At 37.2% G+C, this 53,119-nt stretch overlaps 1 protein-coding gene across 8 annotated transcripts; it reads right to left on the bottom strand.

The window, feature by feature from the left end:
- Positions 1–1,211: 1,211 nt before the first annotated feature.
- On the bottom strand, positions 1,212–52,252 carry NBN (nibrin). Of its 8 annotated transcripts, none has more exons than XM_087447695.1 (15): positions 52,098–52,252; positions 50,248–50,378; positions 48,928–49,076; positions 48,342–48,501; positions 45,342–45,445; positions 35,439–35,556; positions 34,649–34,842; positions 28,743–28,840; positions 23,357–23,486; positions 21,348–21,623; positions 18,722–19,166; positions 13,116–13,271; positions 10,416–10,529; positions 2,620–2,669; positions 1,212–1,395 (listed from the first exon to the last, which is right to left on the bottom strand). In XM_087447695.1, the coding sequence occupies exons 1-15, from the start codon at positions 52,132–52,134 to the stop codon at positions 1,365–1,367; spliced, it is 2,193 nt and encodes a 730-aa protein (XP_087303821.1). In that variant the 5' UTR covers positions 52,135–52,252; the 3' UTR covers positions 1,212–1,364. The 8 variants fall into 8 exon arrangements, with proteins under 8 accessions (XP_087303821.1, XP_087303822.1, XP_087303824.1 ...); XM_087447696.1 differs by lacking the exon at positions 52,098–52,252 and adding an exon at positions 51,658–51,930; XM_087447698.1 differs by lacking the exon at positions 52,098–52,252 and adding an exon at positions 51,205–51,781.
- Positions 52,253–53,119: the final 867 nt, after the last annotated feature.

Genomic DNA, 53,119 nt, shown 5'->3' with positions numbered 1-53,119 from the left:
AGAGAGTAGAGACCATTACTCATTAATCTTTGGATTCTTTCAGTGTTGTGGAGGGCAATGTTTTGTATATAACACATATTTAATAATGTTTCCTAAGAATTTGAAGGGATAATGAAACAAGGAAACAAACAAAAAGAAGCTATGATATTTACGGACTATCTCCTGAAAAGAAATAATATGTTCGGAGGGCTGGTCAAGGGCGCAAAGTATCTTAGCCAGATACTTAAATGTGGTGACTTCCCTTGACTGAATGTGGAGGAACACTAAATCTTCCATGAAGATCTAGCAATAGTAAAAAATTAACTTATAATTTTCATGCTACGCTATCTCTAACAACCTAGAAAGAAAAGGTAAGCTCATTGGGGTGGCAGAACCTATGTGAGACCAGGAATCTTCCAGTTAGTATAAAAAGCTTGTTCCACTTCCTAGGACATAATGCATCAGTCCTTAGAGCTGATAAAAAGACTTTACCATAAAATATACAGCCAAGGTTGTCTACATCACAAAATTTGAAAAAAGACATTCATTTTTTTCTTACCATTTCCCTTTAAGGTAGAAAGAAGACAATCTTACCATTTCTACTTCACAGATATGAAAACTAAGACACTAAGAAGCTCAAAACAGAGGTATACCTAGCTCAGTAAGACCACCAAACAGGTCTTCCCATTCTAGTGAGAGCTATCCACAAGCTTGATGAAGCCTTCCATACTGGTTTCCAGGACTAGAATAATGTGTGGTGACATCTTCACCACTGAAACCCATTTCATTTGGGTCACTTCAGCTCACGGAAAACTACATCATAATGGAAAAGAAAAAAATTAGGTTCTGATATGCCTATGACCTTCCAATCTATTCAGTGAAAAGGAGCAATGTGCAGAACACTGTATATGTTATATTATCGTTTTTGTAGGAAACTATTGAAAAATGATATGCATAGAAATTTGAATAGGTATTCAAATCTCTGGAAAGACTCATAAGAAATAAGTATCATGGATTTTTTCTGAGGAAGGGAAGCAAATGGCTAGGACAGTGGTGGAAGGGAGACTTTTTAATCTTTTATCCTTTTGTACTTTTAGAATTTTGAACTGTGACTATCTTAAGTATTCAATAAATAAAATCCACATTACAAATGAAAAAGAATTACCATAAGAGATGAGATGACAAAGACTGAAAACAGAACAAACAATACTAATTGTCACACACAAAAGAAGTGGAGTTTTGTGCATTTTATTTAACAAATTTAGTCCATAAAATATTTGTAACTTAAATCTCTTCTATACACTAAATGCATGTATTCCAGAGGAAATCTGAAGTAAATGCTTGATAGGAAATATTTTTCCATAGCTTCTTTATAAAATCCTCACTTATCTTCTCCTTTTTACATTAGGATTATATCTGCAAAGAAAGCAATGAGGTTAAATGATATCTAGATAAATGATGGCATTTCTTTCACTTTTAAAGTTAAAGGGCTTTCAAAATATAGTCACACTTTGGCAAATAGAATGAGAATGCTAATATTATCCTTAGGATCAGATATAAAGCACTCATATTTTTACTTTCACTTATCCTTTTAATGTTGCTTTGATGAATATTTGGTAAAAATAAAACATCACCAACCACAAAATCCTATAAAAGCATTAAAATAATTCATGAAAACAAGAGTTTAGAAATAAATAAGTGTTGATACTTCTTCTGGTATGGCTTCAGACAGACTCCCCCTACCACCAAATTAAAGTATACCATTTGCACAAAAGAACATAATGAACCTAAAATATAATTACTTCACAAAATTTTCTCCTAAAGCAATTAAACAAATGTAGCTGGGCAACCAGATATTCTCATTTGACTATGAAAAATCAGTAGTCTGTCAACATTTTCACCAATGATTCATATTGTCAATAACGAAATTAAACAATCAAATCGGCTGCAAAACAGACTCAAACGTATAGTACTTGGTTCTGCCTTTAAGTCAGTCTGGGAAAATGTTTCTTCTCACCTAGCCAATATCTACTTATAATATAGTATTTCATGAGTATTTGAAAGCTAATTATTATATGGTTTGTTGGGTCTGCAGGAATGCTGAAAATATGTTAAATCTGAATTAAATTATAATCACCCATTATAACTCCTCTACACCTCCCTCAAAAACTTTCTTTGAAACTCTAATCCAGCCCTTTGTTTTTATGCATGTGCCAACTAAAACTAAACAAATGGTCTGGTATTTAACTTGTATTTACTTTACAATGGTCTTACTTCAAAACCCATTCATTCATAATGCTACTCAGAGCTGAAAATCTCACAAATTTATCAGCCAAATTCACCCAGCTCAGGAACCTCTTCTGCCTGAATGCCCCTATACAAATTTTCAGTATCTTGTGATACAGTACAACTGAATCAACCTCAAACCCTGAAGCTATATCCAGTAAACCCAATTAAGACGTGCTTAGGTAGTAAAAAGAAATACATACATGAAAAAAAACAAAAACATTTTTTAAGTGAAGGGACTAAGTGTCTATTTCTCGGGACAGAAGAAACAAATATTTAATCTCTATGATTAAAAACTGAATTTCATATACATCTCAAAGATTCATGAGAAAGGTGAAATTAAAAAAACTTTACCTAAAGAGATCATCAGCAAGAGACTCTTCTTTTGCATGTTGATTTTGCACCTGTCAAAATTAACATAATTTCAAACCTTTGCTCAGTGACGAATATACAGTTAATGAACTGCTCTACTGGGTGGCCCGGCATCTCTGAGATCTCCACATCCAGGAGGGTCACCAGGTCTATGCATTCTTACTTCTACAACATCTCTCCCTTGTAACAGATCCTCCCCATGTTCACTTCATGCCAAGATTATTGCAAAAGTCCTCTAATTAAACAACCTTCTCCAGCTAATCTCCTCTCGAAGGCAACCAAAATATATACTGCTGCCTTGCTGAGTTTTTAAATATTTTTTCCAGAAGAACCCTTTTTACTAAATGAAATTTCAGGGTTTTGAGGTCTCACGACTGATGCAGAGGCTGGGAGGGCAATATTCACCTCACCTTCAACCAGAGCAGCCCTACAGGTGAAGTGGCTCTCCTCCCCACCTTCCCCTATCAGGGCTCAGAAGCTGCTGCTGAATTACTTCACCCACAGAGTAACTGTAAACACAAACTCGCCAGACTCCTAATGCACCTTCACGAGTTAGGACTGGAAAAGCCCTGTACTGGGTGCATCTTCCTAAAGTCCAGCTATGATCTTATCATGTGCCATTCAAAACCCTTCAATGACTTCTCCCACCTACCAAAAAAAACCCACAAACTCTTGAGTCTGACCCTTAAAATGGGAAAGGCTCTTCATAATCTGGCTCCACTCTACCTTCTCAATCACTTTGCACCCTCCTCTTCATGAACCCTGTATGCAGTTAAAACTAAATCACAAAAAAAGAAAAAACAAAAACAAAACAAACAAAACACCAGACTGACCTCCTAATAAATGTCCTGTGACCCTCTCTCCTTTTGTTCATGTTTCTCCCTCTGTCTAGAAAATTACCTCCTTTTTCCCTCTTCCCACATCTGACTATCTTTCAAGGTGCATTCACTCAGTAATTATTTAGTGCCTATTAGGTGTCAAGGAACATGTTCTTCACTTCCTTAACAAGGCTTCATGATCCTCTCATTTAAAAATAATGTCTGCTATGAAGAACTTCCACAAAACTTCAGCCACACAATTTCTAAATGCTTATCCATTTCTACCTTCTGTTATAATTATTTATATCATATCTTCACTAAAAGACCGTAAGTTCCTTGAATACAGATACTGTTTATTTTTTACTGTTACTAATTTACATTTGTGTATTTCAGATACTATCTTAAAACTCTTTCTAAAAAAATCTCATTTAATCTTCATTTAACTTCATTACTATTACACTACCATCCCAATTTTAACCAATAAGGGAAGAGACTTAGGTTAAGTAACTTGCAGAAGATCAAAAAGCTGTCATATGGAAGAACTGGGATTTGAGCAGGTCTACCCAAATAAGAGCAGTAGCTTAACCAGGCTGTTACACTGCTTCTTAGCCTTTGGAAAGGGCCTAGAAGAATCACTTGCAGGGATTCAAACCTATAGACTGATTTTCTGGTTATACAGTGAAATGTCAAAATGAAATTACATCTTTTCTTGTCACATTTTCTAATAGGTATGGCAGAACATAAATGGGAGACACAGGGTTTCCATAAGGCAGTTGTCAAAAAAGATGCTGCTTGGGGCCAGCCCTGTGGCGTGGTGGTTAAGTTCAGCACGCTCTGCTTCAGCAGCCTGGGTTCGCGGGTTCAGATCCCAGGTGCGGAGCCACACTACTTGTCAGCCGTGCTGTGGTGGCATCCCACATATAAAAATAAAAGAAGATTGGCACAGAGGTTAGGAACAATCTTCTCAGGAACAATCTTCCTCAGCAAAAAAAAAAGAAAAAAAGCTGCTGGTATCATTAACCTAATTATCCTTAAAGGTTTTCTGGCAGGGGATGCTTCAAGTTATAATACATAAAGAACAATCAGTGAGGAAAAATCAGCTTTATTTTATATATCTTAGTAAAACATTATGTAAAACAGTATTAAGAAATAGAAATCCTCATATTACCGGCATTTTTCAAGGATTAGGGAGAACTACATCTCACAGTCTTTCAAAATTCAAATCAGGTTGGATACAGTTCAAAGAACTATTATGTTTAATGTACAGAATGAAAATACCCTAAATTCAAGGAAACTTGAGGAACTGACTGTAATTATGAAAACTAAGACTGGTCTACAGCAGAAGTAGAGAAAGAGGGCTGAAAAAGAAAACACAGAGAACGCAGAAGAGCACCTTGGGGCAAGCCTAGGGAAATGAGACATCAAGACAGCAGCACATTTACACATAGAAGCTGAAGCCATGCAGAAGAAGAAAGTCTACTCTATTATCTTAGAGAGTAAATCCCACCTAGCACGCCTAAAACTGCTCCAGCAAAAATAGAGATTTGGTGAAGTAAATCTAGAACACTGGCTTTCTCTCTACTAATTCCAGTGAAACAAATAACAGATAGAAAAAAGTGAGCAGCTGCACTGTCCTTCTCTCAACTGCTCCCTATCCAAGAATAAACAAAACCAAGACAGACATAATTCATCACGGAGAGGAGCAGAAGCCCATGCTATAGACCTCAAAAAGGTGTCTGTGCAAAGAACCAAAAGACTGATGCAACTGACTCCTAACACGGCCCCAACCCAGGAACGGTGCTACAGCACGCACCAAACCTCAGAATTCTGACTAATACACCACACTGGGGAAAAAGGAGCCTGAGCAGGACAGAGAAAACAACTGCTGGTGGACTGCTGGGAAGGGCCTAATGGCACAGGGAAGTGAGTGAGTGGGACTGCCACTGACCAAAGGCATAGGCTCCAGGCATCCCTGACAAATTAGGTAAACAACCTAAAATAAAATAAGTTAATCTCTTCTGGGATAGGATATACTCCCTGATACATATTTAATTCCAATCCCAGGAAGGAGCTGCACATAGCTCCAGCTGAGCCCTTCCTTTCCTTGATTCAATGTCTTTAGGCAACAGAAACTAGATGGGACATGCAATGGGCTCTGACTGAACATGTTCTCCTATTGACAGCACAGAGGCACTAGGATAATTCTGTTCTCAAGGAGCAAGCTAAGACAGGCCGGAGTAATCAACTACATTCAACTTTTGCCTCACAAACTGGTTCTAGAATGTAACCCCTGCATCAGATGGCACACAATACTTCACACAGCAAAGAGAATATCTGGACAGGGTATTTTACTTTAAACAATTGTAAGATGAAAAGAAAACAGCAGAGCTACTCCATGTACCAGAAGGGGGGAAAAGGAGATTGGAACAGAACATGCAAAACAGATGAAGAATCTAGTCTGCAAGAAATAATAACCTAAGAATAAAAAATAAATAAAATTAATAAGAACATAAAAGCAATAAAATAAGAACAAAAAAGTTAGATGATTAAAAAACCACAATGAAATGAAAAGGGAAATGAATGCTGAGTAAACAAACTGAGAACTATAATAACATCATTCAGAATTAAATAAATTAGAAATAGCTAACACTGTTTCCACTATTATAAATGCTTTATAAATAGTACCTTATTCAAGCCTCACAAAAAATCTGTGAAATAGAGGTACTACTATTGTTCTCCTTCTGCACAGGAGGAAACAGAGGCACAAAGCAGTTAAGTAATTTGCCTAAGGTCACATGGCTGGTGAGGAACAGAACAGACACAGCTGAAATGTACATTTGTGACATAGTGAAAGAATGAATGTAGAAGAAATGGATGTCGAGGGCAAAGGTGATCTAATAAAAGGATAATTACGTCGTAAATGTAGAGAACTCAGCAAATGTAAAAATGTTTTAAAGATGCAGTAGAAAAGTTCCTTGAAAGAAAAAGGAACTGCATCTGCAGATCAAGATGCAGACTGTATTCCAGGCAAAACAATGCAGAATGACCAACACTGACACATTCTGATTGTTATTGACTTTCAAGCCTAAAAGGGAATAATGCAGGCACGGAAAGTCACCTAAAATGGGGGAAAACAGAATGTCACGCGGCTGGGGAGGGGTGAAAGAAGTGCAAATAACTTCCTCACTCCTCACAGCAGGGAGCCAACACGGAGCGTCTAAAATTGAAATACGCAGTTTGAAACAAATACTCACTCTAACCTGATAGTTTTTTTCATCTTTTTCTGCTTAGTCTTAGAGGGATCTCAGGAAATAAAATATCTTGAAGGGAAGAAACATTTACACGAAGTCAGCAATGCTTTCAGTTTCACTTCCTTCTGTCCATCTCTCTTCTTCCCTCCCACTCTGTCCCTGCTTCTCATTCCTCCTCAGTAAAGACATGTTTGGAACATTATTCACGTAATGCTTAAATGGGTAATTTCTGGGCTTTATGATTTTAACTTATTCATTCTTTTGTGTACTACCATAATTCTTTGGAATGCATATTTATAAAATAATAAAGCCAATTCTTCTTTCAAAAAACAATTCTTCCATTTTTTGACATATCCTGAGTGGCCTTCTTAACAACTCTACCTTTTTGAGTGATCTTCCTAACAATTATCTGATTAAAAAATTTTTTTAAAAACAAATTGCTGAAGACTACATTAAACCCACAATAAAGCACAATACAAACCCTGAGAGGTTACCAAGTTCGACACCCAACTTTTGCCGTGCCCTGTGGGTATCTGCAAACCATAAAAACCTGGGCTCTGCTGTGATGTCTGTATGGGGGATGAGTGATCCGGAAGAAAACCCAAGATGGGAATTTAATAAAAGACTCCAGCACTCAAGGGTGAAAGAAGAATAAACTCTACAACACAAAAGGTGATAGCAAAGAAACCTGCCTGTCTTGACCCTGGCACAGGGTGAAGGAAGGAAATTAAAAAATCTCACTCGAGTTTATAATGACAAGCTGGCCTTCACTCAGGCTTCTGGTCCAAATACATATTAACTACCTGGGTGATCCAAAAAACTCACTAGCAGGATTAAAGTGGTCTCACATTGGTAGATCAAGACTGGCAGACACAAACGTATCTTTTCTGGAGGAAAGAGACCTGAACTTAGGACTCAAGGAATTCCTACAGATCAAGTTATAAGGAAAACGAGCAGTTCACATTCCAAGATCACAAACTATACCTGGAAACAAAGCACCATAACAGAGAATCAGCAGAAACAGATCGACAAACACTTTAGGTATTGGTATCATTAGGCAAAAAGAATACAAAAGAGGAGCTTAAAAATATCAGCAAAGAAAACAAGAAGATTTAGAAACGAATGAAACAGACTTCCAGAAATAAAAAAATGCAGTTGGTTGAATGAAAACTCAATAGATGGATGGAATACCAACCCGACAGAGCTGAAGAGAGAAGTACTAAACTGGAAGACAATCTGAAGAAATTACCAAAAATACAATCCAGAGAAACAAAGAGATGAAATATATAGAAAAAAAGGTAAGATACATAGAGAAGAACGTAAGATTTAACTTACGTCACACTGGAGTTCAAGAAAGACAGATGCCCTCAATTACCAAACAGCCATACTTCAAACAGCCTGCTGAGATGACCTAGCTGGAGCCCACCTTTGAGTTCCAGTAGCACCAGACAAGTAGGCAATATAAAAACTAAGAGAAAACTTTCTAACCTTGGATGAGGGCTCTGATTATCTCTCAATTTAATGGTCATGTGTTTCTGAATTCTTAACTTCCATGCAGTACTTCTTCTATGGCAAAAAGTTCCCTACTTTATTGAATTTTATTAACTTCTCCAGTTAAAAAAAACGTAAAGCATTGAAAAAACTATGGATCAGGTGGATGGTCTTGTTAAATAATATACACTAGGACTCAAAACACCAAGGGAAAAAGTAAAATAGGAGAAGTATATTTTTGTAATGTTTCCTGTGAGTTTTCATTATAGTAGTGTATATGCAGCTGATATGTGTAAACAATGAATCCTTGGAAACCACATTCTAACATGGAGAGCTGTAAGAAGTTCATATTTTCCCAAAAGAGCACTGTTATAACTGAGGTTTGGGTTCCTGAGGCTTAGGCAGCATATTAGTTGTAGATATGATCAAAGAAATGCCACAAACCAAGTATGCAAAATTATAAAACTTTAAAGCAATTCCAAATATCAAAATTTTGCTGCTAGTTCTAGTTCTAGTGTTTAAAACAATATGAATTGATTATATAAATATCCTACTATAAAAAACATAGACATATTAACATATGCTGACATAATATATATTTGATCAGAAATCTATGTTTACATTAAACATATACATATGAGCAAAATGGTAAAATGGTTGAGATTTGCCTTAAAATAGTCTAGGAAGAAAAAAAGTTGGGAAAGGGAATAGATGAAGCAAGATGTGCAAAATGCTGATATTTGTTGAAGCTGCGAGCTTGGGGGTTTGTTTTACTAATTCTCTTTACTTTGTGTATGCATGTTTAAAAACTTTTCATAATAATAAGTTTAAGAATCTAAATATTATAAATAATTATTACTTAATAATTAATTATTATTTAATAATTTCTCTTACCTTCTTAAAACTTAAAAAAACTCTGGGGAAAAATGAGATTGATCAATCAATAACAGTTGCCCATGGGAGGAGGCATTAAGGCAAGTTTCCCACAGTAAGCAGTTGTCAACTGTATAACTGACTTTAAAGCTCTCCCCTCACCTCTGAGATGGTGCTCATGCATCATTAAACCAAAGTGTAAATGTGTAACCACAGATAATGAGTCCGACTCTAGCCTTATACCATATATAAAAATTAACTCAAAACAGATCAAAGATCTAAATGTAAGAGCTAAAATTATAAAACTCTTAGAAGAAAACATAGGGGAAAAGCTTCCTGACATTAGATTTGGCAATGATTTCTTGGATGTGACATCAAAAGCAGAAGCAAGAGAAAAAAATAAATTAGACTACATCAAAACTTAAAACTTCTGTGCCTCAAAGTACACAATCAACAGAGTGAAAAGGCAACCCAGAGAATGGGAGAAAATATTTGCAAATCTTGTATCTGATAAGGGGTTAATATCCAGAATATATAAAGAACTCCTACAATTCAATAGCAACAACAAAAAACAAACAATCTGATTAAAAAATGGGCAAATGACTTGAACATACAATTCTCCAAAGAAGACCTACAAATGGCCAACAAGCATATGAGAAGATGCTCAACATTAATCATTAGGGAAATGCAAATCAAAACTACAATGACATACCACCTCTCACTCATTAGATGCCTACTATCAAAAAAACAAAAAATAACAAGTGTTAGACAGGATTTGGAGAAATTAGAACCCTTGTGCACTGTTGGCGGGAATGTAAAAATGGTGCAGCTGCAATGGAAAACAGTATGGCAGTTCTTAAAAAATTAAACATAGAAAAAAAAAATATTAGAGAAAACAGGAAAAAATATTCAAGAAAATAATGAATGAGAAATTCTCAGAACTGTTGAAAGACAATTCCCAGATTTAGAAAGCCCAGGCCATTCACAAACTATATAATTGATATATTTACACTATCATCCATATGACTGTATGACCATCCTTTTAATTGTAATCCTTTAGTTTTCTTTTAAATTTTTGTGGGTTAAGTCTCCTTTTTCCCCTTTACATTAGCATGTAAACTTAATTCATTTGTTCAGGTCTCATTTTTTTTTTAACCAATATAAATTTAGAAGTCCCTTAAAGAAGTGTTACGGAAAGATACAAATTAATCTTAATGCTCTGTAACTCAGGAATTTTCCTGACTGAATGACCTTAAGTTTGGTTTTAAGAAGAATTTGCTCTAAGGAAACCAGAAGGGACCAAAATGCAAATCAAACAAGCTACTGGGCCTCACTTCCTACTAACCTCCATTTCCTGCCTTAACCATTCTTCTAATTCCGTATTCTTTCGAGCATGGTGAGCTATTAGATCTGATCCTCCAATGATGTGTGGAAGTTTTCCCGCTCCAGGAAATGTGACCTGTTAAATAGTAAAAGTAGTAAGGTTGACTGCATTAAGAAATTAAGACAATCATTTTTTTAAAACTTAAAAAAAGCAAAGACTAGGGCTGGCCCCGTGGCTTGGCGGTTAAGTGCATGTGCTCCACTGCTGGCGGCCCGGGTTCAGATCCCGGGCGCGCACTGACGCACTGCTTCTCCGGCCATGCTGAGGCCGTGTCCCACATACAGCAACTAGAAGCATGCACAACTATGACATACAACTATCTACTGGGGCTTGGGGGGGCGGGGGAAAGGAGGAGGATTGGCAATAGATGTTAGCTCAGAGCCAGTCTTCCTCAGCAAAAAGAGGAGGATTAGCATGGAATGTTAGCTCAGGGCTGATCTTCCTGGGGGGGAACAAAAAAAAAAGCAAAGACAGTAAATCATGTATAACATAAGTGCCAAAGATGTTTATATTCTATCAGTGAAAGTGAGAGAGAGGTAACTGTGCTAGACCCATATATTTTTGCCCTATTTTTTGGCTATTACTATACCCATATTTAGATATGTCAGTGGGATTTATGTACTAAGAAGAATTTAGGATTTTTTAATTTGGAGTTTTTATTCAAAAATGGCGTTAGCTTGGGGCTGGCCCGGTGGCACAGCGGTTAAGTGCGTGCGCGCTCCAGTGCGGCGGCCTGGGGTTCACGCATTTTGGATCCCGGGCGCGCAATGACGCACCGCTTGTCAGGCCATGCTGTGGCGGCGTCCCATATAAAGTAGAGGAAGATGGGCACAGATGTTAGCCCAGGGCCAGTCTTCCTCAGCAAAAAAGAGGAGGATTGGCGCCGGATGTTAGCTCAGGGCTGGTCTTCCTCACAAAAAAAAAAAAAAGACAAAGAAAAAGAAAAAGAAAATGGCCTTGGTTCATTATCTACCAATTAAAGCATCTGAAGGTGAACACACACTATAATTTAAAGTATTATATTTTGTTCTAAAGATTTCAAAATTTAAGCCTTTTCTAGTACTCATGAAAATTTAAGTCTTCAAAACTTTCCAATTTACAGATCCCCAGCAAGAGATGTTAGAGATGGCAACAGTTTATACTTTTAATTGAAATTTTAATTGTTTACAAATAAAGGGGTGTCAAAAAGAAAGAAATATTATGTGAAAATGCTTATCAACCACACTGCTAATATTGTACTAAGGGAGTAATAAATACTTAATATTTATGGGACATACTTTTAAAATTTCAATATATGAAGTGGAAAGGGAATTTTATAGTTTTCATCATTAAGCAGTATTTTAAAAGTACAAATAGAGCCATGTCATTGATTTGGGTATAAAAAGAAAAACTCAAGACAAATTCTTTCATTAGAGGCAATCCAGTTAAACATCTTTCCACACAAATTTTGGTTTGAATTTCTTTTATAGTCTCAAAAAAATTCCTTGGCTAAGGATATTAATATTTTTAAGGGTTTTAAATTTTTCCAAACTACTTTCCAGAGGTTTGTACTACTTTATACCTCTTCACCATTCCTGTGCCAACAGTGAATATTATTGCTTTTTCTTTGATAACTTCTTTAATTAAAAAAACAGTATGTTTTCTAAATTTTGATTTAACATTGAGACTTTGTAATTTAACATGAAGATATTTAAAAATATTTAAAATATTTAACATGAAGAAACCATGCAGTAAGAATGCCCCTGAGCTATTCATGAGCCACAGCTGTGGGGGGGGAAGAGTAAGCAGGTGCCATGTAAGTGGAAGATCTTCCACTCTAAGTAGAGGAGATTGTTCCTGCTACACAGAGTTAAGAACCCTTCAGACACTGTCACAGTAGGCAGAAAACTAATTTAACTGAAAAATGTTAATAGTAGCTCACATTAGAGAGAAAAAGCTACCTCATTGTCACAGCAATAATCCTACAAATCACGTTGTAGAGGAAAGTAGTCTTCCACAGAAACTACTTTTGAAAACTTACTGAATTCTGATCAAATGCATAAGCAAAAGCTAGCAGTCAGTTGTAGGTCTGGGGCAAGACGCAAACATCCCAGAACAGGCAACAAAAGAATACCGACTGGATCAAAAATATTCTTTTCACTACACAGATTAAAAAGAAACATCTTATCAGTTCCTAGAGGAAGAACACAGGTCTGATGGTAATACTCAGTGTACATATTTGTATTTTATTTTATATATACATGTAATAATAAAATGCCTAGCTCTCATTATTGAATGTGCTCAGTTACTTTCAACAAATTTGTTATCTTCATAAAGTGCTGAGTTAAAGAACCCCTTCAGATAGTCACAGATCAATATTAGAACTGGAAGAACCCTATCAGTGCAGCCCAAAGCCTGCTGCTTAAGGTGGGGAGAACCAGAAAAACAGCACCCTTTAAAGAATTCAATGTTAATGAAGTTTGTTTCATGCTAGGTGCTCCATATACATATTAACTGCTAGTTCACATCCTTCCTAGAGTAATTTTTTAAATTGTTTTAAAAAGAAGAAATAGCATCAGTTTTCAACATGAACTGCTTTTATTACTATTTAGCATCAATAGTATTTCTAAAAACATTTCAAACACTGCCCTCTTGTGAAACTTTAGTTAAAGGAATACATACCTTTTTGAATGTCTTGAAATTCTTCAGTTGACCATAAGCATTATTTATGCTGGATGCACTTCTGGAGGTAGAGGTACCAACTACCAGTGATCTAAATTCAGTCAGTAACACCTTGCTTGGAAGCATCTCACCATCATCCTGAAGTTCGTCATTGTTCTTAAATGGGGTTAAGACGGATAGATAAGAAAAAATAAGGAAAAAGAAAATTACTTGTCATTTAGGGGTCTACAGAAACAAGTTCAAATACTTGAAAAAACAGTAAAAAAGGTTTATTTCTGGCACCTGCACTTTGTATTTGGAACCAAATCATACCTACTTCAAAACTAGAAAATTATTTACTCAAGTACTCTGTAACTTTGGAAACATTTATAACACTTATCTACGACAGACGGCTAAAAATCCTACAGTATTTGTACTTTAGTAGCCTATTCTAATAAATATCATCTCAATAATCCATTTGTCTTCCTGCATATATTTTCTTGGCATGAAATCTCGGTATTATCTGCTCTTCATTAAAACCATACACCAAGATTATCTTACAATCCTTTCTACAAGTTCTCATCTACTATATTTAAGCTTTCTTGGATTTTCAATAATTTATATTTTTTATTATTTTTGACACCTCAAAAAAAATTAATCTGGACACTCTATCTCATTAACTGAAAGCCACTTTTTAATTCCAGATTAATAGTTATTAAATCAGCCTGAAGACTCCTTCCTGTTGCTGGATGAGGTTCAAGTCATTTACTATTAACTAGCTAGTTAAAAGTCTACTACAACATATTATTTTGTACTGTATTTTTATTTAGAATGTCATGAATTTTGAAATAGTAAAATAAGGACAAAGAAAATTATGCTACAAAATCACAGAGTAAAATAAAAAAATTATATTCCTTGATATCATTATATAGCATGTAAACCTTGGCTATTAAATGAAAGGTCTTTTCAGGTCCACAAGAGACTGTTTAATGGTTCCCGCATCACTGGTGTATGAAGCTCACTTCCCATCTCTCCCAGTCTCGGCTCTAATGCCCAATTCCTTGGGTGATATGAGCCCGGGAGAATGTGTGATCAAAGCAGGTATTCAAGAAGATTAATCTGGGCCGGCACTGTGGCTTAGTGGTTAAGTGCGCGCGCTCGGCTGCTGGCAGCCCGGGTTCGGATCCCGGGCGCGCACCGCTTCTCCGGCCATGCTGGGGCCACGTCCCACATACAGCAACTGGAAGGATGTGCAGCTATGACATACAACTATCTACTGGGGCTTTGGGGGGAAAAAATAAATAAATAAAATCTTTAAAAAAAAAAAAAAGATTAATCAGCAGCCATACAGGATGGACCAAAGAATTCTGTGACAAAAACCATAACCATTTCCAGATTGTGAGCAATGGACCAACATGGGATAGAATTTAAGGAAAAGGAAAAAAAAAGCTATATAAAAAAGGATAAAAGTAAAAGGACAAGAAGACTTGGGAAAGAAATAAGAACATATCAGAAAAAATTAAAAATAAACACAGGAGGAAAGGGTACCACAAGAGAAATACATATCCAAAGGTATGGCTAAAATAATACAAATAGAGCCTAACTTTCTAAAGACTAAATGCTTATAATATTAAGTAGCCTGAACAGAGATTCTGGAACAGTCTGGAGCTAAAGTGACAATGTAAATTCATAATGCAAGCAGAATAAACATATCTTTATAAAGAGATGTAAATTTATTAAACTTAGGAAATCATCACTGGAATTTCACCAAATGCCACATTAAACTGACTTACTTAACTCTCCACTATAGTGGAAACTGCTGCAGAAGTGACTCACAGGATATAAAAACCACTTGGTTCAATTAATCTCTTCTGTAAAGTGACAGCTAATAAATCTTTGATAATAAAGGACCCCTCTGTCTCTAAAGTTCTCAGTCTGGCTAAAAGATATCTTAGTATTCATTCTCTTTCTTCCTTATTACATAACTCGAGTTCATTAGAGATAGCAACGTGCCAAGCTTAAAGTATTTCCCAGAACCCTCCTGTAGGTTGAGGGGGAGGGACGGGGAGTGGCAGAGACCATGACTAAATTCCGGCCAATAACAAAAGTTATCAAGTGGGGTTTCTGCACAAGCTCCTTAGAAAGTGGAAGGAACTCAAGTGGAAAGGCCTCTTCCCTGTCCTTTCTCCACCTTCTTCCTCCCCAGAAAGGTGCCATGATGGCTAGAGGTGCCATCTCGTAGTGCAGAAAGACAGACACCTAGGAAATTAAGGTTACCGAACTGCCAAGCAGCTTTGGTTACCTACTTCTGGTTATCTTTCATAAGAAAAAAATAACCCTATCATATTTAAGCCACAGATTTTAGAATTTTTAAAGACAGCAAAAGGCTTGTTTTTAAATTTTTTGTTTATTGCAGTAACATTGGTTTATAACATTGTAAAAGTTTCAGGTGTACATCATTATACTTCTATTTCTGCATAGATTACATCATGTTCACCACCCAACGACTAATTACAACCCTTCACCACACACATGTGCCGAATTATCCCTTTCACCCTCCTCCCTCCCCCCTTCCCCTCTGGTAACCACCAATCCAATCTCTGTCTCTATGTGTTTGTTTGTTGTTGTTATTATCTACTACTTAATGAAGGAAATCATACGGTATTTGGCCTTCTTCCTCTGACTTATTTCACTTTGCATTATACCCTCAATGTCCATCCATATTGTCACAAATGGCTGGATTTCATCGTTTCTTATGGCTGAGTAGTATTCCATGGTGTATATATACCACAGCTTCTTTATCCATTCGTCCCTTGATGGGCACTTAGGTTGCTTCCAAGTCTTGGCTATTGTGAATAACGCTGCAATGAACACAGGGGTGCATGTATCTTTACAAATTGGTGTTTTCAAGTTCTTTGGATAAATACCCAACAGTGGAATAGCTGGATCATACGGTAGTTCTATCCTTGATTTTTTGAGGAATCTCCATACTGTTTTCCATAGTGGCTGCACCAGTTTGCACTCCCACCAGCAGTGTATGAGAGTTCCCTTCTCTCCACATCCTCTCCAACACATGTTGTTTCCTGCCTTGTTAATTATAGCCATTCTGACAGGCGTGAGGTGATATCTCATTGTAGTTTTGATTTGCATTTCCCTGATAGTTAATGATGTTGGACATCTTTTCATGTGTCTGTTGGCCATCTGTATCTCTTCTTTGGAGAAATGTCTGTTCAGGTCTTTTGCCCATTTTTTAATTGGGTTGTTAGTTTTTTTGTTGTTGAGATGCATGAGTTCTTTATATATTTTGGAGATTAAGCCCTTATCAGATGTATGGTTTGCAAATATCTTCTCCCAATTGTTAGGTTGTCTTTTCATTTTGTTGATGGTTTCCTTTGCTGTGCAGAAGCTTTTTAGTTTGATGTAGTCCCATTTGTTTATTTTTTCTATTGTTTCTCTTGCCCGGTCAGACATGGTGCTTGAAAACATGTTGCTAAGACCGATGTTGAAGAGCGTACTGCCTGTGTTTTCTTCTGGAAGTTTCATAGTTTTAGGTCTTACATTCAAGTCTTTAATCCATTTGGAGTTAATTTTTGTGTATGGTGTAAGGTGAGGGTCTACTTTCATTTTTTTGCATATGGCTATCCAGTTTTCCCAACACCATTTGTTGAAGAGACTTTCTTTTCTCCATTGTATGTTCTTGGCTCCTTTGTCAAAGATTAGCTGTCCATAGATGTGTGGGTTTATTTCTGGGCTTTCGATTCTATTCCATTGATCTGTGTGTCTGTTTTTGTGCCAGTACCATGCTGTTTTGGTTACTATAGCTTTGTAGTATATTTTGAAATCAGGGAGTGTGATACCTCCAGCTTTGTTCTTTTTTCTCAGGATTCCTTTAGCTATTCGGGGTCTTTTGTTGTTCCATATAAATTTTAGGATTCTTTGTTCTATTTCTGTGAAAAATGTTGTTGGAACTTTGATAGGGATTGCATTGAATCTATAGATTGCTTTAGGAAGTATGGACATCTTAACTATGTTAATTCTTCAATCCAAGAGCACAGAATATCTTTCCATTTCTTTGTGTCTTCTTCAATTTCTTTCAGCAATGTTTTATAGTTTTTGGTGTACAGATCTTTCACCTCTTTGGTTAAGTTTATTCCTAGGTATTTTATTCTTTTTGTTGCGCTTGTAAATGGGATTGTATTCTTAATTTCTCTTTCTGCTACTTCGTTGTTAGTGTATAGAAATGCAACTGATTTTTGTATGTTGATTTTGCATCCTGTAACTTTACTGTATTCGTTTTTTACTTCTAAAAGTTTTCTGGTGGATTCTTTAGGGTTTTCTATACATAAAATCATGTCATCTGCAAATAGTGACAGTTTCACTTCTTCCTTTCCAATTTGGATCCCTTTTCTTTCTTTCTCTTGCCTGACTGCTCTGTCTAGGACTTCCAGTACTATGTTAAACAGGAGTGGTGACAGTGGGCATCCTTGTCTGGTTCCTGTTCTTAGAGGGATAGCTTTCAGTTTTTCACCACTGAGGATGATATTAGCTGTGGGTCTGTCATATATGGCCTTTATTATGCTGAGGTACTTGCAAAAGGAATTCTTAACTAATACAATGAGGGAACTTTTTCTTGAGGGAACTTTCTGGGAAGAAAATTAGATGTACTGAATTAGGATCTCTGGGGCTTTGGTCTGGGAATCCATCTTTTTAAAAAGTTCACCAGGTGATTCTGATGCAGCTGGTCCACAGAGGGCATTCAGGATGCTCTTATAGGAAAGAACAAATAATGAGGATTCTCTCCCTGACATGAAGATGCCAATATATAGGCTAACTAGGACATATACTTTGTTTTTCCAACAGTAGTTATAAATTTACATAATGCTTGATACACACTAGGTTCTCAACAAATGCTTAATCATTGTACCTCCCAATCACTTAATTCTTATCTTTCTCCTTGGTCCTGTCCTTATCCAGTGGCTGTTTATAGGAGGGGACAACCATAGCCATGAATGAGAGTGGAGCTAACGGACCTATGTGGGAGATTAGAATATTAAATTTTGATTTCATGAGGTCCGTGTTCTCACCTAAAGAGCTCACTAGTCTACAGAGAGTAGGCAACTTACTGATCCATAAAATAGGAAATAATGTGAAGAGTTTTATTAGACCAAAGTGGGTAAGATGAATTATAAACATTCTAAGAAAATAGGACATTAAAGATCAAAATGAAAATAAAAATTTCTAGTGATGTTACAGATGTTTTGTCCTAAAAAATTACTTAGTAGATACTTTGCTTTATTAACTTTTTTTTTTAATCTTTCTGTGCCTGTTTACTCTATTAAGGTGTCCCCTATACTTACCATCCGGCCAAACGGCTGATATAGTAGTACAGCCTGGAAATCTATTAAAACAATCATGAATAACAGTTTTATTTGTTGTCATTTATTATATACTGTCAAAGAATCACTATATTTTTAACATTTACCTTATTGACCAACAAATTCTTACTCTTAATACTGGGTGTTGAAGATAATTGTTTGGATGCTCATACTGTCAATACAAATATCTAAAGTACTTTTTAATATTCGAAGTTTCTATTTGCAATACTTATTTAAAAAAATGTTACTTACAGGTATTTTGTTACTTTCTGATACTGCTTCATCATAAAAAGTGCCATCTGTTTCTAAATCCAATCTTGGCCTTTTCCTAAGGTTGACGGCTTCCTCTTGTTTCTGAGTGTTCACTTTGATTTCCAACTCTGGTTTTGTGTTCTGGAATAACTGTTCCAATATTTCATTTTCTATGGCTAAATCATCAATTTCTTTTATTTTTTCTGATCTTAGTTTTTCTGTAGAAAGAGATTTATTGGTCGAATTTTTCACAGTGGATTTTAAATCTGTATTTGTAAATAAGTTATCTGTTTTTGTCCCCACAGGCTCATTCTGAGATAGATGCTGCTCCTTATTTTTCCACATTGAGGATGTAGCAGGTTGTGTTTGTTCTAAAGGAGAACAAGACATTTCTGTTCTTGCTGACTTAGATGAAGAAATTTCTTGATTTTCTTCATCCCTTTCCCTTAGATTTAAAAAAAGAGAGAAGAAAACAAAAAGAGAAAATGAACACAGCTAAGTAACTTTTTAGTTTGGCAATATTCACTCCCTCCCCCATTTAATTCACAATATTCTTGAGTTTATTTATTAATAACATCACTGGAAATCAAAAAATAGACTTCTGAAAACAGTACATCATTCATATACACTACATCATTTTGATGAGACTGATCAACCCTATGGCTAAAACAATTTGGAGATTTCTATCTTCTATGCTGAAATAGCAGTGGTTGATAAATCAATGTAGAGAAAAAGGCAGAAAAAATATAAAAATACAAAGGAATTGTCAGGAAAAAATCGCTTACTTTATAAGTAAGGGAACTTATGGGCAGGGAAAAATTACCCTGGGATAAAACCTGATGGGTTAATGAGAACTTGATTCAAGACAGTAAGTCAGAGTGGCTAAATCCAGAATATATTACAGACTATACACCGCAAGTAATATGTAAATAGATGACTCAGAGTTTTCTATATAGTATCATTCACTCAATAAGTACCGAATATTATATTCATTTAAATTGTACTAAGACCCATAGGGCCAGCCTTGATGGTCTAGCGGTTAAGATTCAGTACTCTCACTGCCATGGCCTGAGTTCGTCTGCCAATCTGGGAACCACACTACCCGTCTGTTGGTTGTCATACTGTGGCGGCTGCGTGTCTCTGTGATGCTGAAAGCCATGCCACCGGTATTTCAAATACCAGCAGGGTCATCCATGCTGGACAGGTTTCAGCAGAGCTTCCAGACTAAGACAGACTAGGAAGAAGGACCCAGCCATCTACTTCCAAAAAAACTGGCCAGGAAAACACTGTGAACAATAGTGGACATTGTCTGATATAGCGCCGAAGGTGAGAGGATGGTGCAAAAATACCGGGCAGGGTTCCGCTCTCACAGTACACAGGGTCACCAGGAGTCAGAATTCACTCAATGGCACTAACAACAACAACAAGGCCCATAGAGGACACAAAAATTTGGGTCTCTGCTCTCCAGGAGTTTACTGGATTCATGTTGAACTGGAACACTCAAGGTGATATTTTAATAATGCTAGTCTAATGTTAGGGTACTAGACAGACTGATCAAGAGGTTTTCGTAATAACTTAAGCGCTGAGAGTTTGAACCAAAGAGGTGGCAACACAAACAGACAGAAAGGGAGGAATTTATAAGACAATGAAAATAAGAATCAACACCACTGGTTTGGGGAGGCAGAGGATAACAAGTCAAAGATTTTGACAAAGTGAACTGCTAACAAAAATGCACATTCAGTGACAGGGGAGAAAAAGTTTTAGGCCCATTATTTGGGAAAACAGCAGGAAATTCCTGTGGAAAAGCAGAAGTGAAGCTTAAAGGATAAGTTAGGGCCAAATATATTGATCATCTGTAATAAAGTCATGAAACCCTCAAGGTAAAGTACACAGAGTGTCAAAAGCAGTAGGAGGAGGAAAAGAAGTCCTCCAAGGGGGTGAAGGGGCAAGTCAGAGAGGAGAAAGGAGGAGGATGGGCCACCACCACAAAAACCGAGGGGAGACCACAAGGAGGAGAAAGGTTCAAGGGTTGAATGTTACCAAAAGGCCACTAGAGGTGGCAACTGTGTCAATGGTTACTTTCAAAGATGTCATGTCAAGATGAAATTGCTGGTTAAGAACTATTTCATACAGAAATGGGAGCAATAACAATAATCTCCTATTTTGAGAAGTTTAACAGTTACTGTAAAAGACAAAAGGAAGTAGCTAGAGGAAGAAACCAAGTCAAGGGAAGGTTTTAAAAATAGAAGTGAGAGTTCTTGAATACAGAGGAAAAGGATCTAGAAGAAGATATTAAAGGTGCTAGAAATTGAGAGAATAATTGATGGAGCACGGTCCTAGAGGTAATGAGAGAGGTGACCAAGGGAAACAGGTAGGTCAAAAGAACTCAGGTGTAGGAAAGCACTTCTTCAAGAGAAATGCAGAAACGAAATAACAGATAAGCTAAGATATAGAAGGAAAAAGATGAGGGAGACTCTAGCTAATGAGCTTTCTGAGAGGGAATAAGGTCAAAGGGCCACAGTTTTCCACAGAAGCATACTTAAGCAGAACACATATAGCATTCTACAATCATATAACAAATATAAATATTTTTCAGAGACACAGAGAGGTATTATTAAAAATATACCGTTTTTTGGTAGATGGCTGAAAGTAGTTTTTGATGGAGTTGGTCTGCTGCTGCTGAGAAGCCCAATCTCCACTTTTATTTACACTTGGGAATTTAGTTGGTGAAAGCTGATAGTTTAGGATTTTCATCCTAACAAGAGTATCTGATACTATATTACTATAATTAGAGCTGAGTTTGGGGGGTTCCTTCGCAGTGGATGTTTCTTGTGAAGGCATTCTGAGTTTTTGTTCCATTCTGGACATTTTGATTTCTTTTGGCCTTTCACTCAAATCCATACTGTAGCAAAAGGAAAGAATGCAAGGTAAACAATCAAGTTTACAGTAATTTTTATCTAGAAACAAAGTCCTTTAAGTAGTACTGATGTAATACAGTTTTAGAACATAATTATCTTTAGACAATAATTCAGTGAATATATTTTACTATCCCGGGAAAGTAGCTCCTTTGTTATCAAAGCTCCCTGAAGACAAATGATACCTTTCTCTTCTTCATACTCTACAGCACGTCAGGCATGCTCTACTATAAAAAAACTGCCAAACACACATGGAATGTCAACCAAGTATCTTATTACAGAATTTATTATCACCTATAATTAGGTGATAAATTAGGTTTAATCACCTAAATTAAACTAGATGATAATCCTAGGTAATTTTTGCTTTGTTTAAATAGTTTAAGTTATTTCCAGGCATAAAAATTAACAAAAAATGGAAAATCAGAAAAAGAACACCCTATCATTCCAGTATCATATATAATGGGGTATTCAGATCACTTCAGATGAACTGATATGGTTATATTGCAGCCAGATGGCAGCAGTCTCTAGAATAGAATAGAACTCTAGACTACCAGAAAAATATTTTAAACATAAACATACAGTTCTATTATGTATGGTTGAATATATACTGCCTTTGCTATTCTTATTTCACAAAAAAAGTAAAGCTGTCATTCAAGCGACTTTCAAAACATTGAGAGTTTCTCTTTAACAAGTTATATTTGGTCTCAATATAAAGCATGGGGGTAGTAAAAATTTAAATATGGTCCAATATAGTGATATCATAAGTATCTTTCAATATGAACAGTTCATTATGGATTATTTAAAATGAAATATACTGTCGGGACCGGCCCGGTGGCATAGTGGCTAAGTTTGGCATGCTCCGCTTTGGCGGCCCGGGTTCATGGGTTCTGGATCCCAGGTGCGGACCTACACTACTCATCAGCCATGCTACCGTAGTGACTCATATACAAAATAGAGGAAGACTGGCCACAGATGTCAGCTGAGGGTGAATCTTCCTCAGCAAAAAAATAAAAATAAAATACAATATACTGCCTTTAAATGAAAAATACCATAGAATACAAATGAGCTACCCTTGCTCTCCAAAACAAAACCCCAAAAAGCAAAAAAAAAAACCTTTTCAAATGGAGAACCACTAAAAAACTATCTTTATGAGCAAATACGAATTATTTAGACAGCCAGGCAAGACACATATAAAGTATCTCCAAAATTATAAGTAATGTTCAAATACGGGCAATATCATGTAATACAAACAAATTTATTTCCAGCTTATTTCACCAGTCAGAAATAAAGTAGTATAATTCTTTATAGTCTTCCATGTATACATGCAAGGAACAAAAAAAACTTTATCATAAGACAGGGGTTGGCAAACTATGGCCTGCAGGCCAAATCTGGCCTGCCACTGGCTTTTGTAAATGACGTTGTGCTGGCACACAGCCACACTCACTCATTTCCATGCTGTCTACGGCTGCTTTCATGCTGGAAGGGCAGAGTGAGTAGCTGTTACAGCAATCACCGGCCCACAAAGCCAAAAATGTTTACTCTCTGGTCCTTTATACAAAGTTTGTTGCTCATTGTCCTAAAATATTATTTTCCCTGGCATCCCACTCTCCCCTGCTTATCACCTAAGAGATGACTTGCAAAGGCAGTGACTTTATTTCTTGAATATACTATTAATTTATTGATAGAATAAAATAATAGTTTGTTAACCACAAAGCTTTACCATGTATCTGCTTGCTCTGATTCTGTGTCAGCTACATATGTTGTAGTATTCACTGGGGCGCTTGGCATTAGTTTTTCATTGACTGACAAGCCTTGGGAAAGGCTTGGCCCCGGAGTCATTGTCTTCAATCCTGTCAATCACATAAGCGAAAGAAAGAATCACAACTGCTAGACATAAGATGGACATTTGGTCACTTAAAATTGTTCGACTGTGCCATGCTGAGGGAATTAACTAGGTAATATAGCACACGGTTGCCTCCAGTCAGAAGAGCCAAGAAAACCTTAATGAAATTGCCTATAGTAGCCTGTTGGCATCTGTGATGGGCTTATCTAAACCCTCATTTTAAAGCTACATCAAATCCTTCATGGTGAAGTACTATCAACTTAAATAAAAATAGAATCAACTTAAATTCTAATTCAAATTATGCTTTAAGTCAGCCGACCAAAAAATTGCATTTCTTCCCCACAGAAATTATAACTACCTTACCATCTACACAAATCAAAATCAGAGTTTCATTTTTAGAAGGAATACACTATTTGAAAAGAAGATATAAACAGTTTTTTTTATTTTTTTATTTTATTTATTTCCACCCCCAAAGCCCCAGTAGATAGTTGTATGTCATAGCTGCACATCCTTCCAGTTGCTGTATGTGGGATGAGGCCTCAGCATGGCCGGAGAAGCGGTGCGTCGGTGCGCGCCTGGGATCCAAACCCGGGCCGCCAGCAGCGGAGCATGCGCACTTAACCGCTAAGCCACGGGGCCGGCCCCTAAACAGTTTTAGACATAAATTTTTTGGCTACTCCAGAAAAACATAATGATTATTTCATCATTTTCTTTCCTAGGATAGCAATTTAATCCAAGTGCCCCTCTTCTGGCACCCTTTTCTTGAACCTCCTGCACTGAATTAAGTGCCCCTCCTTGCAGCTCCCACACCCCTGCTTACATCACTCTATAAACTTTAACACACTATCACTAGTTGTGTGACCTGAGTTAAGTTACTTAACCTCTCTATGCCTTAGTTTCCTCATCTATAAAATGAGGATAATTACAAAACTTTCCTCCAAAGTTCTGAAGGCAAAATGAATTGATATAAAGATAGCACTTAGAAAAATGCTTGGAACATAGTAAGCACTACACAAGTGCAGCTGTTATCTTGGAATCTCCAAGCTGTCACCTGGAATCTCCTCGACAATAGGGACCGAGTCTTGCTCATTTCTGTATCTTCAGTCCCTGGAGCAACGTGTGGTATATAGTGGAGAAAAATAAGTTAATGGAATTAAATTTTTAACTGAAAATTTTAAAAGTTGGCATTTACTAAGTATCTAAGCTAAATTATCACTCTGTTAGGCCCTCATGACATAGGATTTGTTTAATAAACGCTTATTACTGATTCTAAATTCAGGTATTTAAATGACTTCTGCCATTCTCCTTATACAACCATCTTAGAAGCTCACTGGCATTTCCTTAAACACTTATATCCCTAAAATTCATTTTAGCTTGCACAGAAGTTTGCAAAAGATAATAATTACAAATGCTTATATAATCACTAAAAGAAACATTTATAAATTGAATCTAATGACCCAGAATAACTGATGTTTGTCAACAATAAGATTATTTACAATGTTCTCCTTGCTAAAAATATCATGAGGGCAGGGATTTGCTCTGATCTGCTCACTTTTTTATTCCAAATGTTTAGAATAATCACAGGTATATACCAAATATTCAATAAATACTTGTCGAATAAATAAATGAATGAATATGAATGGAAAGGACAAAAGAAAGGAGAAGAAAAAGGGAGGAAAAGAGGCACGCATTCACTCTGCTCCCCCAAAGCTGGTTGTGTTCTAAAATTGTTTTTAACTCAGATGTCTATGACTTAGAACCCACACATCTACCTATGAATATGGGCAAGAAGTAATACTATTAATTATAATGTAGATTTTTACCAATTCTTTATGACCTCATTTCCTTATGAAATGATACAACAGAAAAGATACTGGTCTAGTAGTCAGAAAACCTAAATTTTAGGATTGGCTGGTCCATGAAGTATTTACGGGACCTGAACTTTTCTCAGCCTTGAGATCTCTTACTTTTTAACAGAAAGACAGATTAGATGATCTCTAAGCTCTTTCCGCCATAAATACACTTCCAACAGTGGATCATAAAATTTTGTTGCTCCACACTGACAAAGAGAATCTTGTGTACCAACAACTCAGTTTGATTAAGCAAACAGTCATACTACAAACAAGTACTGTGCTTAGTGCTGCTAGGGAATCCAAAATTAATAAGACCTTACAACCAATCTAGAGGTTGAAAGAGGCATGGAAACAACTGGTTATATTTCCAAGTAGGAAGAAACTCTAACTGGAATGCAAAAAAATAAAAAAACCCCAAAAAACTAAAAAACAATACTGGGGTATAGAAAACAGAATAATCCTGACTTGGAGGAGAGTTATGGGAGAAAGAACAACTTAGAAAAACTTCATGAAGGAGGTGAGCATTTGTGAAATGAGTCCGATTTTTGAATAGTGCTGGCTTTCTAGGAACAGGGATCATGAAGAACAAGGTCAAGGAGTGTGGGAACTATAAATAATATGCCACATATATTCTTTAGGGAGATGTATAAAAAAGATGCGGATGGGGAGATGGGCTGCAGCTAAACTGTTGAGGGCTTGGAAGTCTAGAAGTCTAGACAAAGGGCTTACGGATTTATTCTATAGATAATGAGAGCTAGTAAAACTTTTTAAGAAAAGGGAAAGTGAGTCCAGTGGCAAAGTGAAATATTAACTGTAGAGATGAATATGGAGGCAAGACCGTTACTGGGCGCAATTATAACAGTGCTCAGGAAAGAAAGACATGGAGGGTTCAAATAGGACAGTGGCTATGAGAAGGGATGGTGGCAGACCTCTTGAGCAAAAGCCACAGAGGGAGAATTCCAGGTCTGGTAAGAATAAAAAATGACTGAAGTGTGCACTCTGAGTGCCAGCTCCACATATATAAAAGAAGGCTCCTCTCTAGTTCAGTCTTTCCCTAGATATTCTAACTCAGTGGTTCTTGGGGTTTGTATGAGAAACATGAGCTTAAAACTAATCAAAACAAACCAAAAAAAAACCCCAAAAAACAAAAACCAGATGGCTTGGCCGCATCCCAGAATATTCTGAATTACAGAGAACATGAATTTGCCTTAAAAAATGTTTCTGAAGCATATATATAATTGAGAACTAGTTTTCTAAAACAGAAACAAAGGACAATTGTCCCAAATCGGGGCTAGGACAAGGGGAGCTACTCTCTTAGATCCAACAATTCTATTTGTTTTTATACACTTTTTGTCCTATTGTTAAAGTCTGAAATTACTAACAGGTGTTTTTTTTTCTGTAACAGAACAGAAATCCACTGTCAACAAAATAATATCTATAGCAGATGCTATTTCTAAAGGTTGTGCAGATTTCTAACAGACAGCTTCTCTAAGAATATGGCTCTCTTTTGGTATCCACATTAAAGGAGTTCTCTAAGAAAGGCTGAAGAGTTGGTCTTTAGCTTCTGACTCTAAGGATGAATTCTAGGAATGTTAGTCATGAATTTTTGGGAAGTATTCATCATATCACAATTCCACCAAAACAAGTTATTTGAACATACTGGAAACTTCACAAGTACTTAAAACTGTATTGGAAGGTTATCTACGTACAGACAGAAACACACCTAGTATACTCAGTGGGAAAGGGTAGAGCTATCAGATGAATAAACATTCTTATCCAAATAATAAAATACTAACCTGTCAAATTTTTTATCAGACATCTATCCTTTTACATCTGCTCCCAGTTACCTCTACAGCATCATGTCTCAAAACTTTACACATCAAAATATATGCCACCTGCACTGCAGCATAATATCATAATAGCTTTGACTTAAGAGTCAGTTTGAATCAAATTATTTGCTATGTGACCTTTGGCTAATTTCTTACCCTCTCTGTATGTCAGTTCCCTCATCTATAAAATGCAGATGATGTCATTTATCTTAAAAGGATTGTTTTGCAGATTAAATTTTGATGACATATGTAAAGTCTCTAGAAACTCAAGAAACGGCAGTTATTACTAGTAATCATTGTTACTAATGACCTACACACCTAATCAGTTGCTGGTTATTAGGCTCTAATGGCTCACTCCTTCCAAAATCTAGCTGAGCACTTCCCTAATTTGTCTAAACCAGGGTTGCAGAGTATAGCTACTCAAGAGGTACACTGTCCAACTCCATAGATGCCATTCAGTGGGCCACAATGTGAATGATACCTCCTGGAGTGTACAATGAGGTAGTGCTGTTCTAACTTGCCTCTTTTAGCTAAAGTCCAATAACTGCTGACAAGTAACTAAAGAGAGAACACAGGAGGCAAATAAATGTACACAGGAGTACAGAATGGATGCAAACAAGAGAAAAGTTACTAGAGAGAATAAATGTAAAAATATCTAAGGTAAAAAAGCAAAAAGCATAAATGAATCACATCTTCATGATGGCAAGATCAACTCATTTTCAAGAAACGTAGGGGAAAATAACAAGGGGTAATAGGTGCTGCCTCTGAGTACACTGGCTTTGTGACAGTCAACACTGAGATGACTATAACATACATTCTTCATCCCAGTAAATGACACCACCACTCAACTAGTTACTCATGCCAAAAAACTAGGAGTTGTTTCTAATTCCTCCAAAGACAAGTTCTGCTGGGGCTAGTTCCAAAATATATCCTGAATCTGTTCATTTTTATTCATCTCCATCCACTATTACCATTCTGGTCCAAGGCACTAGGCTGTCTCTCACCTGGACCTCTATTAATAGCTTTCTACTCATATCCCGACTTCCATTTTGGACTCTGGAATCCATTCTCCACAGACGCCATTGTGACCTGTTCCTTCTACCTGGAATTCTGCTACCCAGATCCTCCCATGGCTGCCTTATCTTGTCATTCAGGACACACGAGGCCAAATATAACATCCTCAGTGAGACCTTCCCCGACCACCAATTTAAAATAGCCTGCTCTGTCACTATCACATCACCTGTTTTAGCTTTCTCTTTGTACTTGTACTCACAGAACTTATCAGATGTACTTATTTGGCTGTTAACTGTCTGAATCCTGACATTTAGAATATAAAGGTCACAATAATAGGTATCTTGCTTACTTTATTCACCACTGTATCTTCCGCACTTAGTGCCCAGTACATGGCAGCTACAAATATTTATCAAATGAATAAATGAATGAATGGATAAATAGATGAGTTTTAAAACATGGTGAAAATGGTCACCCCTGGTAAGTATAGAGTAATGTGCATACAGCCTATTATCAATTTACATAACAAATAAAGTTGCTAAAGAATCAATAAAATAATGCTTTAATTACCTGTACTGGGCTGGTCCCGAGGATCACAATAATTCTCTGTAGTCATGAAAATAACTGCCAATCCAATTTCTGCTTCGGGAATAGGTCTGAGACCCTGCCTATTAGAATAAAGTAGTTTAAGTATGATATTATATTAAAACTAACAAATTTTATTAAGATGATGTCAAGGTGAATCTATCTTTTTTATTTCCCCTAAAGAGATATCACCATTTTACAGGATGGAGAGAATTTCAAATAGAGCACTAGCTTACTCACTGGAGCACTGTTACATTGAGCAAGACCACCACGTTGTAGCAACTCAGTGATTTCATTTGTAAAATAAAAGTCTAGAGTAAAGGATATGGATCCCTCCAGTTCTAAAAGTCTACAATTTTCAGAATAAGAGGAAAACAGTAATACCCAAATGAAGCAATCAAATAGATTTTTATAAGCAAATCTATGATTATTAGAATCCTAAGATAAAACTTAAAAGAGAGAAGAGGGAAAAAGGGGAAGAAGAGAGAAAAGTACCAAGAACTATATATAAGCTATACCTTAATTTTAAGTTTAATAAATCAAATCATTTTACCCGATTTACATCTATTAAGGAACCTTCTTATTAAAGGAATCTATGGTAAACCTATCTTCTGTTATTTTATAATATGAATAATGACTAATTTTATAAACAAAGGTAATTAATTCAATTTAATAATAATGCTATACAGAAACTATATCTCAAATTTTAAGAGCTACAAAACTCCATTTAATACTTATTCTAAACATATTTTAAGAGGTTGTAGTAGTCTAAAAGGCCTTTTCAAACGCTTAACGTTTGTTTTTTGTATGTATTGGGTTAACTTAAATAAAGCTCAACTATATGTATATTATAATAATATTATGCTAAAAAAGATTTTAAAAAGTATGATAATTGGGGCCGGCCCCGTGGCTTGGTGGTTGGGTGCGCGGGCTCCGCTACTGGCGGCCCGGGTTCGGATCCCGGACGCGCACCCATACACTGCTTGTCCGGCCATGCTGAGGCCACGTCCCACATACAGCAACTAGAAGGATGTTGAACTATGACATACAACTATCTACTGGGGCTTTGGGGAGAAAAAGGGGAAAAAAAAAAGAAGGATTGGAAATAGATGTTAGCTCAGGGCAGGTCTTTCTCAGCAAAAAGAGGAGGACTGGCATGCATGTTAGCTCAGGGTTGATCTTCCTGACAAAAAAAGAAAAAAAGTATTATAATCAAGTGATCACATATACCTACTTATAATCCAGTATAATGCAGGCAATTCAAAATTGATATTTTGTTACTCTACTACTGTTTTTGAAACTATAAATACATTATACTATGAAAACTAGTTATAAAGATGAGCTATATAAAATAAAAACATTTTAAAAACATTTTAAATACATATCCCAATTGGAGAGAGAGAGAGAGAGACAGAGAGACAGAGAGCGAGAGACAGAGAGACACAGAGAGAGACAGAGAGACAGAGACAAAGAGACAGAGACAGAGAGACAGAGAGAGAGGCATCAAAGGCATAGGATCAAAAAGGAGGATAAAAAGGAGAGAAACGTTACTATTTACAGATGATATGATTTATACAAAAAAAGACTATAAATTAGAAATAAAAGGTGAGTCTAGCAAAGTGGCAGGATGTCAGCTGAGTTTGTATATATTGACAGTAAACAAGTAGAAAATGTAATTAAAGAGACAATATCATGTTTATATTATGCCTATCAGAGATATAATATCTACCAGAGAATATGTAGTAACCTAGAAATAAATCTAATAAAAGGTATTCAAGATCTCTACACAGAAATTATAAAAACTGTTACTTTTCCCCAAATTGATTTGTGGATTCAATGGATTTCTTAATCAAAATCCCAACAAGGTTTTTGAAAAGATGATTCCAAAATGTATATGGGGAAATAGTCAATAGCCAGGATACTTCTGAAGAAGAGCAGAAAGAAGAGATTTGTCCGATTAGATATAAGGACTTAATTCAAGTTATAGTAATTAAGACAAAGTGGTAAATGTGGTATTGGTACAAGGATAGACATATTGATCAATGCAACAGAATAAAGCCAAAAACATTCCCATGCATGTATGGAACAGAATCAATTCTAGATACATTAAAAACAAATTTCAAAAATAAATATCAAAATACTAGTAAAAAGTAAAAAATATGGGTGACTATCTTTTTGATCTATGAATAGAAAAAGATTTCTTAAACAAAGTATAAAGAGCACTATGAAAGAAAAAACTGTTAGTTTTTAGCATATTAAAATTAAGGTTTGTTTTTTTTTTGGTGAGGAAGATCAGCCCTGAGCTAACGTCTGCTGCCAATCCTCTTTTTGCTGAGGAAGACTGGCCCTGGGCTAACATCCATGCCCATGTTCTTCTACTTTATATGTGGAGCACCTGCCACAGCACTGCCCAATAAGCGGTGCATAGGTCTGCACCCAGGACCCAAACCTGTGAACCCTGGGCCGCCGAAGAGGAGCTCATGAACTTAACCACTACACCACTGGGCCGGCCCTTAAAAATAAGGGTTTTCACTCATCAATACAGTAAAAAGATAAGTTACAAAGTGGCAACAGATTCTACAATACATATAAGTGAGAAAAGGATTAATATCAAGAATATATAAAGAACACCTAAAAATCAAAAAGAGGAGCACACAAATATGCAATTAACATACAATCCAGGAATTGCACTCTTGAGCATTTATTTCAGAGACATAAAAACTTATGTTCACATAGAAACTTGTACATGAATGTTTATAGCAGCTTTATTTGTAATAAAAACTGGAAAAATGCACATGTCTTTCAATAGGCGAATGACTCAACAAACTGTAGTATATCCATACCATGGAATACTACCCAGCAATAAAAAATGATGAACTACTGACACACACAACTTAGATGACACACACAACTTAGATGAATCTCCAAGGAATTATGCTGAGTGAAAAAGCCAACCCTAAAAGGTTACATGCTGTATGATTTCATTTATATAACATTTTTTTAAATGATAAAATTTTAGAAATGGAGAACAAATTAGTGGTTGCCAGGGACAGAGAGGGGGAAGTGGGGAGGTGGGTGTAGTTATAAAATAACAACATGAAGGATCCTTGTGGTGATGGAACTGCTCTGTGTCCTGACCATGGGCAATACATGAACCCAAACGTGTGATAAAATTGTACAGAACCAAATACACACACACACACACACACACACACACACACAAGATAGCACATACAACTGGGGAAATCTGTATTAAAAAAAAAGAAGAGCACCATTATCCCAATAGAAAACTGGGCAAGAGACACGAACAGGTCTTTCACAAAAGAGGAAAAATGTCTAATAAACGTTTGAAGAAATGTTAAGCATCACTGGTGATCAGGGAAATACAAATCAAAATCGTGAGATATGATTATATATCCAGTCAGTCGGCAAAAATGATAAAGTGTTGAAAACGACATGCATCTATTTGATCTCTTATGTAAGGTGAGTGGGAATATAAAGTGGAAAGCAGTTTGATACTACCTCCTAAAGCTGAGCGTTCACATAACCTGTGATTCAGCAGGTCTAACTCTAGCAATATACCCCAAAGAAAATCCTGCACAAGTACCAACAGGAAACATACAAAAATGATCTCAGTGGCAGTGTTTCAATAATAAAAATCTGGAAACAAGATTTTTTTCAATGGGGAGTGAATGAACGAACTGTGGTATATTCACACAATAAAACATTTTACCATCAAAACAAATAAATTACAGCAACATGCAACAAAAACAGATAAATTCATATCAGCAATAAAACATTGAGAAAAATCTCCAAAGATTACATGTATCATGCTGACCATGTTATAAAGTTAAATCAACTAAAAAATACACACATACACACACACACAAACACACAAACACATTTTAGGAATACATGAAGCAACAAAACTATATATATATAAAAGAAAGCAAGTAAATGATGAACACAGGATTCAGGATGACAGTTATCCCACGTATGGGGAAACGGGGCTGGGGGTACAATATAGAGAGATGTAGGTTATTTTTAAGGCTCTAACTTGTATTTTGAGGGGACAGATTCTCAGACACATTACAGAATTAAAAAGAACTAACTAAACAATTAGTGAACACAATGAATGTGTATTATTTATGGTTCAGGGTTGTACTGTTCCCCTAGACTTCTAATCTTCTTCAGGAGATATTTAATTTTAACTACTGCTATCCTGTACCCGCTTCTGACACCTAATCAATACAGCCACGGCACTAACCAACCCCAATGCTGCCCTGTTTGACATTCAGTCAATAGCTGGTTTTACTGGCCACTTGCTTGATATAAACCGCACCTTCAATGGCTCTCAATAGCTTGGACTAAGTGGACAGTTATTTTATGTGACAGTCTTTCTCAAACTATAAAATTTTCCTCCCTCCAAAACCAAATTGTAACAAGGTCTAAAGACCACAGAACAAAATGTCCTCTCATAATCAAGGCACCAGCCTCTGAGCAACCTTGCACTCTAGCTACTTTCTTACTCGGGATCTCCGTGTATGAAAAGCAGTGAGCTGTAATGGTGAAGAGCATGGACTCTGGAGCCAAACCGCCGGGTTCACGTCCTGGCTCCTCTGCTCACTCCTGTGTTCTACTACAACGCCCTTTTGCCCAATCTGCACAGTGGGGACCTTAACAGTAAAGAATACACAGGGTTGTGTGAGGATTAAATGTCTTTACATATGTAAAACTCTTAGAAGAGGACCTGCTATATGGTATTACGTGAGTGTAGCTATTACCGCTGCTGTTCTGCCTGGCTCTCTGAAAGACTCGTCATAGGTAAAATGTTGCCTGAAAGAGGCCTTCTCTATTTAGAATCAAGTTCTCCCCTCTGCCCTGTTATTCTGCTTCCTTTATACACATTTGTAATGTCTTTCCCTCCAGAAGGAAGCTCCAATAGTGGCACGGACCATGGCTATCTTGTTCACCATTATATTCCCAGTGCCTAAAACATACTAGAACCACAGCAAATTCTGGTTGTAGTAATAAGACAGTTTTTGTTAAAGAGGTATTTTCTTTTTAATAACAGTTACTACATCTCCCTTTAAGTAAAATATTTATGGGACAGATGACTGAAATTTTACTTTTTACTCCAGCAAAGAAGTAAAGAAAAAAAAAGCAATCTCTCTGGTTAGGATTCCTGGAACAGGAGAAATGAATATTGCAGGGAGCTAGCTATAGACTTTCTAGGTATAGAAATACCCTAGGCCCTCACTGCTTTGTGCTAGGTCAAAGAAATTTAGTCAAAAGACTGCCAAGCTTGATATTTTTGCAATATTTTTTGGCTTCAACATTGCTAAGATTATTAATACCAATAAAGAGTCTAAGAAAAAAACCCTTGATTTAGCTCTTTCACACTCTCCCTCCCCACTACAAACACTATTCTAAGATATCTGATATTTTTTCCTACTTTCTCAGAACAGCCAATATAAGACAGGTAAATATTTTTACATGCATTTTTAGTGGGTAATAATCATCAAAAGACAAATACTGATTTCAGCTCTAGGCAATTTCAGAAAAAATTTTACATTTGAGTTTTCACTTTTTCAACTGTTACATATTCTACAGAAAAATTTAAATACTACTTTATTAATTTAGAGATAAATCTACAAATTCCATTAAAGTAACAAAAAAGCAGAAAATAAATATTGAGATAAAACTGTCACGAATAAAGATATTTTATTCCTAACATACTAAGTCACAATAAATTTTCAAGTACCACACGTAATAAAATCTTTATAATAATTCTTGTATATACTTTTACATTACTATGTGGAGTACAATAAAAGTTACAAATAAAATCACCTACTTGCATATTTTTTTACTAATAAAGAATAATTCTGTACCTTTGGAGCATACCCATAATTGAATGAATCCATTTTTTCTGAGAGTCAGGAATTAAGGTCTGTGAATTCGTTATTCCTACATCAATAACACAATTTCCAGGAGCTGAAAAGAAACTATCTTCTTCTTCATTTTCTTCTGTTATCAACCTAGCCTCTCCCCCTCCAAAAATAACTGCTGAACTTAATTTTTTATGCTAAAAATGGAAAGAAAAAGAAATAAAAGAGCCACAATTAATTTCTTGAGTACATTTTTTAAATTGTAAGAATCTTATTTGGGAAGTAACATGAAGGTAGAATTGGTTCTACTTCTTGAGAGGACAACCTGAGCTTCCACCCTGAGAAAAGGCCCGGTTCACCAGGAATCTCTGCAGCCCTGGAATCGCAACACTGCTGCCCCTCACTACACAGGACTGTAACTGTGGGCGTACTCGCATGATGTTTCCATCTACAACATTAACTCCTGGAACCTTCATTTCAGCACACAGAAGACATTCAACAGCTGTTTACTGACTAAACAAGTCAGGACTTAAAGTTTTCTGTCCCCTTCCCCTCCCCCCCGCCACTTAACATATTTATACAAACAATTAATAGGCCAATTAACAAACAGTAAGAAACATCATAATCATATACATGACCACTGGGCAGTTTCTGATGCCTCGGGAGTTGTTTATTCCCCATCACACGTCTACACAAAATCTCAAAAGGAAATGCATTAACAACTATTGATAACAGAAATAATTTATCCTAGCTTATAATGCTTTCTTTAGGAAAATTTATTTTATAACATTACCTGTTTGGCATTTAGAAATACAAATGTTTTCCCTTTGAAGATTTGTTTTCTTTCCTGTCGTCCTGACAGATCAATATTTTTACTTCCAATAGCTGGTTCATCAACAGGAGGGTAAAAACTGTACAAAAAAAAAATCAAAGTATATTCTATTTATATTCTACTCTGTATGTATACTATTAAATTTATAAATGGACTGGCTATCTAGACACTAGAGAGGCTTAATTTCCATAATACAATTAAATTATTAAAAAAAAGTTTTATCTGGGACAAAATGAAAAAAGCATCTAAATGCTTTACTAGACAAGTGCCACACAGAACAGCAAACTGTTCTTTATTTTTTGAAAATATATAATCCAAGCAATTATACCAATACACAATTAAATATTTATGAATCAAACAAGTTATGTGAATTACAGAAGGTTGAAAGAGACACTGCCCATAAAGATCAAATTTTATCAGCCTCTTGTGTTTGCTTAGGAACCAATGTGTATTAATAATGTTCATATTCCAATTCTATGAACTACTACTGTAAGTGTTTTGTCATAGATCTTTTTGGAGAAGTTCAGGAAATTTTAAAACTTACATTATTTTTGTCAGTTTAAATAAAATTTCCAAAGTGAGATTTAAAAACATATCTTTCAGCTCCTTAATATAATGCTATAAAAACATCTTACTCATCCATGGAAACGAGGGAGAAAAAAAAATTGAGAAGAAAATCAACAGCTAATTCTTCAGCCTCTCATCAGTCCATAGTTTCAACTTTCTATATCACCAGATCTTTTGCTACAGCTATTCATAACTGACCAGCCCTTCAGCTTATCTCTAACTTCTAGTAAAAATTACTAACATTCATGGATAGGAAGACTCAAGATGTCAACATGTCAGTTCTTTCCAACTCGATCTATTAAATGCAATTTCAATACAACTCCTAGCAAGTTATTTTGTGGGTACTGACAAACTGATTCTAAAGTTTCGATGGAGAGGCAAAAGACCCAGAATAGCCAACACAACATTGAAGGAGAAGAACCAAGTTGGAGTACTGGCACTACCTGAATTCAAGATGTATTATAAAGCTACAGTAATCAAGAATGTGGGAGCCAGCCTGATGCCCTAGTGGTTCAAGTTCTGTGCTTTCTGCTTTGGCGGCCTGGGTTTGTTTCCCAGTCATGGAAACAAACCACCCGTCTGTCAGCTGCCATGCTGTGGCAGTGGCTCACATAGAAGAACTAGAAGGACTTACAACTAGGATATACAACCATGCTTGGGGCTTTGGGGAGAAGAAAAACAAAAAAAGGGGGAGAAAAGATTGGCAACAGCCATTAGCTCAAGGCAAATCCTTCCCTGCAAAAAAAAAAAAAAAAAGTGTGGTATTGGCAAAAAAATAGACATATACATCAGTGGAAGAAAACAGAGAGCCCAGAAATAGACTCACATAAATACAGTCAACTGATCTTTGACAAAGGAGCCAAGGCAATATAATGGAACTCAGACAGTCTTTTCAACACATGGTGCTGGAACAACTGGAAATCCACTTCCAAAAAAATGAATCTAGACTCAGACCTCACACCCTTCAGAAAAATTAACTCAAAATGGATCATAGACCTAAATGTAAAACACAAAACTATAAAACTCCTAGAAGATAATGTACGAGAAAATCTAGATGACCTTGGGCATGGAGATGACTTTTTAGATACAACATCAAAGGCATGATCCTTGAAACAAATAAATGATAAGCTGGACTTCATTAAAATTAAAAACTTCTGCTCTGTGAAAGATAATGTCAAGAGAATGAGAAGACAAACCACAGACTGGGAGAAAATATTTGTAAAAGACACATCTGATAAAGGACTGTTATCCAAAATATACAAAGAACTCTTAAAACTCAACAATAAAACAAACAACCCAATTAAAAAATATACCAAAGATTTTAGATACCTCACCAAAGAAATATACAGACAGCAAATAAGCACATGAAAAGATTCTCAACACCATATGTCATCAGGAAAATGCAAATTAAAACAAGACACCACTATATACCTATCACAACAGCCAAAATCTAGAACACTGACAACACCGAATGTTGGTGAGGATGTGGAGCAACAGGAACTATTATTCATTGCTGATGGGAATGCAGAATGGTACAGCCACTTTGGAAGAGAGTCTGGCACTTTCTCATGAAACTAAATACATTCTTACCATATGATCCAGCAACAGTGCTCCTTGGTATTTGCCCAAAGGAGCTGAAAACTTACATCCACACAAAAACCTGCACACGGATGTGAACAGCAGCTTTATTCATAATTGCCATAACTTGGAAGCAACCAAGATGTCCTTCAGTAGTTGAATGAAAAAATAAACTGTGGTACATCTAGACAGTGGAATATTATACAGTGCTAAAAAGAAATGAGCTATCAAGCCATGAAAATACATGGAGGAAACTTAAGTGCATATTACTAAGTGAAAGAAGCCATTTTGAAAAGGCTACATACCATACTATTCCCACCATAAGACATTCTGGAAAAGGCAAAACTATGGAGCCAGTAAAAGATTGGTGGTTGCTGGGGGCTGGTGAAGTGAGAGGGATGAATAGGCAGAGTACGGAGAGTTTTTAGGGCAGTGAAAATACTCCATATGATACCATAATGATGGATACATGTCATTATACATTTGTCCAAACTCATAGAATGTGCAACACCAAGAGTGAACCCTAATGTAAACTATGGACTTTGGGTGACTATGATGTGTCAATGTAGGCTCATCGACTGTAACAAATGTGCCACTTTGGTGGGGGATATCAACCATGGCGGAGGTTATGCACGTGCAGGAACAGAAGGTATATAGAACACCTGCACCTTCCTTTCAATTTTGCTGTGAACCTGAAACTGCTCTAAAAAATAAAGTCTTAAAATTTTTTTTTTTTAAATTACTAAACCATCATGGTGATGATGAGAGGACAATGCAGGATGAGGGGAAATTCAGAACCTGGACAATCAGTCACTATATAGTCAAGAGTTAACTATGCGCAGAGAGCAACATCCAACGTGGTAAAAATGTTTTAGTCATGAGAGTCACCATCCAGCATTTTAGAACTAATTTCCTTACATTTTTCCTCCCCAGATTTCTCCTTGGCAACATACATATTTCATAAAGTAAGCTGAGTCATGATTAAACATATGTTTATGATGTTAATTTTTAAAAATTATTATTAAATTAAAAAATTTTATATTAATTTTTAAAAATTTTGATAACTGATTAAACCACATATGCATGTTTTTTTGTGTGTGAGGAAGATTGGCCCTGAGCTAATATCTGCCAATCCTCATCTTTTTTTTTTTTTTTTTGCTGAGGAAGACTGGCCCTGGGCTAACATCCATGCCCATCTTCCTCTACTTTATATGGGAGGCTGCCACAGCATGACTTGACAAGTGGTGCGTCGGTACGCGCCCGGGATCCGAACCGGCGAACCCAAGGCTACCGCAGTGGAGTGTGTGCACTTAACCGCCTGCACCACCGGGCTGGCCCCCAAATGCATGTGTTTTAATCTGTTACAATGGATGTTCTAAATCTATTCTAAAGTAGTGATCCCTAGAACCTGCAATTCAAATGAGTGACTTATCTGCAAGCAAGAGCACACTTAGTCGGCAGGATGAAATGCAACCTGCTGTGTTATTCTGGTTTTCTAAATAACTGAATTTAAAATTTCATTTACTCTTTTAAAGATACACAAAGAATGGTGGAAACTACTTTATTAAAATTAAATCCATAATAATAAAATAGTGCTAGAAAATTAGTAGACATTCTAATTCACAGATAAATTTTTTTTTTTTTGGTGAGGATTGGCCCTGAGCTAACATCTGCCAATCCTCTTCTTTTTTTTTTTTTCTGCTGAGGAAGACTGGCCCTGGGCTAACATCCAAGCCCATCTTCCTCCACTTTATATGGGACGCCGCCACAGCATGACTTGACAAGTGGTGCGTCGGTGCGTGCCCGGGATCTGAACCGGCGAACCCCAGGCCGCCGCAGCAGAGCGCGTGCACTTAACCACTTGCGCCACCGGGCCAGCCCCCACAGATAAATTCTTAGTATCTCTTCAAATGCATTTCATCTTTTCTCCCTTTTAACAAAAATTCTCCCATATCTTACACTTCTTTTAGGGTTAAAGGCAACTAACACTTCATTTATATACGAATGGCTAGTTTATGAATTAGTCTACATAGTTATGTAACACTAGATTACAGAGCCAGTCTCAGACCAAAGTGGTATGCAAGTGCTTAACACATACATATGACTGAGTAGATGTGAGATTCTTACTACTTTCCAATGACACTAAAATATGATTTTCAAATTATCTACAGCTTTGCGTTACTCACATTGTCATTCTCGATTTTGCCACAGACGAGTCTACTGTACCCAGAGAGCAATTAACTGTAGTTTAGTTTAATGAAGACTGAACATCTGTTATATCCTGAGCCAGGTTACTTAAGATATGAGTATGATATTCCCTTAGCTCTTCTTAACGGCACTACTGGAGTTCTAACTTGTATTTGTGTGCTTCTCCTCCACTAAGCACCATGAAGGCAGAAACTGTAATGCTTTTTGGCTCACCCTTGTATCCTCAGGTCTATCTTGCCTGGTTCATGGTGGGCATTCGATAAATACTGGACAATAAATAAACTGATAGTACAAAATATAAATAAAAATTTCACCTAATAAATTAAAATTAGACAAAAAGGATAAACATCTCTCAACTCCCTCACTGTAGATTTGAGTATTAAAATTCTGGGATTGGAAAAATGTACTTTGGTTTTCTTTTAAAAACGCTGGTAAATCTGAGGCCCAATACTCAGTAAGACTGATCCTGAAAAAAAATACATTACTATATTATCAAGAATCCAACCAGGGGCCAGCCCGGTGGCATAGTGGTTAAGTTTGCGTGCTCCACTTCAGTGGCCTGGGGTTCACAGGTTCGGATCCCAGGCACGGACCTACACACTCTCATCAAGCCATGCTGCGGCGGTGTCCCATATAAAGTAGAGGTAGATGGGTATGGATGTTAGCCCAGGACTAATCTTCCTTAGCAAAAAAAAGAGGAAGATTGGCAACAGATGTTAGCTCAGGGCTAATCTTCCTCAAAAAAAAAAAGAAAAAGAATCTAACCAAATGTTAGAGTTGTGTATAGACACGTCTATAGATATATGCATATATATGATATATACAGATGATTGATAATACAGTGATAGATAATAGACTATGTTCTGGAACTTCACATACCTAGACAAGCCTTTTTCTTATTAACTGTAAGGATGAGAATAAGAAAGAAGAGACTAGTGATAAATATGAAGAAAACATCATTAAAAATCAATTATTTCTGAAGCATTACATTCTGAAAGTTTTAAAGCATTTCTGAGACTCTAGTGATTTGATAGCTGGTAAGAAAACGGGAAATCAGTAAATGAACTTTGGCAAAGACCTACGTTAGAGGCACGTTGCCTAAACACAAGGCTACCACAAATATAAAGTGATCTCCAATTTCCATAATAAAAAAATTAAAACAAGACATTTTTTGGCACACTTATACAGAAACTTCAAGAGTACAAATAAAATAATTATTTTTATTATGTAGTAAGTGGTATATATTATTCACAAAATCTATAAAATATTAATCTAGAAATATCAACTTTTTCCTATTTGTTTTATGGCTTTTAAATTCTTTATATGATCTTCAACAAATTTCATCTAACTCAGAGCACATTATCTTCCATTCTGTCCCAAGATTTTCCAAATACAGAATTTTTCTGAATTCGTGTATAATTCTGGCCCTGGAAACTGTATTCCAAGACACAACATTTATTTGCCCAACATCTGGACAGCTGTTTATTTCATTAGTCCTGTAGGCATATGTTCATGATTTCTAAAACTACTTACTAGACTACGTTTTTTTGGTGATCTCTAAAAGGCTTGAATTATACTGACATCCACAAATTGTAAATGTGAGGTTATATCTCCAGGAAAAGATTTCTAGTATGAGTTAAATTTCTCTGTCTTGAATTTTAATTGATTACATAAGGTCAACTCCATAAGCATCCTAAACGTTCATTTACTGTGACTCTTTCAGGCTAATGTGTCCTTTGGGCCTGAGATTTGAACATAAGCTAAATAAGTTACCCTGTTCCTGTTTCATGGATGCTGGCAGAAGACACAAGACTCCTGGGTCAGAGACAAAGCAAGAATCAAGTCTCGGTATGTTTAAAGCAGGTCTCCTCCCCAGTCAAGTCTCACAGAAGATACATACAGTGGGTTGTGTTACTCTGAACTTGGGAATCCACCAGTTTTATAACAAGCTATAAGCAGGCCTGCTCTTTGTCCTGGGAGGAGGATATTACCTCATCCCTCAAGGTTTCTCCCTGCAACCATAATTCTGAGAAATGGCCTGGGTATAGGGCAGTAAGGGCCTTGCATTCTTGGCATATCCAGAAAGTTTGTATGAATGCAAGGACTTTCTCTCCCAACAATGTTTTCCCAAAACAGTGTTTGTTGTTTGAAATAAAGTAATTGAGACAGCACTCCACAATACGAGAGACTTTGTAAAAATTCAAATAAAAAGTAATTCCCCCTCTTTTCTAAGGGATCATTCCCTTACATTCAGACATATACAACATTTTAATGAACTTCCTTTATTAAGAGTACAGATTATCAAAATTAAATACTCCTCTTAAACGGAGTCTTCTAAAAATGACTTCATCTACATTGGTATTTTGGTGACAGTATAGGAAAATGAAATACCACAAACCATGTCAGGTAATGAAGCTTAAACTTTTGTCTTACTCTGTCTCTTGATAACAGTGCAGAGATGTAGACATAACCGCACTTAAAAGGACTACTCTTCTTGTTAGGTAAAATATGACAGTGTGCCTCCTAACTTAAATTCAGGACTAGCGACAATGCTTGTACAGAACTAAAAGAAGAGGTAGTTATGTAATAAAAGAGCCACCACAACGTATTTCATATCCTTTTTGTAACCCATCCCACTACTATTTAATATTTTAAATTTAATCCTTTTTCTATTTAATAGTTGAGCAGGTAGTCAAATCTTCAACAAGCATATCAAAATGAATCCCAACAGGTATAGCAATCTATTAAGGTAAAAAACTACATATTTTAAAACAATATTAAAAATTTGAGGGGCCAGCCCCATGGCCTAGTGGTTAAGTTCAGTGTGCTCTGCTTTAGCGGCCCAGGTTCGGTTCCTGGGCACAGACCGACACCACTCATCGGAGGCCAAGCTGTGGCGGCAACCCACATACAAAATAGAGGCAGACTGGCACAGATGTTAGCTCAGGGCGACTCTTCCTCAGCAAAAAAAAAAAAAAAAAAAAAAAATTACAGTCGCCATCATCAAACATGGGCTAATGTAATTATCTTTCCTGGTTAACACTGAATTAGGAGTTATCGAACAATCTTATAGTAGAGACATTTTATGGTGGCCATCTGAGTTAATACAGTCACAAGTTGAAGCTAGAAAAAAATTATGCCGAACCTGAAGTCAAAAACAGACCCAGGTTAAAGACACCTGAGAATCTCAACAACTAGTAGGAATCAATGACTAATTCTGAAAACTACAAGACCATAAAACATATCATTAGTATTAAAACCTATCAGACCCTTCCACTCCCAAGTAGTCTAGAATTAACAATGGTTTATCCTCTGTAAAAAGGGTCATTATTTATGGGATTTATCAACTCCCTAAGAAGGTTCATAAATAGGCTTTGGGAGGAAATGTGCTTCTCTTGAAAGACTATGCAAGTTGGTTGTACGTAAGTGAAGTTTCTGGAGGAGAGACCAGTGCTTTCATGTTCTCATAGGGATCTAGGACTCAGAAGAGGTTAAGAATCATTTATTTTAAAATCTGAGGATCTCTTTCTAGAGTCCAAAAACATTACATTTTCTGTCAACCAGATTATAAAATACAAGAAACTTCCCAAATAAAAATTAAAAACAAAGAGAAAAATCTGATTTTCAGTTACTTTCAAAAGCAGATATGTATTACCAGGTATAAATAGTCCCTAAAAAACACCGGACTGGGGGGCCGGCCCCGTGGCTTAGCAGTTAAGTGCGCACACTCCGCTACTGGTGGCCCGGGTTCTGATCCTGGGAGTGCACCGACGCACTGCTTCTCCGGCCATGCTGAGGTGGCATCCCACATACAGCAACTGGCAGGATGTGCAACTATAACATACACCTATCTACTGGGGCTTTGGGGAGAAAAAGGGAAAAAAAAAAAAAAAAGGAGGAGGACTGGCAACAGATGTTAGCTCAGGGCTGGTCTTCCTCAGCAAAAAACGAGGAAGACTGGCATGGATATTAGCTCTTAGATTTTTTTAAACCTCCTCAAATATTCAAAGTTGTCCTATAGAGATAAGATGAGCTTATAAATAGACAGTCAATTCATTATGCCATACAGACTATAACCTACTGACATATATGCTAAGCAAGCATGCTCTTGTGCTAAGTTGACTAAAAACACCCACCATTTTATAGTCACCAGCATTTTTTTTTTTTTTTTATTGGTAAGGAATATCAGCCCTGAGCTAACATCCATGCCAATCCTTCTCTTTTTGCTGAGGAAGACCAGTCCTGAGCTAACATCTATTGCCAATCCTCCTCCTTTTTTTCCCCTTTTCTCCCCAAGTCCCCAGTAGACAGGTGTATGTCATAGTTGCACATCCCTCTAGTTGCTGTATGTGGGACGCTGCCTCAGCACAGCCGGAGAAGTGGTGCGTTAGCGCACGCCTGGCATCTGAACCCGGGCCACCAATAGCGGAGCATGTGCACTTAACCGCTAAGCCACAGGGCCGGCCCAGTCACCAGCATTTTAACCATGCAATCTGGGAAAAAAAAATCCAAACATCTTCCTCCTCAACTATAGTTGACTACTTCAAACATCACTAATACAATATATACAGTAGACAGATCCTTTAGTCTGGTCGTTCACAAATTTAGCTGAGCATCCAAAAAAATAAATAAATAAAGCTATTATGAACCTTCCCAGATACTGCAATTAGCAACATTTCTTTTAACAAGCACCTATCATGATGCCAGGCAATGTGCTCAGACTTTGTATATACTATTACTTAAAATAAGTAATACTTATGTTAATACTAATAATACTAAATACTTAAATACTCAGCAGGACAGGTATTAGTCTCATTTTTCAAAGGCGATAACTGACACTCAGAAGAAATGAGCTCCACTCCCAAGGCCACAGTCCTGTTAATATTCTGGCCCAGGACTTTGTGGTTCCAGAACAGGGCTGCTGCACCACACAATTCCAGGAGTCCCGTGTGCACGATGCTCGGCACTGGCACCTGTGCTGTACTGAGGGCACCTCTGTGCCATTTACTGTTCTTCAATTATTTTCTTTAAAATTGGCACATATGCGGGGCCAGCCCTGTGGCGTATTGGTTAAGTGCGTGTGCTCCACTTCTGCAGCCCGGGGTTTGCAGGTTCGGATCCTAGGCGCGCACTGACGCACCCCTTGTCGAGCCATGCTGTGGCGGTGTCCCATATAAAGTAGAGGAAGATGGGCACAAATGTTGGCCCAGGGCCAATCTTCCTCAGAAAAAGGAGGAAGATTGGCACCGGATGTTAGCTCAGGGCTGATCTTCCTCAAAAAAAAAAAAAAAAAAAATGGCACATATGTAATATTTGTTTCACTAAGATAAGAAACAACCAACAAAGAATTTGGGAAGCTTACTGACATACTAACAAAAAAACGTCTTTAATAAAAGTGAACTATAACATTACATTAAAGAGGGAATTAACCTAAATAAAATCAGCGCTATCACAATATAGCACATATATTTTGTATGTCATATTTTATTATATTTAAAATACACAATATACCTTTCAATTTGTGGAGGCTGTTTCTTGGACTGAACTGCTTTAAGAAATTCAGTAAAATATTCTGGCTTTACAATCGGACGCCCACAAATGAGTGCACATATTGTCTAAAAAGAAGAAAACACATATGAATACATATACTGAAATTCCAGCTTTTTTAAAGAAAAGTTCTAAGTTATAGACTACAAAGGGGCTTTTCTATTCTGTTTTTCCTCTCATCCTTCTAAATTTATAAAGGAGCCACAATCTATAAAACAGAAGTCAGTATTTGGTCACTGCTTAGTTGTAGCATACAAATCCCTATATAATCACTGGATTACTAGAAGCACCAATTACAATATTAATTTAAAAATTGCTTTGTAAGGGGGGGTCAGACAATACAACATAAAATATAAGTCAATTTTAAAATATATTCCAATTTTAAAAACATTAAAATGTTAAAAAGTGTATCTTAGAATTGAGGAAATATAACATCTGCCCTAGAGAAGACAAGAGATAAACATGAGAGAGAAGATCTTTTCAGCCTAATTGCCTTTTTTTTTTTTTTTGTGAGAAAGATCAGCCCTGAGCTAACATCCATGCTAATCCTCCTCTTTTTGCTGAGGAAGACCGGCTCTGAGCTAACATCTATTGCCAATCCTCCTCCATTTTTTTCCCAAAGCCCCAGTAGATAGTTGTATGTCATAGTTGCACACCCTTCTAGCTGCTGTACGTGGGACACGGCCTCACGCATCGGTGCGTGCCCGGGATCCGAACCCGGGCCGCCAGTAGTGGAGCGCGCGCACTTAACTGCTAAGCCATGGGGCCGGCCCCTAATTGCCTTTCAAACAGATCATAAATATGGAAAAACTCTTTTCAAGAAGGTAAATAAAGGAATAACTGGGGTTGGGTAAAAGCTCAAAATAAGTATATAGAGGGGGTGAGAAACTTTAGCAAGTGACTTAAGCTATAAGCCTCAACTAAGATATATCCATAAAATTTGAGAAAGAATAGAAAATACCACCATCGGCAATAAAAATAAAGAAGATTCAGCATAATTCCAGGAAATAATCCAACCAAAAATTTCTAAGTATGCTTCTAATAACATATGGTACTACTTAAATATGAGCAAGCAATTTAGGGTGTCTCTCAGGAATGGAATTTGATACCAACCTCGAATGTGAACAAAATAACTGACTTCTTGCCTGCAGCAGTAATGTGCAATTTGACAATGGACTGAGTGTGCCCCAATACATGTGACACTGGGCAAAGGACTTAACTGTTCCACGCCTCAATTTCTTTTCCAGAAAATAAAAATTGAAGTGAATGCTCTTTAAGTTCCCTTTTGGTTCTAACATTCAATGATTTTAAAAACATAAACTAACCTGTATTTTTGGAAATTTACCAAAAAAATAATATAATGACAAGTTTTTCTTTTTTGGCACATGACTGGTCAGAAATATTGAAAAAGGAGGATGGCTCTGCAAGCCTTTGTTGGTGTATATCAGTACTCTCTAATATACTGGGCCATTAGCATCCCAGTCACTAGAATAGCGTGTATTCCACTCTGGTGAATGGATGCTAATTTCCAGGTCTGTCACAGACTCGGTAAACATCTCTCAAGACCATCTAACTGCCTCTGCTCTCATCTCATACCCACCAAGCGAGGGCATGATCACCTATTCCATTTTTCAGGGACTCTGATATGGGCAAGGGGTCCATGCTGGAGTCCACACACAAATCTTCTGGTCACTATAAAGGTGCATCCCTACTGTAAACTAACATGGACATTTTGATGTATGACTCTATTATCTGTGGGATTATTAGCATAAATTAGCACTCAGGAGGCTAATCACTGCTGAATTTATAGGTCAATTTCATAAATTTGCAAAGATGAAAAGATGCTTGATCACAGACAACCCCACGAAGATACAAGTCTAACTTGAGGTTCAATCTGAGCAGCAAGCCTTTCTTTATGACACGTTTTTAGCTATAATATACATATTCTAACTTAATTCATTAGCTATTAAAAGATTTTGTATCATCTAATAAAAGAATCTAAATATTTGTTGCTTTTCACTATAGATACTAACCTAAAAGAACCCCACATATCTATAGTCAACCCATTTAAAAGGAGACGAATCACCTCCCAATATCATTCTTCAATTAGCTTTGGATATAACCAAATCTGATGAAGATGCAAAATCTGAAAACATACCAAAACATATCCCTGTTTTAATGAATAGTCAGCATCTTCTAAAGGTACATATCTACATATCTCTTGATTGTGAAGATACATTATAATATTAAGCTGCAAAACTTAAAAAGTCTTTGTGATTAGAGCTTTAAGCCAAATACAAACTAAATAAGAGAGCATGAGATCATGAGATGATCTGGAGGAAGACAACTTGATATAAGAGACTAGAGATGCTAACTTTGAAGACTGGTAGCTGATCTCAGTCGCTCTGCTTTTAGACTGAAGACAAACTATGCACTGCAATAAACTTTTTGGTGAAAGGATAACATAAATCATTTTCCTAAATGCTATATCAAAATCTGAAATATAATTTTATGTGCTTTTGCTTGTCTCAGATAATAAATAGGTTATCTGAAAAGCCATTCTAGCCTAAATGGTACACAAAGGCATGGGGCTGGCATATATAAATCGACAACCAACAGTTCTTTTTTTTTTTTTTTTTAAAGATTTTATTTATTTTATTTTGTCCCCCCAAAGCCCCAGTGGATAGTTGTATGTCGTAGCTGCACATCCTTCTAGTTGCTGTATGCGGGACTCGGCCTCAGGATGAACGGAGAAGTGGTGCCTCGATGCGCACCCGGGATCCGAACCCGGGCCACCAGCATCGCAGCGCGCGCACTTAACCACCAAGCCACAGGGCCGGCCCAACAACCAACAGTTCTGATAGTTTTAACGTAAATGACTTTAAAAATGTCTGTGTATACTGGGGCGAGTAAGCTTAAATTCACAGAACTTATTCTAACATAATAACAAGGCATTCAACTTACTTTAATGGTAACTTTAACTGACATCATGACAAGGTGAGTGCATTCTTCTGTCCAATTATTTACAGTAAGTCCTCCAAGTTGCAATACAGCTTGATTTAAAGCATTTTTCCCAGAGACATCTAAACAAGAAGAGCATGCAACCAAAGGCTCATACTCTACTCTGTAAATGAGAATAAGTTACATAAAGTTATATTATCATAATTACAGAGATGGCAACTTACAGTACTTTAAGTTTATATCACATGCTGTTATTTTAATTGTTATGTATTATGAAACTTTCTAACTTATGAAATTTTCACTTCCTAAGTCTTGAATTGAAATTAAGAAAACCCAACGATTAAAGTTAACATTATATTTTCACCTACAGTGAATCAAACAAACATAGCTCAACGTTCTCAGGGCCCACTCAAACTCATTCCCTCTCGACACTATCTATGATTGACGAAATGCACTAACTACACATGCTAAGTAAGAACTGAATTAGACTGTTTTCAATTCCTGATCCATAAATATCCTTGTCTTTTAGGATTTGATAAGTGTGAAATAAAGCTGTTCATTTTTAATATCAATTAAAAAAACTTCTTACCTGAATTTACTTTCAAACACTCCAAAAGTGACTCTATCCCCTGTCTTCAAAGTTTGGGAAAGGCCATTCTGCATTTTTACCTCATTAACAAAGGTACCATACTTAGAATTATCTTTTATCGTCAATATAGGGATTTCATCTGTTTGACTCTGAAAAAAAAAGTCAGTAAATAATTTAAAGTCTTTTACCACTCAGCAAATACAATTCCCAGGCGACAAAGTTTCAAAAGAACAGGCTGACAACTGTTTGAATAGGCAATAGATAGGTGGCTAACCTCCCGACACAGCAGGCAATACAGTTATTGTTTTGGTTGCCTGCAGAGAACAATCACTCAACTAGCAATTAATGGAAATTTTCTTAATTCCAGGATCACTCCTCCTAGAACATACATTTTCTTGAGTTTTATAAGTCAGTGGAGATTTTCCTGACCCCTCAATTTCACACATTTGCTAATCCTTGCTTATGTACAGTCTGTTTCATGTATAACATGACAGCTTCTGCTAAGGTTTTTTTTTACATTATCAAAATCACATCGCAAAAACTGGTCCAATGACAAAAGGTTAGTGTGTCTGACTTGCAGTAAGAATTTTATTTTTTCTTTAGGAATTTCAACAATGTTTTTTCTGTACCTCAAAGAATAGAGACAAAACCTAAATATCACTGAAGAGATCCAGCATCTGCTGATATGCAGTCTTTGCTCAAAATAATGGCTTTTCTTTCTTATTACCACCAGCGTCATCACGACCACAGCCATTTGTATATATTTGTATTACTTTTATCACCCAAGGTTGTGATTAAAACAACCAACCAACCAACCAAGCAAAACAAACTCAAAGTCATCCAAAAGAGCTGTGAGGCATAAGCAACAGCAGTTTTCCCTAATAAAACAAATCAATTCCCATTATGAAAACCTACCTTATACAGGAAATACCTGTGTTCACAGGGCTACACAAATGCTTTAAAGCCCGAGTCATGACAGTTTATTCATTGCTCTATCCCCAGGCTTGGCACAGTGACATTGGTAGGCACTCAATAAATGTTTAAGTAAATAAATTTAAATATGTTCTACTTCCTCTGAGTTTCTAAATTACTGAAACAAACAGTGAAATACTGGAACAGAAACTTCAAATTTCAAAATAAACAAATACCACTGGTACCAAAGCCAAAATGTAAGTATTTAATTGTGTTAACATTAAAAATAAACTTAACAGCTTTACGAAATAAAAAGTCCTATGAAATCCTCTTACATGTGCACCAAGGTAATCTTTTGTGATTTCAACCCCCTTACTGTAAGCTAGTGAAATAAAATTAGTAACATACCAGGTTGGTTACAGAAAAGTTAGCAGTTAACACAGCATGATTTCGACTGATTGACTGATCATCTTCAATTAGAATGCCACAGTTTTTCCTTCCAACAATGTACTCAACACCAGTCAAAAGTCTGTATGGTTCTAACAGAATTAAAAAAAAAAAAGTAAATTAGTAAATACATAGACATGTGTATAGACATAAACAACATGTATATATGATACAAGTTTGGCAAATATTTAAATATTTTTATTTTCCTATTTAAACGTTAATAATCGACTTCATATAAATCAAACATGTTTTCTAGTAAAGCCTCACTGAAGGATGCAAAAGATTATCTAAATAGATGGAAAGCTCTACCATTTTTCTAAACAGAAAACAATATCGAAAAGTGTCAACACTCCCAAATTAACTTATACATTTAATGCATTACCAAACAAAATCACAATACTATGTTTGGAACTTGATAAACGGATTCAAAAACCCATCAGGGAAAATATAATGTAAAAAAATTGTCAAGAAAAATTTGAATGTTATGAGATCTTCCCCTACTAGACAGTAAAATATGCGCTAAAGCTATAGTAACTAAAAAGTACGGTACTGGATCAGAAGTAAACAACATAGATCAAGGCCAGAAAAGTTCAGACCAGATTCAAGTGTATATCTGGGGCAATTTTATTTTTATGTTAAAGGTGGCATTTCTAATCAGTGGGAACGGGTTACTAGTTTAAACAAAAGGTTGGAAATTACAAATTGTCGGGAGTAACAGCACGTATGTTGAAGGCTTTAGAGTTTAGTCCGGGAACACAGGACTCCGCCACCGGAGGGGCAGAGCGGTTAGGGCAGATAACAGACCAGGTGGAAGGAGTCCAGCTAAGCCCTGCCCAGGTTTGGATTATATTTTGTTAATCAGAGATTCTTAACCCAGAGTGAAGTGTTTCAAGTGCCACTCGCGTACGGTGTACTCACAGTTCTAGAGGAGCGGCCAGGGCTGCCACGCGCTGCCGGGGGCGGCAGCACCGGCGCCGCGGCCGTGTGCGGCCCCGAGCGCCAGCCGCAGGCCTCAGCCCCTCCCGAGGACCCGAGGGCCCGCGCCCGCCCACCGCTGCGCTCCCCGGGCGCTGCTGCAGACCCACGGCGACGCCTCGATCCTCCAGCCTTTCCAGCATGAGCTGCAACTCACAACACCGTTGTAGCATTTACTGTCCGCGGCCCTCTTCAGACTCCCTTCCACTGCCAGTCAATTTCGCCTCTACACAGACCTTTTTCCAATCATAACGTCAACCCTCCGAGGGCAAGACCGAAACCCGGGCTGCCCCTGCTGATCCGTCTGTCAACTAACAAGGACTCACACACACCAGGCAACCAATCAACACGCGAGAACCATTTTCCACGGCTGGAAATGCAGCAAAGAAAAGACACCTATCCTCCCAGTTGTTCTGACGACAAAATGGAGACAGGCGCTGAGATGACGCTTTCGCGTGCTGCCACCTCCCCGCCACTCTGCGCTCTCCACGAGCACACACAGCGCTCTCGAGAGAGTCGTCCGCGGCGCCGGTGCGCTCTCGCCGGCGCCAGCCCGCGCCGGCCGTTCCCCGAAAGCACACACCCGGCCGCCTCCTCGGGGGCCGGCCCCGCTCACCACGCAGGCCGCGGCCCACCGGGCAGGCTGGCCCGCGGGAGGCCCCCAGCGACCGTGCCGGGCCGGCGGGGACGGCGCCCACGCCGAGCGCGCGGCGCGCACCGCGCTTCCGGGCCCTGCGGCGGGCACGGGGACGCCGCGGCAGGCCGCGCGGCCAGCCCTCTGTCCACTGCAGCTGCTCCCGGAAAAGCGTCCCCGCACCCCTCCCTTCCGCCCTTACCTCGGGCCGGGCCCGCGGCGGGCAGCAGTTTCCACATGGGTCCGGCTCTCAGGGTCGGGTCCGGCTCTCAGGGTCGGGGCCGACGCACAGCAGCGTACGGCAGCTAACCGACGTGCCCGGCGGCGGCGCCTGCCAGCGGCGCGCGCCCCAGGGCATGCGCGCTCCCGGGAGCCGCGCCTGCCTAGAAAACCGAGGGATGGCCTGGGATGCGACGTGGGCGTCTGGTCGCCCCCTGGTGGTCAGAACAGGAATAGCGCAATCTGTATAGAAATGCTGTATGAAAAGGCTGTAAAGTGTGATCCCATTTTATGGTGTTCAACGAATACGAGATTATCTACATTTTCTGATTGTCAATGAAAATTATTTTAAAAATTAGCTCCAAAGCAACGTAATGAAACTTTCTCATTAAAGACATTAACATAGTGACTAGTTACGTAATTCCATGCATTTCTTAAATTGCAGTCGTTCATATGTATGGATCCTAATGATGGTGATAATTATGATGAAGAATTTCACCCCAAGTCAACTAATTATTTTTACTCTTCTCCAAGCTCAAATCAACTTCTCCTAACTTGTCTGTTTCGTAATGTTGCACTTTCATCTAATCGTTAGCTAAATACTGGGGGTTGGGGGGAGGGTCTAACCTTCTTTTTCATTTCCATTTGTACCAAACTGGTCCAAACTCTTCTCTTGATACTCCAGTAGCCTCCTAATCCTTCACCACCCACCTCCTGCACTAATCCATTCTACATCCTGCACACTACAAAGTAAACACCCAGAGTACACTTCTGATTTATAATTTCTGGTTTTCAAAAGCGTTCTGTAATGAGAAGAAAATGTCACTTTAAAAGACTGGTTTACCAATCTCTGTTATAAACATAGATGCAAAAATCCTAAACAAAAAATTAGAAAATTGAATCAGTGGTGTATAAAAAGCATAATCATGACTAAGTGGGGCTTATTTCAGAAATGGAAGGATGGGTGTTTACTGGGGAAAAAAATCAATGTAATTCACCAAAATA

This window comes from Ceratotherium simum, chromosome 23 (assembly GCF_057802395.1).
Source record: "Ceratotherium simum simum isolate JZ-2026a chromosome 23, ASM5780239v1, whole genome shotgun sequence".
NCBI lineage: Eukaryota > Metazoa > Chordata > Mammalia > Perissodactyla > Rhinocerotidae > Ceratotherium > Ceratotherium simum.
The sequence above is the reverse complement of the archived record's forward strand: the minus strand, read 5'-3'. Positions and strand labels throughout refer to the sequence as shown.

Coding starts and splice junctions, on each gene's coding strand:
- NBN (XM_087447695.1), bottom strand. CDS start 52,134: ATGTGGAAACTGCTGCCCGCCGCGGGCCCGGCCCGAG. Junction 45,446..48,341: donor CAGTTAAAGTTACCATTAAA/GTAAGTTGAATG, acceptor TCTTCTTTTTAG/ACAATATGTGCACTCATTTG. Junction 2,670..10,415: donor GGTTAAGGCAGGAAATGGAG/GTTAGTAGGAAG, acceptor TAATTTTGACAG/GTGCAAAATCAACATGCAAA.